The sequence below is a fragment of the Notolepis coatsorum genome (assembly GCF_963971535.1).
Source record: "Notolepis coatsorum genome assembly, chromosome: 7".
Lineage (NCBI taxonomy): Eukaryota > Metazoa > Chordata > Actinopteri > Aulopiformes > Paralepididae > Notolepis > Notolepis coatsorum.
The window spans coordinates 50652436-50724524 of NC_140171.1; the positions used below are offsets into that span (position 1 = coordinate 50652436).

The window sequence follows — 72089 nt, forward strand, 5'->3', positions numbered from 1 at the left end:
TCCCAATGAGCAGGTTGGCACCTTGCATGGTTGCCTCCGCCATTGGTGTGTGAATGGGTGAATGTGAGGTATAAGTTGTAAAGCGCTTTGGATGAAAACGCTATATAAATGCAGTCCATCATAATTTAATGTTCAATGAATACATCACACTGTAGATCAGTTGACAGAACGATGAACTGTCCTACACTACTGACTCCATCTACATGAGTCTTGTCCAGACTCAAATTACCTCTGACCCTCTCTGCAGGATGCAGGTTGCATTGACTCAGATGACCTCTGACCCAGAGGTAGTGTTCACCTATGTCAAAGCCCAGGAGGTTCTTGGGAAGGTTCAGGAGCTGAGGACCAAGGTCTGTGGTCTCACTTCACCAGGTGGGGAACAAGCTTGCATACTGCACATGCTAAGTCATGTTGGTGTCTGTGTGTGCAGATGTTTGTGTGTGAGTGAGTGTAACTGACAGAGCTCCACAAGTGTCAGTGAGTCAGAGCTGAAAGTACTGCTATGGCTGGTAACATCTGTCTCCACGCTCTCATCACCTTTTCTCATGTGGTCTCTCGCTCCAGCCCGATCTCGCTTAAAATATGTAAATAGGAAAGATTTGCCGCTAGGATGGAACCCAGGTCTGTATAATTTCATCTTCCCTTGTGACAATATTGTCACCCACTGTAACAGAGAAGCCGTTGGTCTTGCTGATTCCTCTCTCTCTAGGTTGTTATAGTAAGTCTTTGGACCTGGTCTTCCTGTTCCCCTCTCTCTCTCTCTCTCTCTCTCTCTCTCTATCTCTCTCTCTCGTACACTTGGCGTCGGCCAGGGGGCCCGATCTGGGGTACATAAGGTCATTAGGTCTCATTCCCGAACGAATTTACGACAACAAATGTCCTCTTAGGGAGATTTCTGCCCATTTAAGACATATTAGGGCTGGTAGCGCAAGTCCCCAAATTTTTCTGAGATCAGATTTGAGCGTGGCTGAGAGCAGATTTAAGAGTGCTGAGGAGCACTCTCATGATTGATTGACTAATTGAAAATTGTATTAACTTGACAGACTGTGTTCTCATAGTGATTCCTTCATGTTAACGCTACAGGCCTCCTTGGAATTAATTACTTAATCATAATTCAAATAAATATGACAATATTTATAAGAAATTACGCATTTGATGTCGGAAAAATAAATAATATGGATTAATCTGATCACAGGGCAGCTGCTTAACCATATCTGAACCAGCTATTTTGGACAAATGTATAATTACTTTAATTACTCAGATATTCAAACACAATTATGCAATTATTGTGAAATGATTGAAAATAATAATTATTTAATGCCTTCTGTGGAATTTGTATTTCTTATTTGTTACACATCTGTTTTAATGATTAATTATATACATTTGAAAGAATGCAGGTCAACATGCAATGTATCCCATTGATTGGTATACAATGGGACAGACCTTTGTTTGATTGATTGATTGAAAACTTTATTAACAGATTGCAGAATGGGTACAGTACAGTACAGCTCAATTACATACAATTGTTAAGGGGATGCAGACCAGAGAAAGACTTTCGTCTTGTTTACATCAGGGTCCCCCATTTTCAATTCATCATAACATATATGACTCACACGACAGACATACAGATAGACAGTACTGCTACATCTATACATTTATGACATACCAGATTTGCAAATACAGTACTGTTTGTGATACAAAAAGAGTCCAGAAAAGAGAGTATATACATTTGACGGAGAAACTGTTGGAGGAGGTTGGGTAGGAGGGGTGGGTGGGGGACACTGTACAAGCAAAACTGTACATTGGAATATTGACAAAACCATACTTGGTCATTTACTGTACATTGGAGGGGGTTGATATAGCTATAAACCTGCATTCCTTCGAATATATCATTAATCAATTAAACTTATATTGAAATACACTATATAGCCTATATACACCAACACTGAAATGACAGCTGGATAAATAAATAAATAAGAACTAAAGCTAATCGCATGGAAATAGCAAGTCTTGTGTGCGCCAGTATGGCCTACGTGTCTAATGAACAGTATAGGCTTAATATATTCTAGTTACTTGTTTCATTAGGATTTAGTAGATAATATATATGCTCTGCCCTACGTACAGTATAAGTAGACTGTACCTATACTGTACGTAGGGCAGAGCATATAGTATCTACTAAATCCTAATGCAACAAGTCATTAATGGAATAATAAACCTATACTGCGTTCATTCATTACACCGTAGGCATTAATGGAATAATAAGCCTATACTGCGTTCATTCATTACGCCATAGGCTACAGTATACTGTGCATGTGTGTGTGCGCGCGCTGCAGCAGTTGTACCACGAGCTGTACTATATATGATGACATACATTAATCTAATCTCATTTCGATGGGTCGCGCAAGACTCGCAAGGCACTTCCGCATCCATTTCCACACAGCTGCGTCATTACTTTGCCTTAAGGAGCTCTGGAGGCGTTGTTTTGTATGCAAATGACCTGAACGGGAACGCGCTTTTGAGTTTAAAGACAGAATCACATTCGCCAAGCAGATATCAGATCATGTCACAGGTGCGACCGTTTCAGCCGCTTAAGACATATTACCAGCACGTTCGGGACTCAGGGTGTACTTGTCATTGATTCTGTCTCAGTCGGTTCCAAGATAAGTCTTCCAAAATAACTCTTTGGAAAATTTTCTGGAATGAGACCCAATGTCTTGGTTACTGGGGGCCAGAGTAGGGTTGATAACAATGATGATAATGAGGCCACGGTGGCAGAGGAGTTGAGAGAGGGCGGGATCACGCTGCTTGCGATTGGTCCTGGCACCGGCCCATCACAAGCCCCGCAGGGAATAGCGGAAAGTGCCAGGATGATGGTGGTGCCATCGTATAAACAGATGAAACTCTACGTCAGTAATCTGGTGCAGAGTCTCTGTCGAGGTGAGGACTGGAGGAAATTATCACAATTAACAGAAGCATGACTAAAAATGCCAGTACCCTGACAGGGCATATTATAGAGCCTTCAAGTTCAAGTCACTATTGACAAACCGTTTTCAAATGGAATGCAAATGTTGATGGTAGTTTGAAACATAGTCATATATGGCAGTGCATGTGTGATGTAGGGGGGGACACCATAGATATATATATAAACACTAGTAGATGACTCACCTGCACTGCTGGCCAACGGAGACGGACGTTGCCACAAGGCGGTCATCTTGCTGCAGGGCAGCACGCCCACTCATAACATGCATGTCTATGGTGAATGTACTATTGAAATAACCATAGCTTGCTAAATTTTCAAAGTTTTTTTTGTTAAAAACGTCAGAGATGTAGTTATCATAATGGACTTTCATATAAAATAAAATGTACATAAATTATTCCAAGCAAGAATCATAGCCACGTTAATAACGTTTGTAATAAACCAAACCGTTTGTAAATCCGTCAAGATTTCAGCAAGTTAATTTTGTTTGTGCAGATCATTCAATAGCCCAGCGAAGCAAGATGGCTGCCCGTGAACTACGCTGGAGACTCCGCCTTGAGCCATCTAGTGTTTATATCTATGGGAAAAACAGCTTATGAATGACATGGACAGAGAATTGTCCTCAAGGTGGCAGCATTGAGCAAGGCTCCACTTAAAACACCATTGATGATTGATTGATTGAAAACTTTATTAACAGATTGCAGAAGGGGTACAGTACAGTACAGCTCAATACATACAATTGTTAAGGGGGTGCAGACCAGAGAAAGACTTTCGTCTTGTTTACATCAGGGTCCCCCATTTTTTTTATTTTTATTTTTTTTTGTCAGGCCACTGAACTTAGAAGCAGGCCAGGACAGTGTTTCTAGTTGTATTCTAAAATTCTATTCTATTGTATTCTAAAATGTGACTATATGGTTTTATATTAACTTAATAAATAAACAAAAACGAAAAATCTACTTATTTCAACGAACATTTCAAACTAAATAACAGATTATGCACATAAAACGCTGAAAACAACCGAAGCAACAATAGTATTTTAATGAGGCTATTATTATTATCATTATTATTTTGCAACAAGTTAGCTCTCTCATAAATAGCACATATAAATGAATAACTAACTTGAACTAACTTAATAGGATTGAAGTGATATTTGGCTTAAAAAATCGGTCAAATGAAAAAAAAAAAAAAAAAAAAGCCAGACGATGTGCATTGGGCCGCGGCTCTCTGATGCCTTATTTTCTGGGCCCTGGCCTGAAAAGTTTGGGAACCCCTGATCTAGAAAACCATAGAAGAAGTTGGTCATGTGACAACATATTTTTGAAGAGGCATCCATTTCACTCAACCTGCAGAGAAGGGAGACACCTGGCTTGAGGTAAGTACATTTAAGTTCAAAAAAAAAAAAAAATGCCCTCCAAAGTAAAATTTGTATGATATAGTTTTTTTTATTGCTGTGTTTGAACAATTATAGACAACTTTGAAAACAGTTCACACATGTTTTAGTGCTTTAGTAAGCTACACCATGAGTCTATACAGTTAGCATGATGCTAGCTCAAAACAGCTGGGGGATGCATTTTTTTTTTTTTTTTTTTTTTTTTTTAATGGTAGGCTTGGGGTGATTTGTGCCAAAGGGCCTGGGTTAAGTTGTGCCAGGTGTTCGGTTTGTTAAGTTGCCCCAACTTATAATTATTAACTATATATATATTACTTTATTGTATTTTAATGTTATTGTACATTGTATTCTTACATTTGATCACTAAAACTATGTGATATTCTTAATTTTAGACCAAAATCCATCATGCCACGCAGATATACAAACGGAAGACAGACAGGGTTTCAACTCCTCTTGAGAAGTTGTAAAGAGCAGTGAAAGAGGTGCAACAGGGGAAGACTATACGTCAGGTTGGAAAGGAGATGAAGATCTGCATGATGCTTTTACCGCTTTTGAGATTAAAATGATCTGTTTTACATAAAATTATCAATGGCACAATTTACCCCAGTGTATTCTCTCTAATGTCACAACTTACCCCGCACCGGGGGCAAGTTGTGCCACAAAACCAATTTTTTTTCTAAAGCTATATTTCTGAAACAGTTTATTTAAGATCCAAAGTGATTGTCTCCAGGGATGCACAACATCCTAAACTATATGTAAATATTTTAGTTGGGGGCATTACTGTAATCCCCTTGCTTTAAAGGCACTTTAAGTAAAAAGTGGCACTACTCACTCCACTCTCCCCTACTGCTACATCTATACATTTATGACATACCAGATTTACAAATACAGTACTGTTTGTGATACGAAAATAGTCCAGAAAAGAGAGTATATACATTTGACATAGAAACTGTACATTGGAGGAGGTTGGGTAGGTGGGGGGGGGCTGTACATTGGAGGTGGTTGGGTGGGTGTTGGGTAGGAGGGGTGGGTGGGGGACACTGTACAACTGAACAAGCAAAACTGTACATTGGAATATTGACAAGACCATACTTGGTCATTTACTGTACATTTGGGGGGGGGGTTGTGTTAGGACATTTACAGGGGCCAGTTTCGAATTGCAGTCTCCCGTAGGTGTTTTTTGAGTGTTTTTGAAAGTGGGTAGTGATTCACATTCCTTTACAGCTTTGGGTAGGGCGTTCCACATTGATGTGGCATAATTGCGAAACGTGTTTAGTCCCTTGTTTGAGCCGAATCTGGGTTTAACATGATTTGTGGAGCTCCCTCTGGTGTTGTGATCGTGGTATTCACTGACCTTTGGGAAGTATTTTGACATGTACATGGGTACCTTGGTCGTGTAGTGCATCTTGTAGACCAGGCCCATTGCAAGTTGCTGTACTCTGTCGTCTACTCTAAGCCATCCTAGGTTGTCAAAGTGAACATTGAAACGTCACCATAATGACATTCCATCGCAAGTGTTTTCATAATTGTCTCTCGTCTGTCTCCAGATGTGCGTGTCCCAGTCAGTGTGTGTGTCCCCAACCCATGCCTGAATGGAGGAGTGTGTCAACAACACACATCAGAGCTACAGCTGCCTGTGTCCAGGCTGGGGAGGAGCACACTGTGAGAAAAGTATGTGTGCATGTGTGTACAAGACATATACACATATATACACACACACCCACGTGTTTATGCATGCGAGGTAACCGACATACAGCATACATTAGTACACTGCAACTCTCCCCACATTAAGGGGCACTTCACCAAAAAACTATTTATTTTGCACACATCCAAAAAACTCTAACCTGTTTTGCACACATTTATTAGTTTGACAGTTATTGAGAGTAAATTACTTTGAATGTGGCCACCAGTGATGTCATCAGGGACATTGAATCCTTGTGCTGTGTTAATTACAGCTAAATTAATGATTGTAATCCCTATAAGACAGGGTATTGCTATTTTCTCATCTAAATCATTTCATGGTGCTGTAATTAACACAACACAATGATTAATTGTCCCCAAATGACATCTCTGGTGGGCATAAACAAATGTACCCGCAATAACTGTCAAACTAAATGAGTGTGTGCAAAACTGTTTTGTTTTTGGATGTGTGTGAGATTCTGTGAAATAAATCAGCATTGATTTTTTGGTGAAGTGTCCCTTTAACCGTCAGTATCACCAGCAACCTACATTTGAACTATACCATCTTACGAGTCAAGTCAACCGAGGATTCCTACTAATCCATTTATGCTTTTGCCGCTTTCTTTGCAGGATTAGGTGCATAAGAGCCTTGGTTACCATAGTGTTTCCATGATGGTGCCATGACAATGAAGGCCAGCCTCTTAAGGGAGACATTGGGGGGATGTTGGCATTACACCCCAAATCCCATATCTGCACATAAAGGATATAGGAGTTAGACAAGCAAGAAAAAAATACTGAATCCAGGGTACATACTATACATATGTGTCCTTCCTTCAACACAAGAAATAAGTCAGTGGACCATTACACTTGAGGCCCTGGAAACGGTGGTTAGAAGATAAGTGTTCTTCATTCACTGAGTTGTTCAGAAGATATGTGTTCTTCATTCACTGAGCTGTTCAGAAGATGTGTTCTTCATTCACTGAGCTGTTCAGAAGATGTTCTTCATTCACTGAGCTGTTCAGAAGATATGTGTTCTTAATTCACTGAGCTGTTCAGATGTGTTCTTCATTCACTGAGCTGTTCAGAAGATGTTCTTCATTCACTGAGCTGTTCAGAAGATATGTGTTCTTCATTCACTGAGCTGTTCAGAAGATGTGTTCTTCATTCACTGAGCTGTTCAGAAGATATGTGTTCTTCATTCACTGAGCTGTTCAGAAGATGTGTTCTTCATTCACTGAGCTGTTCAGAAGATACGTGTTCTTCATTCACTGAGCTGTTCAGAAGATACGTGATCTTCATTCACTGAGCTGTTCAGAATACTGGTGGTTAGAAGATAGGTGTTCTTCATTCACTGAGCTGTTCAGAATTCGGGTGGGAGTGCCGAGCTAGAACCACTGATCACTCAGGTACCATTAGAAAGTGGTCAAACTGGTCCCAGACGACACTTACACAACAATGCTTTTTGAAAGCAAACTGAAAACAGAGCAGGCGCTGCATCAGGAATACATGATGTACCAGGATAGTAGAGTCAATCTGTGGTATTTTTTTTCTCTTATCCTACAGTCTTGATATACAGTAGTTGCACAGTTGTAATTAAATGAAATCTTTGTAGAAAATGTGTAATGTGCTTGAATGTACGTATTTAGGTGAATGTGATGCTCTAATAACAGTTCAGAATGACTCTTTCATGCAGCTTTAATTCCCCATACAACGAGGAAGGTACAGTACAAGCTGTTCAGTCCGTTTTTCTTTTATCTATTCCAACAGCTATTAGTAGCTCACCTTGGCCCGGGGGCCTTTACAAGCATACCAGTCATTGGCTAGTTAATCATTAGAACAGCTCCAGTAGCCTAGCTACAGGCACATGCTCACTCAGTCTGAACACACTGAACCAAACTGGCCTGCTTCTAACAAATCTCTCAATTCTGCTCAAGAGACCCGTCCCCAAGGCATAACCCTTTCACTACAGAAGGTTAACCTTTCACCGTCTGTAGTGTGGTAGTGAAAGGGTTAACCTTCTGTAGTGTGGTAGTGAAAGGATTAACCTTCTGTAGTGTGGTAGTGAAAGGGTTAACGAATGTCTGTGAGGACGTTTTAAATACAGTAGACATTTATTTGGAGGTCCCCCACGTTCTTGTCACATCTTTGACTTCAGGAGTTAATGAAAATACACCTCTAGCTCCTACTAGTATGTAGCGCCATAGTAGGGGTATGGGCCCTGATACCAGGCTAAAACACTTGTACTCTGTGTACATCTATTCATGTCACACGAGTACAATGACACAGTACTCACAAGAACTGAGTACTAGAGCAATGCTATTTTTATAATTAAAGGATTGTTACATAATAAAATTAAATGGGAGGTTAGTATTTGGTTAGATTAAAACGTAAAACATGCAAATGTAGAAAGGATGCAGCCCCACATACATACACAATTCTCTACAGAATAAAATAGCTGTCAAAATTGTTTGAAATCAAGTGAAGTTTGAGTGTTCAAAAAGGAATTTCTTGTACTTGGTCAGCAAAAAAGAGTTGGTGCACCTCTACACCATAAAAATAATACCCATACCCCTCATTCCTTATGTAGAAACAAGTCCATCGTCTACAGTTCTTCTACCCATGTGCCCATGTTAACATTTACGGTGTTCTCTTGACCAAATGCAAACAGACTCAATTTGTAACCAATTCCAAATTTTATTAATTTTTCATCTCTTTTTAAATATACAATTCTACTTATACAATCGTTCATTTGGAATAAAAAGTTCAAGATGCATACATAGGAAAACCCAACGGCATAGAGTGAGTGTGCTGTATTGTCCTCACGTTCTTCATATACTGGATCGTAAAGGAGGCTGCAACCGGCCTCCCGATAACGCCCATGCCACAATGTTCAAGAGCAAAGCTGCTTGCCAGCAATTAAATACATGTCAAACAACAAATACATTCATTGTTGTGAGAAAATCCCATTTATGACAAGAAATTCCTCGTATTGAAATGTTCTCGGAGCAAACGTCTGTGTAGAAACCGTAAACTTAGCAGGTTTACATTCAAGCAACACGTGAAGTCTGTTTTCTTTTCAGTTTTTTTTTTCCACTCTTATGTTCAAGTTGACAATAAGAACCATCTCAAACCCGCCATCTTTTCTTGATCCTCCAATCACCACTGTTGCTGTGATAAGAGCGAGGGCAGGGTTTGAGATAGATCAAATACTCTTCTTGACGCCATTTCACCATTCTTTCAGAAAAAGATTTTGGCAGTAGTGAGAGTTAAAAGACACTGGGTTCGCGTTTTGACAACAAAACTGGTGGTCAGATAGTAGTTAAGAATCTTTTCGAATACATAGACTTTGATTGCCTGGGTCATGGAACCAATAAAATGGTCCCAACAGTGCAAGCACCCACCGGTTTTGGTTGGCTATCCCACCAGGGCAAAGAAAACACTCCCAATGACCGTTTCCCAGACAGGGAGTAACCTCGTCCTGGACATTCTATTTTTCTTTTTAATGGAGCCCTGTGGAACTGGCCCAAACATTTTCTTTTAAAAATCCAATACTTTAAGACCCCAGGTTTGTTAAAATAGACCGTGGGTGGTATAAGCGCTGGTTCTTTGGCTACTGGCCTCATAAAGAGACCTTGCAATAGGCTTAATAGTGGGTGCTTCCCTTCTGTTTCTCAACAATAAACAAAGCCCACATCCGCGGGAAAGACGATTATTTTCCAATCAAGTCACCATAGTAACCGCACACAACTCAAGGTCTCTCAGAGAACAATGGGATGCCACTCTCCTCAGCTCCCTCTTCCCATCATGCCTCTCTTCCTTACTTTCACACAACCCCCTCTCTACCACTGTGCTTGCATTTTCTCCCCCCCCCCCCCCCCCCCATTACCCACCCCCCTGTCCACTCTAGCTAGAGGCAATAAAAGCTGTGTCCAGTGTGACCTTCTCCTCTTCCTTACAGGAGGGCAAGGAGGAACAGCAGAAGTGATGTGTGAACGTTTTCTTTTCTCCTCTCCGATGCCCCCCGCCCCACACCTTTTCCCTCCTCCGCCATTTCCCCCTCCTCTCTTTCCATCTACCAGGAAGAGAAGAAGGGCCGTTTGCAGTGGAAGGTTTGTGTGAAAGCGTTGCCCAGCGTGACCACACGGCCCTGGCCTCCCGAGCGGCTCCGCTCCACCACCACACGCGGCATCTGCACCAGCTGGATGGGGCACTTTCCGTCCTTCAGGGCCTGGCTCAGGTTCAACACCTGGAGGGAGGGAGGGAGTGGAAGAGGAGGGAGGAATAAGAAAGAGGAGAGGGATTGAAGAGATAGGAGGAGTGGTAGAGGAAGTGTGCATGAGAGATGGTGGAGGAGGAGAGGAGAGGGATATAAAAGAGTGGTAGAGGAGGGGGAAATAAGGAGGGTATGAAGGCAAAGGAAAGAAAGGGGTGGTGTGTGTGAGAGAGAAAGTGGGTCAAACAAAATGGAGATGAAGAAAAAAAACACAGAGGCAGAAAATCCCATTAGGACCAAATTGCGCAAACTGCTCAATTCAAAGTCCATGTGAATCTCAATTTAGAAACAATTGTCTCTTCTTTTGTAACTCACCTGCCCCCTCATAACCGACATCTGTCTCTCAAACATGGTTTTGTCAAAGCCTTTATCAGTCTGAAGAGAGACACACAGAGATACTTCATTAGCCAGGATCACATGTCATGCTACATTTAAAAAAGAGACACTGTACTGTAGTGGTAGTACTGTATGTAGCTACACTGTAGTGGTAGTACTGTATGAAGCTACACTGTAGTGGTAGTACTGTATGTAGCTACACTGCAGTGGTAGTACTGTATGAAGCTACACTGTAGTGGTAGTACTGTATGTAGCTACACTGCAGTGGTAGTACTGTATGTAGCTACACTAGTGGTAGTACTGTATGTAGCTACACTGTAGTGGTAGTACTGTATGTAACTACACTGTAGTGGTAGTACTGTATGTAGCTACACTGTAGTGGTAGTACTGTATGAAGCTACACTGTAGTGGTAGTACTGTATGTAACTACACTGTAGTGGTAGTACTGTATGAAGCTACACTGTAGTGGTAGTACTGTATGTAACTACACTATAGTGGTAGTACTGTATGTAGCTACACTATAGTGGTAGTACTGTATGTAGCTAAACTGTAGTGTTAGTACTGTATGAAGCTACACTGTAGTGGTAGTACTGTATGAAGCTACACTGTAGTGGTAGTACTGTATGTAGCTACACTGTAGTGGTAGTACTGTATGTAGCTACACTGCAGTGGTAGTACTGTATGTAGCTACACTAGTGGTAGTACTGTATGAAGCTACACTGTAGTGGTAGTACTGTATGTAGCTACACTGTAGTGGTAGTACTGTATGTAGCTACACTGTAGTGGTAGTACTGTATGAAGCTACACTGTAGTGGTAGTACTGTATGAAGCTACACTGTAGTGGTAGTACTGTATGTAGCTACACTGTAGTGGTAGTACTGTATGTAACTACACTGTAGTGGTAGTACTGTATGTAGCTACACTGTAGTGGTAGTACTGTATGAAGCTACACTGTAGTGGTAGTACTGTATGTAACTACACTGTAGTGGTAGTACTGTATGTAGCTACACTATAGTGGTAGTACTGTATGTAGCTACACTGTAGTGGTAGTACTGTATGAAGCTACACTGTAGTGGTAGTACTGTATGTAGCTACACTGTAGTGGTAGTACTGTATGTAGCTACACTATAGTGGTAGTACTGTATGTAGCTAAACTGTAGTGGTAGTACTGTATGAAGCTACACTGTAGTGGTAGTACTGTATGTAGCTACACTGTAGTGGTAGTACTGTATGTAGCTACACTGTAGTGGTAGTACTGTATGTAGCTACACTGCAGTGGTAGTACTGTATGTAGCTACACTAGTGGTAGTACTGTATGTAGCTACACTGTAGTGGTAGTACTGTATGTAGCTACACTGTAGTGGTAGTACTGTATGAAGCTACACTGTAGTGGTCGTACTGTATGTAACTACACTGTAGTGGTAGTACTGTATGTAGCTACACTATAGTGGTAGTACTGTATGTAGCTACACTATAGTGGTAGTACTGTATGTAGCTAAACTGTAGTGGTAGTACTGTATGAAGCTACACTGTAGTGGTAGTACTGTATGAAGCTACACTGTAGTGGTAGTACTGTATGTAGCTACACTGTAGTAGTAGTACTGTATGTAGCTACACTGCAGTGGTAGTACTGTATGAAGCTACACTGTAGTGGTAGTACTGTATGAAGCTACACTGTAGTGGTAGTAATGCATGTAGCTACACTGTAGTGGTAGTACTGTATGAAGCTACACTGTAGTGGTAGTACCAGGGTTTCCGTTAGAATTTTTTTTTGCAGGTCTGAGTGTCCGGTAGATTTCAATCTACCGGACAAATGGGATAAATTCCGGTCAGAGTTTATTGAGCTTAAAAACAATTGATAGGCCTATATAAAGAATGACATCATCAAGGCATTTATAATATTTTAACTTAAAACTAGACTACTTTTGCGTATATACAGTCATTAATATATTCCAAATAAAATAAGTCCCTCGAGACTGCGTGCTGCTGCCGACTTGAGGTGTCGGTGGGCAGTCTGCCCGACCTTAATAAACAGCAGTCTGTTATAATCACATTTTTATGAGCTAACGAATTCCGTTATATTGGACATTTGTATTAATTATATCAAGCGAAGAACTGAGAAATTTGGCAGAGAGACGGCAACATTATCGTGGGTTTGCGCCGTGATGTATATCTCCACCTCCCAACGACTTGGTGCTGCTGCTCATAATGTCCGGTGAAAATAATTCCCTCTAAGCACAATTTGATTATTTGAATTGTATTAAAATAGGCTAAAATTAAATAGCCTATGCGATGAACGAAACAATCATTACATTTGTCGTTGCTTCACCAAGCAGCCGGTCAATGACATCCTGTGTCAGCGAGCTGGCAGCTGATATATTTACGTGAAGCATGGAGCAGGAGCAGACAGAGCAGAGCAGCGGTGTCAGCAGCGCCCCCACCCAACAGCTGAATTGCCAATGGCTGAATTGGAGTACTGCACCCTGCCAAGCCATGCTTCACGTAAATATATCAGCTGCCAGCTCGCTGACACAGGATGTCATTGACCGGCTGCTTGGTGAAGCAACGACAAATGTAATGATTGTTTCGTTCATCGCATAGGCTATTTAATTTTAGCCTATTTTAATACAATTCAAATAATCTAATTGTGTTTAGAGGGAATTATTTTCACCGGACATTATGACCGGAGAGATTAGATATGTCGGACTTCACCAGATTTTGCCGGTCAAATACCGGTAATTACCGGCTAACGGAAATGCTGGGTAGTACTGTATGTAGCTACACTGTAGTGGTACTGTATGAAGCTACACTGTAGTGGTAGTACTGTATGTAGCTACACTGTAGTGGTAGTACTGTATGAAGCTACACTGTAGTGGTAGTACTGTATGTAGCTACACTGTAGTGGTAGTACTGTATGTAGCTACACTGTAGTGGTACTGTATGAAGCTACACTGTAGTGGTAGTACTGTATGTAGCTACACTGTAGTGGTAGTACTGTATGAAGCTACACTGTAGTGGTAGTACTGTATGAAGCTACACTGTAGTGGTAGTACTGTATGTAGCTACACTGTAGTACTGTATGAAGCTACACTGTAGTGGTAGTACTGTATGTAGCTACACTGTAGTGGTAGTACTGTATGTAGCTACACTGTAGTGGTAGTACTGTATGTAGCTACACTGTAGTAGTACTGTATGTAGCTACACTGTAGTAGTACTGTATGTAGCTACACTGTAGTGGTAGTACTGTATGTAGCTACACTGTAGTGGTAGTACTGTATCTAGCTACACTGTAGTGGTAGTACTGTATGTAGCTACACTGTAGTGGTAGTACTGTATGTAGCTACACTGTAGTGGTAGTACTGTATGAAGCTACACTGCAGTGGTAGTACTGTATGTAGCTACACTGTAGTGGTAGTACTGTATGTAGCTACACTGTAGTGGTAGTACTGTATGAAGCTACACTGTAGTGGTAGTACTGTATGAAGCTACACTGTAGTGGTAGTACTGTATGAAGCTACACTGCAGTGGTAGTACTGTATGAAGCTACACTGCAGTGGTAGTACTGTATGTAGCTACACTGTAGTGGTAGTACTGTATGTAGCTACACTGTAGTGGTAGTACTGTATGAAGCTACACTGTAGTGGTAGTACTGTATGTAGCTACACTGTAGTGGTAGTACTGTATGAAGCTACACTGTAGTGGTAGTACTGTATGAAGCTACACTGCAGTGGTAGTACTGTATGAAGCTACACTGCAGTGGTAGTACTGTATGAAGCTACACTGCAGTGGTAGTACTGTATGAAGCTACACTGCAGTGGTAGTACTGTATGAAGCTACACTGTAGTGGTAGTACTGTATGTAGCTACACTGCAGTGGTAGTACTGTATGTAGCTACACTGTAGTGGTAGTACTGTATGTAGCTACACTGTAGTGGTAGTACTGTATGTAGCTACACTGTAGTGGTAGTTTTTTTTATTTGATTTGATATTTTTTATTTTCGTGTCTTACATACAGATGTATGCCCAGCCCATATGGGCTTACAAGACACATAACAATAAGTATATAATAATATACTTTACCAATTACTTAACAAATGACATAGACCAAGATGGCCATAAAAAAAAGAAAAATACAAGAAACTACAATAAAACGTAATATAACACAAGCTGTACTCAATGTAAATAAACAGAAAAACAAGGTGAATTCAAATACAATTATATAGGATACAGTGTGTTTTGTCTCAGGTGCCATGCATTCTCCAAAAATCCTGCAAAACCGAAGATGTCCTCCACAAAAAAACAACTCAACATACAGCTCTCAGACTGCCAAAACAAATCTGGGTTTACAATTAGAATTTTTTCAAATAAAGCCCTCCTCAAAGTGGTGTACAAAGGGCAATAAAAAACAAAATGATATTCATCCTCCACCACTCCCAGATCACACAGAACACACAACCGCTCCTCCTCAGGTTTACCCTGGAATCTACCCACTTCCACAGCCAATGGCAGGGTGCCAGACCTCAACTGGGCACACAGAGACCTCCGTCTTCTCTTTAAGTTTAACATTACATAAGGTTCAGTAAAATACTCATTTTTAATTGCAATATATTTTCTAAGTTTAGGTTTTTTCAAAATCTCCACCTTCCACTTATCCTGATGGATTGTTGATAATTTTGTTTTAATTATGTGAACCTTACACTGCAAATTGTTCATAAAAATCATACTCAAGTCAGTAGAAGAAAAAAAATCATAGACATCTCTCTTGACCAGGGATGACCGTGTGCTCTGTCCCAATTAAAAATCTTTTTAGTCACCCTGCCATTTGGCAGCTGGACCAGGCGGTTCCATAACCTCACCATTTCACCTTTTTGCTTGACCAAGCAAGAATCCCACCCCATGTCCCCTTCTATAGCCCCTTTTGGTGTGTATTTATGTACTCATTAAAGGTGAAACCAAGATATTTATAAGAATGTGTGTAAATTAGGGGCGTTGGTCCAAATTGAAACTTATGACTACTCTGCTGTTCGTGTTTTTTCCTAAAGTGCATAATCTGTGTTTTTTCACTGTTAATCGCAAGTCTCCATTTCATGCACCAAGAACTCATAATATTCAACATGTTTTGTAAATTTGCTTCATTTTCTGCAAACAAAACAATATCATCAGCGTACAATAAAATACTTAGGATTATATTATCTATTGGAATACCAAGATTGGCTTGCTTGATTTCTTGCGCCAGGTCATTAACATAAAGGGCGAATAAAGTAGGAGAAAGCACATCTCCCTGTTTTACACCGAATGGTGTGGGGAACCAGCCGGTCCTAACATCATTCAGCTGCAGACAGGCAGATGGGGCCTTATACAGGCTTTTGATAGCCTTATAAAATAGTCCATCAATACCAGAACAGATTAATTTATAGTCCAAAAGCTCTCTATTAATCCAGTCAAAGGCTTTTTTAAAGTCAACAAAACAAACAAATGTATTCTTGCCCTCGTCCAATCTGGCTCTCACCACCGATGATAAAACAAAAACATGATCAATACAAGCTCTCTTAGCCCTAAACCCATTCTGCTCATCCACCAACATTTCATTATATTCTAAGTATTTATTTAATCTATTATTAAGAACACTTGAGTATAATTTATAAACTGTACTGATCAAACTAATACCTCTGTAATTTAGTGGGACTCTAGGGTCAGCTTTTGCAGAGTTGGGGATGGGCTTAATAATGGACTTGTTCCATATCGAGGGGATGGTGCCTGTGTTAAAACAAGTTTGATATAAACAGTGTAATACATTCAGCAGATAGGGAGTTTTAAGGACCTCGTTCGACAACTCCTCAATACCCATAGCTTTCTTCAGTTTCGCTCTGTCCACTACACTCTGTACCTCGTCTAACGTAATGTCACTATTTAATAATTCACAACCTGTAGGGCTATTGCTCATCCCAAGTTCGGCCTCACATTTTAACTTACATATTTCTGTCAGGAAACCATCATCAAATAAAGGGTGACTACTACAAGCATACAGACTACTATAGTCGGTTTCCCACTTTTTCAGAATCTGCTCAGTTTCAAAACATGATTCACCGTTATCCAATACAATCTCCATTGGGACTGTCTGGGTTTTTTTGGGGCCTAGTTTATTTATTTCTTTCCAGAATTGCTGGGGATTACTGACTTGTAGTTGTTCTATATGGAGAGCTTGTCCTCTCTTGAAATGTCGTTTGAAAAATCTGAGTTTCTTATCAAATTTAGTTTGACAAGCTTTAAATTCATTCAGTAAGTCTCTTCTCACACTCTGTTCCTTGCATTTTAGAAAAGATTTTTCGGCTGCCCTTGAATTAAGCCATAGCCCATTTAATTCATTATTCCAATAAGGTTGTTTGGTCTTAAAATACTTTTTGGGCGACCCGCCTTTCTTTGTAGCACAGTGTCGACCAATTTCTTTATGCAGAAAACTACATAAGTTATTGTAACAGAGATCAATATTCTCCTGGTTTTTCGGACCGTTATTCAAGAGTACTGTATGTAGCTACACTGTAGTGGTAGTACTGTATGTAGCTACACTGTAGTGGTAGTACTGTATGTAGCTACACTGTAGTGGTAGTACTGTATGAAGCTACACTGCAGTGGTAGTACTGTATGAAGCTACACTGCAGTGGTAGTACTGTATGAAGCTACACTGCAGTGGTAGTACTGTATGAAGCTACACTGTAGTGGTAGTACTGTATGAAGCTACACTGTAGTGGTAGTACTGTATGAAGCTACACTGTAGTGGTAGTACTGTATGAAGCTACACTGCAGTGGTAGTACTGTATGAAGCTACACTGCAGTGGTAGTACTGTATGAAGCTACACTGCAGTGGTAGTACTGTATGAAGCTACATTGTAGTGGTAGTACTGTATGAAGCTACACTGTAGTGGTAGTACTGTATGAAGCTACACTGCAGTGGTAGTACTGTATGAAGCTACACTGCAGTGGTAGTACTGTATGAAGCTACATTACACTGTAGTGGTAGTACTGTAGGAAGCTATGGCTTGTGGAGGTGACAGAGCAGTACTGTGACATTCTTTGTACCTGTGACATGTTTGGAGAGGGAATGTGAAAGAGAGCGAGAGAGTGTGTGGGAGAGAGCATATTTATAGAGGGAATGTAAGAGAGAAAGAGAGCATGTTTGTAGAGGGAATGTAAGCGAAAGAAAGAGAAAGGGAGAGAGCATTATTTATAGAGGGAATGTAAGAGAAACAGAGAGAGAGCATGTTTGTATAGGGAACGTATAGGAGGATAAGAGAGAGAGGTTTGTGGAGGAAAGAGTTCAAAGAGGAGAGGAAAAAAGAGAAAGACAAAAACCAATGCCTTTGATAATCTTATACTTTGATTATTATATACAATTCAGATTTTTTTGAGACAGACAGATGGCACATGACCCATAACTTTGCTGAACCAAAATAAATCCTAGTCGTCTAATTTAGGCTATTAATAAATCTATTCTGATCTCCATCTCTCCATGGGTTCCTTCATCAACTACAGAGAGGGCTGGGTTGCCAGTGGTAGAGTGAGTGAGAGTGAGAGAAAAAGGCCAGCACACTGCATTAGTAATTGACTTTTATTTTCTGTGACTTTTTCCCCCCATCCAATTTCTCCACTGACTTCCACAGTAAAATTGTACAACAAAAAGTCACTGAAACTAGACATAGGAGTGCAAAATTTGATTGGATCTGGCAATCATATGGTTTGGCCTATCAATTATCAAAATGGCGCATTTGAAGAGGTTAACTTAGTCCTCAGCACCACACAGCAAGTTTGGTGAGAATCAGGTGAGGGGGGGGGGGGGGGGGGGGTTGGGGGTTGTAACGTTAACATGAAAAGTCTGCCGGCTCGGGATGAAAAGTCTGCCGGCTCGGGATGAAAAGTCTGCCGGCTCGGGATGAAAAGTCTGCTGGCTCGGGAAGAAAAGTCTGCCGGCTCGGGATAAAAAGTCTGCCGGCTCGGGATAAAAAGTCTGCCGGCTCGATATGAACCCATAACATCCCGACAGTCGCTCTGGGACATAATTACACCCATCTGTACCTTCACTCAGTGACAGGAGGGTGATGGTTCAGCTGTTCTTTGACCCCTCAGCGACTCAACATACAGTAACTAGTGTGACTCAACATACAGTAACTCTCAGGCTGCGGTTACACTAATGGCCAGTTTTCGTTTCGTTGTCAGGGTCAGTTTCGCTTTTCAGAACGCAACGTAATGGCAGGCAAGTTAGACATTGTTTTTGCCTCCTGAGCACAGTGATGTATATACATGTAGTACAATGCCAAAGCAGTAGGTGGCAATAGGTGACGATGTAGTTCAAACATGAAGGCAATTTTCAACCAATCAGAAAAGTTGAATGTGCCAATACACTTCCTGCAAAAAATCAACAATCTACCATCTTTAAATGCCTCGCGTGAGCCATTTAGCCAACGTAGCATTTATTTTTCAGCAAAGAAAGTGCAATAAAAGTGCAATAAACAAAACGGATACATTCACTGTGTGTTCTGCCTCATTTGTTGATGAAACAAAACTAACATCAACACAATTGACCACCAAGAGCGGAGTTTAGTCTCACAAAAAGATCGTTGCTGATTTTGTTAGCTTACGTGGTAACGTGATTGGAGTATGCCAGTATAACAGTATAGCATTGTGGCTAGCAGCGAAGTTTGTTAGCTTACGTGCTAACGTGATTAGAGTATGGCAGTATAACAGTATAGCATTGTGGCTAGCAGCTTGGTAACGTTAATGCTAGTAGATGGATGTAAACTTTATTTAACAGATTGCAGAATGGGTACAATACAATACGGCTCAATTCAAACAATTTATTAAGGGAATGCAGACTGTTGTAGCTTGGAGTGGGCTCCTTATAACAATAACTTGACAACACATGGTAGCCGCAGCTCCTTGGGACAGCTCTGCTGTAAACACTGGAAATAACCGTGCAAGTCTCTACTGCGCATGGGCGTTGAGCAACAACGGCTCCGTATCCGGCTTGCGCAGATTACATGGCACCATTGTCTGCGAGTTTTGGCGAGTATCCAAAACGGAAACACAATTTCAGCGTTGCCAGTCTAGTGTCAGCTACATGTCCCATAGTGTGACTCAACATACAGTAACTCAGATGTCAGCTACATGTCCCATAATGTGACTCAACATACAGTAACTCAGATGTCAGCTACATGTCCCATAGTGTGACTCAACATACAGTAACTCAGATGTCAGCTACATGTCCCATAGTGTGACTCAACATACAGTAACTCTCTGGTGTCAGCTACATGTCCCATAGTGTGACTCAACATAGAGTAACTCTGGTGTCAGCTACATGTCCCATAGTGTGACTCAACATACAGTAACTCAGATGTCAGCTACATGTCCCAGTGTGACTCAACATACAGTAACTCAGATGTCAGCTACATGTCCCATAGTGTGACTCAACATACAGTAACTCAGGTGTCAGCTACATGTCCCATAGTGTGACTCAACATACAGTAACTCTCTGGTGTCAGCTACATGTCCCATAGTGTGACTCAACATACAGTAACTCAGATGTCAGCTACATGTCCCATAGTGTGACTCAACATACAGTAACTCAGATGTCAGCTACATGTCCCATAGTGTGACTCAACATACAGTAACTCTGATGTCAGCTACATGTCCCATAGTGTGACTCAACATACAGTAACTCTCTGGTGTCAGCTACATGTCCCATAGTGTGACTCAACATACAGTAACTCAGATGTCAGCTACATGTCCCATAGTGTGACTCAACATACAGTAACTCAGGTGTCAGCTACATGTCCCATAGTGTGACTCAACATACAGTAACTCAGGTGTCAGCTACATGTCCCATAGTGTGACTCAACATACAGTAACTCAGATGTCAGCTACATGTCCCATAGTGTGACTCAACATACAGTAACTCAGGTGTCAGCTACATGTCCCATAGTGTGACTCAACATACAGTAACTCAGATGTCAGCTACATGTCCCATAGTGTGTTGGAGTATTCTGATAGGAGAGATTTGTTCATGAGAATTCCTCTGGGTGCCAAGAACTTTGACATGCATGTTTCTGAGAAAAGATTATTATTCCAAACCAAGTCAATTAAAAAGGTTAAATGTCTCATATTTTGAGCATATGATCAAGTTGATAAACAACAAGATTGTTTTGTTCAGGAAATATCCATGGGTATTGCAATGTTTCACAATGCATTCAAATTAATTGTTAGTTTAAGAAGTCATTTCGGATAAGCGTCAATATGCAGCTTGTGAAATGCGACGGCACAGAGGATTCACAAGGTCACTGTACCTTGAACATCTCGTAGAGGTCCTCACAGAGGTCCTGGACAAAGTTCATGTCGGAGAGGCGAGACAGCACCAGGTCCCGGGTCTCCTGGGAGAAGGACACCTTGGCCTGGGGCAGCCACGCCCAGTGGAACGGGTCTGGTGGAGAGAGAGGGATCATACCCGGTTAGAACGGGACTCACATTTAGCGAGAAAAATGCAACTCCTATACTATATCGGGGGGGGGGGGGAGAGAGAGAGAGAGGAAGGGACAGAGAGAGGGAGGGTGAAAGAGAGACAGGGGGAGAGAAAAGAGATAAAAAAAACTGCTATACTATATAAAGAGAGGAAAGAGTGATGGAGTGCAAAAGAGAAAAATAAAAAATAAAGTCTGCACACTAAAATGCCTTAATGAGTTGAAGAGAGAGAGATAGAGCGAGAGAAAAGAGATATGACGTTGCCAACTCACAGGCTCTCCATTCATCAGGGTGCTTGAAGGGGAAGGCCAGGCCGTTGTCTATGGCAGCTATCTTGATACAGGAGTCAGGGCTGGTATCAGGCCACTCTGTGTCCTACATAGAGGATTAGTCATCACCCTGCGCCCAACAGCTGACTGAGTGACCGGTGAACGCAGTGTTATTGATCACCGTCCAAAAAGGCTGATAGATAAGAGGAGCACCTTTGGTCAGGTATCAATAAAAGGACTGATTAGTAAAAGGCTGTCAGATAACTCAGGAAGTAGAGGTTATTTTTCGGTTACTGGAGGGAAACGTTTGGTGCACTCCTGCAATCATGAACAAGTGGCTTTGTCTGTGGATGTGGGCCGGGATGGGGCAGTCTAATGAGGTGTGTGTGTGTGTCATGAGGGGTACAGAGTTTAAACTGTAGCCAGTGTGTCACTTGTCTTTTCAAAGTCAAAGTCAGCTTTATTGTCACCTCTCGTAATGTGCAAGACATACAGAGAAATTAAATAGCATTTTCCCCTTCCCACGGTGTATATAAAAAACAAGTCCTTACTATATGTTTGATGGTTTGTGTGTGTGTGTGTTTATATAGCTCGAGTCTCACCTTCCGTCCCCCTCCAGGCTTCTCATACTTGATGGTGTGTGTGTGTTTATATGTGTGTGTGTGTGTGTGTGTGTGTGTGTGTGTTTATATGCGTGTGTAGATCTCACCTTCCTCCCTCCAGGCTTCTCATACTTGATCAACCAGTTGTCGTTGCCTCGGTCTGGGGGAGGAAACGGGGGCAGGGAGCAGAGAAAAAAGCACAAGTGAAGAAAAAAGCGGTGTAAATCTCACCGAGGGAGAGGTGTACACAATGGCCACAGTGTAAAGCTATCAGGACGGAACCGCTGCATGTTATTGGCCGTGGCGTGAACAGAACAGAACCCCCCCCCCACACATCAGGAAATAGGCCTGTTTCAGACCATGGAAATGCTCTATTCAGAGGCAAAGTGAGCCCTAGTGACAATACCCATGTGAATAGAGCCATGTGAATAGAGCCATGTGAATAGCGAATAACTAAAAGTAGTTGTTAACAACAATCATGTAGGTGAAAGGTCTCTGGGTCATTTGTCAGATGTTTCTACCATCTACGACTACTGGGTATTAGTGCTGACGTTAGGCTAATATCTGGATCTGAATTAGCCGCAACACTGTAGCAGCCTGCTGGTGCAATATCTGGGCAGCGGAAAATGTCATACATTTTCTCCATGTACTCACGAGTTTGCTCAGGCTTGCTCAAACTCGCAACGTGAACTCACACACCAGGCACACCTTGATTGTTGTGATATTATATATAATATAAATTATAGTCTGGCAAGAAACAAACTCACCACGACTTTGTAAAAATCCACTAATAGATCCATCTGTAGTTAAAACGTTTACCCTCTGGGTCCTTCTGGTGTTCTACCTTTATTTGATGAAGCTGCCGTGGGGAATTAAATGGCCCGTTTCCATAGTAACGCATTTCACAACAAAAGATTATGATAGCGGAAGTAAACGTTTTAATTACAGATGGATCTATAAGTGGATTTTTATAAAGTTGTGGCGAGTCTCTTATTAGTCTTTCTGACCAGACGATATACAATATTAAAACAATCAAGTAACTGTGCTTGGTGTGTGTGAGAGGAAACAGCGAGTCTAAGCAAATATGAGCAAACCCATAAACACAGGGGAATTACGAAATTTTTCTGCGGCCCAGATATATACGCAAGCAAGCTGGGACGCTGTTGCAGTTATGATGAAGCAATGCCCTTTGAACCTTCATTATGAGATTGAACGGGATCTGTGCCACGGTCTGAATATAGGTTAGCGTCTACGTGAGGTGAAAATAATGCAGTTCAGTTTGAACTGTTAAGTAATGATAAGCTCAAAGTACAAAGCCTTGAAATGTAAACACAAAAGATACACCCTTGGGCAAGCGCGCACACACACACCTGTGTTTCTGATGATGTAATCCAACACCACAAGCCTCTCAAACTGTGACTGCAGCTGCTTCCTGATGTTCTCTGCTAGAGGTTCCGCCTCAAAGCGCCTGAGCCAGTAGTCTGCTTCATGGTAGCCCTCCACAAACAGCTGAAACGAGCCCACCTGCGATCAGAAGAAGTCTTTATTTGTCATGCAGATTTGATCAGGACAGACAAGAAAACAATTGGATATTTCTTAGTACCTAAAAGCACACTACTGAATTTTTTACGGTCAGAACGTAGACCCCTCTGACAATTGTTGTTAAATATTGATATGGAGACAATCATGATAGCCTTAGATGATGACCCTTATAAATCCGTTTACAATTTTCAGATGAACAGTGTTTTGTTTCAAACCTAATAATCTCAAGATGGTGAGTTGTGTACATTCATAGTTAAAGACAGTAGCGGTTTAAGTACTTTTGTGATTTGGATTGATGTTACAACCGCAAATACGGAGACTGTTTTCAAAAAACGAGTATGTAGGGCTGAGCGATAAATAATAAGAGTTTCAATGTCAATTATAATTTTATTTTCCCACGATCATGAAAACAAGATGATCGAGATAAAACGATTATTATGCCTTGTTGCTCTCATTTAGTCTTGTGTTGTAAATGTAGCTGGATTGAGATTATGATTTGCCATAATCGAGCAGCCCTACTTATAGTTCCTCAACTGAAGAATTCTATTGAGTTTGTATGGTAAAATAATGTGTTCTTCAACATCATTACAGTTTAGTATCATTACTAGTTTTGATTATATAGCATAGCTATTCACAACAGCCTGGTGGGTAGAACAGGATGCTTAGTCACTTCCTTAAACACCCTCATAGCATTTCTCAGTGGAGGAAGTACATATTACAACAGAAACCGGTTTCAGGAAATCACCTAATATAAAGATAGTAAGATACCCATCTGCATTTTGCACTGAGGGGGGGAAAGGCTTCTTTCGCAATGTAAATGACAGAGTTGAGCGAAGAGGGGAGAAAACCCTCCTGACAGCATGAAACATAGTGAGATTGTGTCATTATGAGCTCTTCTGGTCAGAAATGACCAGTGCTACAAGATCTGTACAAGACAATAGTCTCAGACCTGCCAACCCTGAACACATTTTTCAGTACACTACATGCAAATCCCTGCTGTTCGCACAGCGAACATACACATTATAGTACATAATTTGCATGCATGCAGCAGTCCAACACAGATGCACCAATATGAGAATTCTTAGATATAGTTTACCAAGGAAGGAACACCTAACCCTATCTGTAAACATAGCTTACCAAGGAATACCTAACCGAACCCCATCTGTAAACATAGCTTACCAAGGAATACCTAACCCTATCTGTAAACATGGAGGATAGAGGAAGAGAAGATGGAAACAAAAAAGATATTCCTTCAAGCAAGCTAACTTTGGGCACTATTTTGTATTTGTGTCATAACTTATAATAGGGATTTATGTATATTTCCTGTACATCACATACCTGTCATGCTCTCAAACATGTCCACTTGCCTGTGAAATTATATTGATGAGAAAGTCCTAATTTTTCTGAATGAAATGAGGTATAGTACTCAAGGTTTGTATAGTAGGCTACTAGCCATGAATGTTTGTGATGTACACAATGTACACACAGGGAAGTCACCTCCTGGCTAATGTGTGTATGTGTGTTGGCACTGTGCCATCTATAAACTTAGCCTACTCTAGGAACATTTCAAGGGGAGAAGACACCTCCCATCATGTACCATACTGTAGAAAGATGAGCCATGTTCATCACATGTTGTCTGTATAGGGAGCGTGTTGCTTTTTAACAGCGGAGGAGTGCAAGAATGTGACAATGTGACCATGTGACCGCGGCAGCGCGAGAGAGAGGCAGTGCGGAAATAGGCTGTCTATTGCCATTCTCCAAGACAAACGCTAACCTTAACCAGCTCCTTAACAACGCCTAAACTTAACCTTTCTAACCTTAACCAACTCCGAAACAATGCCTAACCTTAACCTTAACCATGCCTAACCTTAACCGGCGAAAGAATACACATTAAAAAAAAATAAAATAAAAAAAATTGATGGGATTCGAACTTGAAACCAACGGACCGCAGGACCGCCGCGCTGCCAGGTGAGCTAAGCTTCGAATGAGAATCATGGCGGTTTACGGCTAAATAATGCCGCAAGCTCTGCCGCTCCGCTCTGCGGTTGCCGCGCCTGCCGCGGGGCGTGTCGCAGCCAATCAGGGAAAATGCGGAAGCATTCGGCGCACTCCTTCGCTGTTAATAAGCAATAGGCGTATAGGGAGGTGTAGTCTGACGTCACTGGTTGTTCCACCCGTATAGGGATTTATCAGTGGGAACAATCAGTGTAACAATTCTGCCGCATGAACATTGGCAAGCTTTCCATTTTTGCACAAAATGAGTTCCCTTCTACCACTAACATTATTGTTTAAGCATTTTTGGTTGAAATAAAAGGTAGTTAAGGTTTTTAATTTGTCGTAAAAAAATAACTACATTTACCAGTAGGCAGCCTGTTGTTCAGTAGCCAGTAGGAAGCCTGTTAGGCTGTCGCCAAACAACGTCACGGCAAGCTGATATCAAGCTAGCTAGCTAACATTAAGATTACCTAGCTAAACGTACTAGACGTTAGCAATGTCTACTGTCATGAACCATTTTAAATTGGGGCATGTAGAGGAGTTTCGGGAACGAGTAAAATGTGTAGGTCCTCTTCTCAGACCTGTGGGGCAAGCACTGCACACGCATCATGCCGGCTAGCAAGCTAGCTAGCTACACGTCACGGCCCGTTGATACCACGATAGCTAACCAACGTTAACATTACAAGCTCAAAAACCTTATAACTACTACTACTGTCGTGTCCATAAGTTCCCTGGCAGAATACTTTGTTTGTGAGGAGAGAACCATTTTAAATCTGGGCATGTTAGGAGTTTCGGGAATGCCGGCTAGCAATCTAGCTAGCTACTAACGTCATGTAAAAAACAATAACGTTATAAACTATACACAATATGTACAACGAAACAATGATTTACATTAGTATTTACAGTGATTTAATATGCAGCGAAATAACGTTATACGATTTAAATTATAAATACAAATATGGTAATGTGGTTGTGGCTTTTACAAATAGTGGTTAGCTTTAGAGATAAATGGCTATGATCACCGGAGCACTAGTGTTGGGTGAAAGATACTAGCCACAGATTCAGGGTCAGTTATTTTCCCATTGTACGAATTGTTAAGCTTATGGAATGTAAGGGAAATCTGATCCTAGGTCTGTGACTACAGGCAGGAGGCTACGCTGTGGTGACGTCAGTCAGCAGCGCCAAATAGCAGTGGTTTCCCAGCGAACGAAAACATAAACGTTGTTATTTTGCTACCTTTACGATTAATTGCGAATATTTTCATGTTGAGCTATAGATTGTGGATAAATACGCACAGAAAAGGTACACCATGTAGGGCTGGGAGATATGACGATATTATATAAATATCGGGTACAGTTCATTAACGATACACTTTTTTAACGTATCGTGGATATCGTGATGTTTTGCCCAAGAGGATTGTGTCGCGTCAATCTGGTCCACACCCGTTCAAACAACGTCGCCCCCACACACACACTACTGCATCAAAGTTACTACTTATTATTAACAAAGGTATTCGTTTTGTGGCATTAACGTTATATAGTTACACGTTCAATAACATCAGCGTATTTACCCAAACATAGCAACGTCCGATGACAACATAGATAGCAAGCATTACTGTTCATATCTCAGCCCGTGCTGAGTTGTGCGTGCCCATTCTGCGGCCTGTTAATAAAGTTTTCAATCAGACAGATGTATGGAAAGGCTTTTATTATAACATTCGTTGCAGTAAAATCATTATGCCTCGTTTAGTCATGCTGCGGTGCGCTGGTAATCACTCGTCGGCCACGGGGAGCTGTTGTTGTTGTTGTCGTTGAGCTGAGCTCTCGTCAAAATCAATGGAGGACTTTCAGGAAAGTAAAAAAAGCATAGTGCTTGCCGATTGGTGCTAAGAACAGCAGGGCGGGTGCAAGCGGTGTGACGTAATTGGCAGACTCGACTGTCAATCAAAATGATTCTGTTGCCGGCTGAATGATTGAATGAATGAAAACGTTATTAACGATTGCAGAATGGGTACAATACAGTACAGCTCAATACAACAACAGTGGACTGGAGGATGAAGACCAGAAAAAGACTTTCGGCTTTTTTACATAAGGGTCCTCCATTTTCAATTCATCAAAACATTTAGAGACATACAAATATACAGTAGTTTCATAAAAATGCTATTTATTTATTGATTGATTGATTGATTGAAAACTTTATTAACATATTGCAGAATGGGTACAGTACAGCTCAATACATACAATCAAGTCAAGTCAAGAGTTTTATTTGTCACGGCATACAAGTATACAATGAAATGCGGGTGGTCTTGCCCGCAACGATGTGCAATACAGTGGTACAACATATAATAGAATCCAATAAAAAAACATTGTGCAATAAACAGGTAACATGGTTTCAATTGTTAAGGGGATGCAGACCAGAGAAAGACCTTCGTCTTGTATACATCAGGGTCCCCCATTTTCAATTAATCATATTTCATATCTAAATCATATAATATCTCATTGCTAAATATATGCAATATATAATCTAATAATCCAATAATCTAAATCTAATATAAAAATGCTAAATGCATGGGTATTTTATTTTGTCTTTAATGTTAGCTTGCAAACTCAAATACTGTCTTGGTAAGCCTCATAATGAATTGTTTGGGGGAAAAAAGAAAAACATCGTGATGTGTATCGTGTATCGCCGAAAGGTCAGAAAATATTGTGATATCATATTTAGGCCATATCGCCCAGCCCTAACACCATGCCAACGTTAATGCTTTATTTATCTAAAACGAGCCGATTTATAAATAGTCAATGGGGAAATACATTAAGTGGAACAGGAAAAAACGAAAATGACGTAAACACTACACCTCCCTATTGTTATTAGGTCATCATGCCATTTAATGTAATATCAGACCTATAATGAGAACAGTTGTATTACCTGGATCTAAAATATGTATTTCATCATAGGCACAAAATAGAGGTTTCAGACTATGGGTAGGGTTTTATCTACATAGTTAACATCTTTTCAAATGAGCAGAAAATGTGATTTTCAAATGTCTAATTGGCTGAAAGTTTGATTATTGTGGAGGTGTAAACATATAAATCATATAAATGTAGCAGTAGTGGTAGGCTAGTGGGAGATGTGTAAACTGCTAGTGTGAAGTGTGTTCCTTGGTAAGTTATGTTTACGGTTAGCATTAGGTGTTCCATGGTAAGTTATGTTTACAGTTAGCATTAGGTGTTCCATGGCAAGTTATGTTTACGGTTAGCATTAGGTGTTCCATGGTAAGTTATGTTTACAGTTAGCATTAGGTGTTCCATGGTAAGTTATGTTTACGGTTACCATTAGGTGTTCCATGGTAAGTTATGTTTACGGTTAGCATTAGGTGTTCCATGGTAAGTTATGTTTATGGTTAGCATTAGGTGTTCCATGGTCAGATTGGGATGGTGTACAGGAAATCAAAAACTAAATCACTATTATATGACACAAATACAAATTAGTGCCCAAAGTTAGCTCGCTTGAAGAAAAGTAATTTTTTGTTGTCATTATCTCTTATCCTTCATGTTTAAACTTGGCCCCAACTTGACCCCTGGGCCCTATTCCCCGTACCTGGTTCAACTAAGTCGATCAAAAGTCCCATTAGCCAGATTCAATTAACCCGATGAATAAATCCAGGCTTTCCCTGTTCCTCGAACGCAGATTCAGTCTCAGACTCTTTAATCCCAGTTACAATATCACAATAACGTATGAGTGACAGTGATACAATTCAACAATCCAGATTCAGATTCCTCGTAATTCATATCCACACATAAAGACACTTATGTATGCTTGAATGAAACACAATTCGGGCACTCCGTTAAGCAAATACATCCACAGCGAAGAATATGAAACGAATCAGAGCCAAACACCCAATAGGTTTCATTCATTAAAAATATATTTGCAATGCTCAGTTATTAAAATAACCACAGTGTGTGTCGCGACTCGTGAGCGTCGTATCCGTATAACTATGACGTGCATTATTTAGGACAAAGTAAATCCATAGGCTGAATATGATTTATTATCAGAATTTTAGGTCTATTATTTTACATTTCAAAATCCCCCTCTAGAAAAACGAAGCACAAAAACATAATTCAGAATGGTATAATGGGGTTGTGTGAGGAGAGCTGGCATTTCTTCAGAACGCTTGTTATGTTAAAAATCCCCATCTGCCTAACTCACTCGTGTGACTTGTTGTGATAAGGCTAACAAAATGCATACAACCAAAATGTTGATTGAGAGCGCAAATTTATTATTAACTCTTTCAGAGCCACGCCCCTTTGACCATATTAAGGCTAGCGTGCCAGTAAGGAAGTCAATGGGACGGGGAAATTTGCAAACGCCTAAACTATATCTTAAATTATGGCTATGGTCTAAAACACCCCTCGCTTATCAATGACTTGCAGTCAACATGTACGAAACGGATTGTTTTTTCATTGGTACATTTCCGTTTTATACCGTTTTGAATACGAGTATAGTTTTGGAGATCCAGAGAATTTCCAGAGAAATTCCGTGATAATAGCCCTTTACTGGAATACACAAAACACGTTGTAATTTTTCGGCTGATTTATGAATCGTTTTAAAATAAACACTAGATTATCGATAGTATATGTGTACTTATGCACGCTAGAGAAGCGGGCTGAAATTATCCATGCCGTGGATACGGCTAACGTTACGCACACACACACTCTGCGATGGCGGAGAAAAAAAACATCTGATTAACCCAAGACTGGTAACATGGAGTCCTTACCTCACATCAGATGTTCTGCAAAAAGATTAATCAAATTCCTGATCACCATTCCAAATATTGATCGCGTTTATTTATCCAACGTTATAGCACCAAAACACATAATCGAAAGCTGCTCCGAGCCTCCCCAGTGAATGTGGTAACAGATACTGCTTGCCCGAGATGGGAAACCCCGGAAGCGGAGTTTTTTTCTGATGCAGTCCCACCCAATCCAATCCAATGATGTGCAATACCATCCGGGAGACGATAGGCAGCGGTATTTGCCCTTTTCGAGCTCAGACCCATTCCCAATGATAACGTCAGGCTGGATGGATGAAAAATGTATGGATATTGCTAATAAAAGAAATAACGATTAAAACCAGAGTTTTCTCGGGTCTTGGCACTCAACGCATGGTGAGTTAACCCGACTCTTCTCGTGGTTGGCACTGGGTTAAGCTCTGTGCCTGAATCATTATTTAAGAAAATAAATTAGAAACTTCTATTCATTTTACAATATATTGTAGACATGAATCAATGTACCTTGTATAGACTGAATTACATCCTTGTTGTTTTAAATCAAAAGTATAAATTCAAATCCATGTATAGATAGGGCTGGGTATCAAAATGCAATACATTTATGGTATCGATCAAATTGGTTCAATACTATCAAGTATCGAGAAAATTCACCAGCATACCAAATTTCAAAACCTAAGTAATACATTAACCATGTTTGTTCCATGATGGAAGGCTGGTGATTGGCCGTTTCTTCTGTACAACCAATCCAAAATATAATGAATCAGATACAGCATACAGCACCAAGCGACACACACAACTCGGCAAAGTAAGGTATCGGAATCCTACACCCAGTCCTGTGTGTAGCTTCCTGTATCTTAAGCCACCCCAGGGACAGCAGCACAGTATGGTGACCAGAGGGAGAGATGTTATCTGCTTACCTTTGGAGGAAGGCCCACCCTGTGGAAATGCCGGCCCACCTTGGGGACCATCTCCATGGCGTACTTCTTCCCCCTGGACTTGGCTCTGTCGATGGCGCTGTAGTGGAACGTGTCGCTCGCCAGGTACACCACCTGGCAGTGGAGACAGAGCATTCCTCCTCAGAACACAGTCACTCGGGGTGCTTGCATTGGACTCCCATGTGCCTCCCGTCCTTACGGTCAAAAATTATTAAAATTCCATTTGATTTCAGATAGTTTTGACTGCTTAATGCAAGAAAAATCACATTCCATTCCTTGACTTGTGTCTTGTCACATGTACTTGTGTATGGAGTTCGATCTATGATAATTTAGGCGCACTAGAATCAATGCAGGGCATCATATAATGCTATATAGGCATACAAAATTATTTACAATTAGAATGTTTCCGTCATAGTTTATTTAGCAAGTAATGGTTTACTCAAAACACTTGTTTGCTCCCCTAGCTTAGTGTAATAGAGATCATTACTGATCAACATTGGCTCACCAACCTACACACACCTTAGTTTTGGGCACCACTCCCAGGCCCAGTTTGGTGTCAACCAGCGAGGCAGCAGCCTCAGAGAGGTAGCCCTGGTTAGGCAGCAGGCAGCCTCGGCCAAAACAACATGGACAACACAGCTGTGGACGGAGAGAGCGAAGTGGAGAGGGATGTAGAGAGAGAGGGGGAGAGGGAAATAGTGGGTATGGAAAGAATGGGGGGAGAGAGTCCAAAAAGATGGCAACAATCCAAATTATTTTGATTGCTTAAAACATTGCTTTATACATCTCACTTCCGTGTACAGAGGAACACAAAGCAGCATATGAAGCAGCGTTACCTTGTGAAAGTATTTGGTCCACTTGGGGTTCAGGTGACCGTAAGGCTCCTCTGACTTTGGTTTGAAAACGCCAATGATTTTCTGCAAAGAGGGAGAGACAAATGGACAAACGGCCCCTTTAGACAAAGAATACAATGTCTTTAGAGAAGAAGGGCGTAGAGACGAGGTGAACAGCAGCATGTAGTCTGACCTACAGAGTAGAGCAAGTGGGTAGAACTCTGCTCTTCACCTGCTCGCTCAGTTGGGACTCCCTCCACCTTCCCACACTATTTTGCAAGGACAACGTCTCCTGACCCCTTCGAGAAAGAAACCAGCTTATGTAGGTCTCTTTAGCAGGTCCAAAATGTGAGGGGAAAGAAAGAAAGACAGGGTTCCTGCCGGTTTCAACAAGTGACATTTAAGACTTTTTAAGATCACTTTTGAATATAATTGAATACATATTTCACACAGCCATACTGGCAAAACGGTATGAAGGAAAATGACTATGAAAGAAGTAATTCCATACTAAGTGCTATTACTGCACTGCTTACATTGATGCAGAGAAGTTATCGCAACATAGAAGTAACTTCCTAATCGAATAGATTTGTACACATCTTTTTAAGGCCTAAAGTACAGATGGAATAGAGAGAGGAGAAGACGGAAGAAGAGAGAAAGAGACCCAGAGACTCATGTCCTCTCTGCAGTGTTAACGTGGCGCTGATCACTTGCTGGATATCCGTCATCAGTGGGAGCACCATCATATCTCACTCTGAACTAGAACTGTCCGTGCATGCTTTTATTTCCTCTAGGCTTGACTACTGCAACTCACTTTTCACCCGTCTCCCCAAATCATCCACAGACAAACTACAAATTGTCCAAAATGCTGCAGCCAGGCTACTCACAAGGTCAAAAAAATCATGTCACATCACTCCCATTCTGGTATCCCTGCACTAGGGCTGACCCCTATTAGTCTACTAATCGGGTCGAAAGGAGCCGTAGTCGACTAACTCTTAGTCGAATAGTTTAAAAAAAAAAAAAAAAAAAAAAAAAAAAAAAATTATAATATATATATTTTTATCATTCTTTCCAAAAGAAAAGAGGCCTAGAAGCGTGGCTAACGCTAATGGCACGCATACCAGAGGCTAACTGCCAACGAAAACAGGCACAGAAAGAGGATTTCACCCATCTAATGAACACACTAGACTAGACAAATATCAAGATGTATCCATCAGTGGACCAATTGCATGCTTTTGCAGAGGACAAGAAGCCTTCAGTCGACTCCTTCAGACATTAAGCACCCCCACAGCCCAAATGGAATGATAAAAAAATAATAATCGACTAACGGCAAATTTTGGCCAATCATAGTCGACCATCCAAATCCTTAGTCGGGGACAGCCCTACCCTGCACTGGCTCCCGGTACACTATAGAATTCACTTCAAAGTACTCACTTTCACTTTCAGAGCAATCCACGGTCAGGCCCCTATCTACATCACTGAACTCATCCATCCATCCCTACACCAACACCGCTCACTCAGATCTGCCGATCAGCACCTCCTGGTGGTCCCCAGGTCCAGGCTGAAAACAAGGGGTGATCGAGCCTTCGAGGTGACAGCACCAAGGCTCTGGAACGCTCTTTCCCCCTGGACCTGTGAACTGCCCCCTCTGAAAACTCTTTTAAAAAAACAACTAAAAACACATTTGTTCAGACAGGCCTTTGGTCATACATAGGCACTTTTTCTTGTCCTCACTGTTCCTATAGTTTTGTTTTAATTAGTGACTCATGATTGTATCCAAATTCTTTTATTCTACTTTTTGTATCTGGTTTCACTGTTTTTTAATTGCCGTCTGTTGTTGTCATTTATTTCTGATTTTGTCTGTGTTTTTTATATTAAGCTGTAGTGTAAAGCACCCTGTGCATTCGTGCTGTGAAGGGTGCTATATAGAGCTGCCGCGATAACCGCATTACCGCGGTATCGCTGTTGCATCACGCTCACCGCAGAGTTAGGCTGAATACCGCGTCACCGCTGTTTTTTTATCATAATAATAAAGTTGGCTTGCGGCTTGCGGCTCTGCAGATATACCCTACTCGGTTCCAAGCGACCCTATTGGGTAGAAGTGGTACCAGAAAAGACATGTGAAACATTGCAGACCACTGACTGGTCAGAAGAGAGACGCGTCACACTTTGTAGCCTCTGAACGAAAACAGAACGCCGCCATCTTTACTGCCTCGCTAAGGATGCATTTCATTCAGGATTTGTTTGCGACAGAACCAAGCAATAAACAAAAAAGAATGGATTCACTGTGTATTCTGCCTTATTTATTGATGAAACAAAACCGACATCAACCCAATTTACCACCGAGCGGAGAGTTTAGTGTCACAACAAGATCGCTGATGTGTTAAGTTTGTTGTTGTTATTATTAGCCTAATACTACCGTCAGCCGATATACACGAGAGGTAACGTTAAACCCGGGTTTGCTTGGTAGAATACACAATGAGAGGTAACGTTAGCTTTGGCAGAATAGACGCAACGAGAGTCTGGTTAATGTTGTTATTGATTGATTGATTGATTGATTGATTGAAACTGTGTTAAACTCTGGCTTGCTGCAAGCCCTCGGACATCTATGCCCACGGAGCTTTCAGTGTAAGCAAGCGGCCCTGCCTGCATCCCGATTCCCCACACGGAGACAAACGGAGTAGTACCTGGCTGCAGTGGAAAAGGAACGAAGTACCAGGTGCCTAAAGCGGGTCGAGTCGAGTAGGTACTATGCAGTGGAAAAGCGCCATTAGACTAGAGGCAGGCAAGAGTAGACTACTAAAAAAAAAAAAAATGCATTCAAACTTTTTTTTTTTTTTTTGTGCGCACTGTGCGGTAATTACCGCGGCGGTAGGAAACATTTAGCAAATTCGTGCGGTAAGGAAAATATCAATACCGCGGCAGCTCTAGTGCTATATAAATAAAAGTCATTAATTCATCGCTAGCTGCATTCTTAAAACCACACAGAACAGTTCAGTAGTTATTTTCTTCCGAGATGCCTTAGGAACAGTTAGCGGTTTGATTCTCCTCCAGTAAACCAAGCAAGTCCTGACCTCTTCTCCCTGTTAGGTCAGTCAATGCTCCTTCCTCCTCTAACGTTTCTTTCACAACAGAAAAACAAGATAAAAGATAGAACTTGATCAAATTAAGGTGCAAAGTATTTTTGTATGATTACAATTTTCCCTGCATGTTTTAAGACAGATTTTTCAGCATTTCCCCTGACCTTTCAACGACTGACTTTATTTCCCTTGACTTTTAAAATGACTACTTCTAAATAACTTTCGATGATTAACTTTTATTAACTTACTTAACTTTATTAACTAACTTTTATTTTCTTCCATGACCCGTGGGAGGAACCCTGCTATCCTTGACCCTCTCCATCCATCCCTCTTCATCCATCCCTGTCCGACCCTCCCTCTGCGTCCCTCTCCATCCCTTTCCGACCCTCCCTCTGCTTCCCTCTCCATCCCTTTCCGACCCTCCCTCTCCATCCCTCTGCTTCAGTCTCCATCCCTGTCCGACCAACCCTCTCCATCCCTCTGCTTCCCTCTCCTCACCCCTTTGGGGTCTTTGACAAAGTAGCTCCCACTGGAGCCCTGGGAAATCCGCTCGGGGAAGACCTCAGCCTCCATGGCTTGTTCCGCCCTCAGGATGATGTCAGCAAACTCTGGGTCATCAGGGAAATGGTTAAAGTCCACACTGTTGATACCTACAGAGAGAGGGGGGCAGGGGGTTAGTCGGGAGGGAAGGCAAACAGCATGACGGGTGAAGTAGCCTTGAGAGACAGAATGTGCAGTAGTGTTGTCAAAAATATCGAAAAATCGATCATATCGATTATCGATTCTGAATATTTAAAACGGTTTCAATACTCATTTCCCGAAATATCGATATTTAATTATTCATAAAAAAAAATAAGGAAGTTGCATTGTTCATTTCAATACCTGTAATAGTACAGTAGTCCACACACACGTGCATTCAGTTAAGTTGAAATATGACTGTAATACAAACAGTTCAGTTTGTCAGGTACATGCAACACAGATTACAGTGTTTACATCTGTCTGCTTGAGAACATTTTCTGCAATAAAAATGATTGAAGAGAGATGAACAGTTATTTTTAAATGTGTGATCTAAAGTAGAGTTGTTCCGATACCGATAGTCCGATACCAGTATCGGAAATGCCGCCGATACTGCCTAAAATGCTGGTATCGGTATCGGCGAGTACCCTCTAATTCTGCGCTCCGATACCATATGACGTAATTTATCAACAACACTGCGGTCTGCTGAGTGAGCATTATAAAACAAACGTGTTTTTAACCGACCGTGAATTAAAGTGTCAATGCCATGTCATTTTTTATTTTTTTTATATTTTTATTAGTTTTTTTAGGCATTACAGTAGACAATACGAACGTGACACTTAGACAAAACAAACAAAAGACAAAAAAATAAAAAAAATAAAAAATAAACCAGATCAACACCAAAAATATATATATATAGTAGAGGTGGGCAATGGGCATAGATTAATTTTTTTAATCTAGATTAATCTATCTGCAATCCTGGATTTAATCTAGATTAAAATGTCTCAAAAAAAAAAAAAAAAAAAAAAAACCTGCCGAAGGCATTCAAAATATGTGTGTTCTACCCAAATAATGACCAGAAGTAAGTCCTTACTTTTTCTTTCCTCCTTATGTTTCTCAGGCCAGGTGGCCCATTACACCATGAGCCCATCTCCCGTTTCCAAAATGCATTACAGACTGTTTGAAAAAGCTGTTTTGCTATGATAATTGATAATGAAATATCAAAATAATGTTCAATAAGATGTACTTGTGTAATAAGTTGTTTTATTCAGAAGTTAACACAAATAAATAATATTACCAGTACAGTACAGTATCTAGCACACTCTCAGGAGCAAAACAGAAAGAATCATTTCAAACTTGAACTATGTGACATGGCTTGAATCAACTGCTCCAGTAGAGTTGCTCAGTGGCCAATGGTGTCAACTGTGGTTGTACTGGGCAGCTCCCAGGTGTGAATGGAACTGTGTGAATGTGAAGCAGGGCGTTCCTGAAAAAGAGCATCTGTGCTCAGCGAACCTACCCTGGGTAAATAAAGGTAAAAAAAAATTTATTATTGCGTTAATTATATTATCGCGCGATACTAGTATAGCGTTAACGCCGTTAACGGCCCAGCTCTAATATATAGAATAATAATATATATAATGTATAATAATAATATACATAAGATAATATCTAATAATATATATATATATCATTATATATAATAATAATAATAATAATAATAATAATAATTAGATTAAAAAAATTAAAATTAAAATAAAAAAAAGATATGTATATATATATAGGATATATATGAATAAAAGATAAAAAATTTAAATAAAAAGTTCTCAAGAGTATTTCGTGTTACAGAGTCGTTCCTATACAGTGTCCTTGTTTCAGGAGGTGAGAGACATAGTCAACCGTTCCACATACGAGATAAAGGGTTGCCACACCACATCAAATTTCCCACTTGATCCCCGTAAAGTATATTTAATCTTTTCAACTTTTAAATGGTACATTACATCACAATCTGCCAAATGAGGGAGGATGTTCATCTTTCCAGTTCATAAGAATGAGACATCTTGCTAGAAGGGAGGAGTAAGCGATGCAGTTCAGTTGTGCTTTTGGTACTGGTAGATGTAAGTCGTCGGAGAGAACACAAAAAAAAACAGGAAGTGACACGGTTCCAGTACCCGACCTGCCAGGTCTAAGTAGAGCTTAAATATGGACGACCAGAAGTCTGCTAAGCTAGGACATGACCAAAATGTGTGGTACAGTCCGGCCGGGGCTTGTTTGCATCTGTTACAAGTAGGACTAACCTCAGGGAACATTTTTGACAGTTTGAGTTTGGATATATGTAGCCGATGTACAATCTTAAATTGAATAAGCCTGTGTCTCGCACAAATAGATGAAGCATGAACATTTGTCATTTTAACAGCAGATACTTTCCAGATATGTTTGCCATCGTCCCGACAGAGCGCTGTTGACGGGGAGCTCTGATGGTTCGCTTGGTGGTGTTATTAGCATTGAACAGCTAACCGAAAGCTAGCGTTAACTAACGTTAAAGTTTTAGCTTTAACGTTACCTTGGCTAAAGTTGGGGCTATTCATAATCCAGCAATAATGGCTGCAGACCTGAAAGCAAAGTACAGCAAGTTGGCAAATGAGTATTCCAAGTTAAATCACATTTTCACCAGTAACGTCACAGTCTTTCCATCTACCGGTAGCTCATGCTAGCTAACCTAATGTTAGCTCACGTTAACGTTGTCACTGATCGACCACCTCGCGTACACAATTAATGACATGTTGCGGACAGCCATATCGGTGACAATGTTTAGCTTTTAGTGCCAAATGATAAGAGTCTGAGGCGGAGTCTCAAAAGAGAATGTTGAATTTATTGAGTTTATTGTGCAAAAACCACAACAAAAAAATAGAGCCTTGTGGAAGCAAGTGCAGCAACGAATAATGTCCGTGTGGAACTAATGTGCCAACAACCTTTCCGTGGGTGAACTCATTGAGATAGTTTTCAATTACTGATACTAATCTATATAATCACCTGTTGTTGAATAAATATCATTACTATAAAAAACAGTATATATAAAACAGTAAGTGTAAAAAAAAATATATATATATATTATAATTTATATAATGTTTTCTTTTTTTTAATGTATGCACTGGTATCGGATCAGTATCGGTATCGGCCGATACCCAAAGCTTAGGTATCGGAATCGGATCGGGAAGGAAAAAATGGTATCGGAACATCTCTAATCTAAAGATAAACAAAGGGTTTTAAAAGTGTTATCTTCTCTTATAGTACCAGAGAGAAGCTGAGGAGAATCAACCAGCAACAAAAGCAAAATTTATTACATTTTTTCTTTTTTTTTTACATTTTAAGATTGAACCTTTTCCCCTGTGGTATCGCAAATGGTATCGAATATTGATACTTTTCAAGGTATCGTATCGAAGTTAGAAATTCCAGTATCGTGACAACACTAATATGCAGCACTCAGGTATCAGCCAATACCCATCCATCTCATGTGTTTGATACACAGCTTTGAAAGACTTTGTTTATACACACACACACCCTCATGGCTTTGATACACAAGACACATACACACAAACAAGTGTTATGGTCTAATCCAGGGCTATTCAACTAAATTGTTCAGGGGGCCACATTGTCAGAAACCCAAGGGGCCAGGGGCCGGACTGCCATGGCGCCTCCCCGTGCTATGAATATATGTACACTTGACACAACACGCAACCACATTTTCACAACTTTTATTTAACTACATTGCAAAAGTAGTATACTTTTCAAAAAAAGTGCTTCATTTATGTGCCACATCTGCAACATCTCCTGCAGAAAGTGCTTCATTTATGACTGTGCAACAACTGCAACATCTCCTCTTCAACATTTCAATATAAAAATAAAATAAAAAACAAACAAGTGCATGATGTGCATCTGAACATTCTAACATCAACACTTGAACAAAAAAACACATTTATAGTGCAGCTGAGCTTATGAAAAAGTGCTTCATGTCTGTGCAACAACAGCAAATCACAGCATCTTATTAGCACTTATTGTCCACTCTTAACTCTTAAACATCAGGGGGGTGGGGGGCAGACAGGCCTAGCCTACATACACACATCTAATGAGAGCGATTGCACTTCTTTGACTGGGCAATGGCAGAGAAAGAGGGTTCATAGGAAGTGAGGGCTACCCGCAAACAGTGATGCAAATGCTCATTTGTCAAGGAGGCACGTTGCTTGTTTTAATGGCATTCATGTGAGAGAAACTGGATTCACAGGTGTATGTTGAGCCAAACATTGTTAGCACAGATATTGCCAGCGTTTTTATTTTGGGGAATGTCTTGACATGAATACACTTTATCCAAAATGTTGTGGTGGATTCATTCTCAAGTGCCTGCTTCAGAGCAGATGATGCATGTCAATTATTTCAAGTTGCAGGAGACCTTCATCAATGTGAAGTGATGCAAGGAACTCTTGTCCTTTTGTGGAAATAGCGAGTTGCAGGAGACCTTCATCAATGTGAAGTGATGCAAGGAACTCTTGTCCTTTTGTGGAAATAGCAGCTACATTGGCAAATGGGTTGCTCACAAAATGCATCAATTCTCTCTCTGGACATGTCAAATTCATCAAATCGACTTGCAAAGTTTTCCCTCAATTTATCAATGAAATCTGTCATTAATTGAGTGACTTTTGGCTCAATTGTTTTCATGTTGACATGAAAAAAAAAGTAAAAAAAAAAAGTAAAAAAATATATAATTTTTTTTATCATCATGTAATCTTTGGCGGGCCGGTCAGAATCATCCCGGACAGATGAGAGAGAGAGAGACAGATGAGACGGAGTGGGGTTGACAGAGGGAGGAGGTAGACAGAGGAAAGGAGAGGCAATTTGCAATGTATCACCTAGAGCAGAAACAGTCAGCTCTGGGACTTCAGTAGGGGAGGATCTGGGCTCTTTATACATTCAAGAAAACCTTTTATTTGATGATGTCGCAGGGATTGTCCCAGTGTATACAGTAGGTGGCCCAACAGAAGGATCATTCTGAATTACTGAAATTAAAATGTTTAATTTTCTTGATAGATGATCTCACAGTCATCACACGTATGAAGGAACAAGCTCAAACGGTGCCTTTCCTCAACTGAGGACCTTTCCTCAACTCAGGAGTCAGGACCTTTCCTCAACGCAGGACCTTTCCTCAACTCAGGAGTCAGGACCTTTCCTCAACTCAGGGCCTTTCCTCGTTCACATTCTTTCCTCATTCAGGACCTTGTTCACATTCTTTCCTCGCTCAGGCCATTAATGCACTGGTGTTAGGCTAAATAAAACGATAAATTATCATTTAGGCCATGCTATTGGGGTAAATGTGATGATAACATACCATGATATGGATTTCAGGTCATACTGCAGAGCCCCAGCACCACCTAAGCCTCTCTTTAAGTAATTGAAAACCCTGGTTGTTAAGCCTCTTCCTCCTGAGTTGAGGTAAAGTGGGTCTGGGTTAACACTATGATCGCCGGGAACGAGTTTTCACGTCATTCCGAGCCATGCTCATTCTGCCGAAGACGCCGTAACTCGTCTTTGATGTCAATATTTCAAAAATCTGTCATCGAAATCATATTTCCTTTCCGGAGCCCTGAGACACACTGCTGATCTCCTCTCAACTCTCTAGCGGTTCAAGAGCGCCATCTGGTGGCCAATCGGCAGATCGCCAACAGGATATTAACCTTTGAACCGGTAGTACTCATCCAAATGTGGTCCGGCCACTCGCTATAGCTCCCGCGACTCCATCTTGAAACACTGGATAATAGATCGCTCGCCCTAACTCAATAAACAACGTTATTTGGACGTATATACAATTATACAACCTGGAAATGGATCGGGCATTTCTACATCCCATAATAGAAAAAAATCTGTTCCACGCTCATCTGCCAGCGGCGCGAGGAAGCCACGGTAAGATTCAGCGTTATTATCTAACATATTCTATACTTACTGATCTGATGAACATATGACCCACTCTGGATGAATCATCTAACGCTGCCCACGGAATTATAAACGATCCCCCGCCCATCCGGTCATCATCAGATGATGCGTAGAAACGTCTAGAACCACGTCTAGTTGAAACTTTTTATCTCGCACAGATTCCTACCAAACTGTATTTGATCATCAATATAATGCATTTAGGGCTATAAATCACGTTCTGAAGAAAGCTGCAGAAAACGATAAAAACATACTTATACTTTAGACCATATTTTAGTATGAATATGTGAATGAAAAAGTTTAACGTTGCTACACCCTGAACAATACATATAGGACATTGAATGGGCCATAATAATGGCAATGTAGCAATAGAATTTAAAAAGTTATAGCCCTGCAAAGAAGGGGAACTTCTCCATAGACAAATAGAGCTGGCGAGGGATGGTAAATTATGAATTTAACCCATGGCGATTAAAGTGTTAACATTCAAATTATGTTTTTGTTTTTGTTTTGGTTAAGCTCCATTTGTGTCCGGATGCAACGCTGTAAGTCATTTCCTTTTGTTGGCCTGCTGTGCAGTCAGTTAGTGTTGCTCTGAGTGAAGTGACCCCCTGCTGTGACAACGCGGCTCTACTGACTAGGCCTCCCTGCGAGCCACACATTAAATATGCAAAAGCTGACTGAATAGACACAAATGCACACTCCAATGTGTTCAAGGTGTTGCGTGTTTACTGTATATTCACTCACATGCAGGCATTTGCATGTGAGAGAGAGAGTGCGAGCGAGAGAGAAGGGAGGGGGGAGGGGCGCAGGTGCTATCTCTGCTGATAACTACATGATGAAACTCTTAGACTTTGACCACCAACATTATGGAACAGAAGCCTGAACAGTAAAATCACTTGTCCACAGAAGATCATTCTATTCTCAATGCACTACATACAGGCCTATACAGCCAGCTGTGGAACATAATATCCAGCTATAATATAGAACATTTAAATCAGATCTGCCATCAAGCATCTAGAAACTTTCAGCTTTTTAACATAGCCTTGGTTTAGGCTAATGACTATAAATCATTAAAGCCTATAGATGACGACAACAAAAATAGCTTAACAACAATATATATATATATATATATATATATATATATATATATATATATATATATATATATATATATGTAGCACCCTGAATATTCAACTATTATTCAGAAGTGCTGACTTGGCCTTTTATCTCCCCTTTGTGCACAAAGACATGTTAACCAGTTTCCCTTGATATTCTCCTGAACAAAGACGCAAGTTTCTCCTTCTCTCACCAGCTGGAATATGGATTATAAACACTAACTGAATCATATTCAATTCACCCAGTTCTTCCTGTGGGGCTAGTTGGCGGTGCCAGCAGGGGGCGGCGGTGGCAGGCGGAGCACAGGAGGGAGGCGTCGAGGAGAAGCAAGCCACCTGAACGGAAGTGGAGAGAACCAGCCTCTTCGGCGTTGAACGTGAACCTGGGAAGACGTGTCGTTGAGGAGCCCCGTCGTGAAGCACACGGGTGACTGTAATTGGACTCAAGTATATTTCGGGTTATGATAGAAATATAAGCGTTAGTAGCGTGTTGAACATCCTAACGGAACAACCCTAGTGATACAGCAAGTTATCCTAGAAGCAAGCGGTATATTAAAGTGGCTAATGCTAACGTTATCCCCTCCAGCGAGGTGCCCCCGGCAAGCGTTGCCTGAAGAGAGCTGGTGGTTAGAGGCATTGTGCGCTCAGGGAGCGAAATTTACTTTTTGACTCACCGGCCAGTGGCGGGTAGATGGGAAGAGTCTACCCGCCAAGCATATTTCTTACCTGCCAACATTTTTTTGATTAAAAAAAAATATATATATATAATTATTTTATATAAAAAATGTTTTTAAATAAAATATATATTATATAATCATACTTGTAGTTGTATTATCTGCGAGACATCGCCACCACGCAATAAGTCAAAATGCTTGCTATCTGCAAACAGCTCCACTGTCTGTGTGTATACTTGAGTAGCCTCCAGCTCCAGCAAGGATTCTCCGGCCCTGCAGCTAGACCCTATATTCAGCTAGACCCTACATTCAGCATGCAAGGATTCTCCGGCGATGCAGCTGGACCCAATTTTAACGTTACGGTTATTTTGTCAAATCACATTCAACATGCCCTCAGCTAGAATACGCATTCAATCAATGTTATAAGACATTGATATCAGGAGCTATCTGTAGCTACTGCTAGCCCGGTAGATAACGTTAAGACAATTTAGGTTACTGGGACAGATCGATCTAAGTGAGCTAGCTAACGCGAGCTAGCTAACGAGGGAACTGAGGTATTATGCAGCTCATGGAGGTCCGATCTAGACTAGAGCAGACTGCTACCATTCTGAGAGCTTAACGTTAGCACTAGAGCTGCGGGCGAGCTGCTACCATTCTGCGAGCTTAACGTTAGCACTAGATGCTGCAGGCGAGCTGCTACCATTCTGAGAGCTTAACGTTAGCAGTGGCACTAGAGCTGCGGGCCGCTCTGTGTTGATACGAGCAGAAGCCAATAGTATCCCGCTGCAGGGCTGGGCGGATATGACTCGTTGCCACGTTTTTTTTAAAAATAAGAATATCATACGAACCGAATGCTGCTAACTGCCGGAGCCATCGATATTATGACTCTAGCTGCGCTTGGGCCGGAAATGAGACCCGCAGAGATTTTCAAAATAAGAGTATCATTATGAACTACACGTCCACACGCCACACGGCGGGCAGGGCTCTCAGTGGCAAGCGCCAAAGGTAGGCCTGCCGCGATAAGCAATAAATCGATTAATTGCCGCGATAATTAAAATTAATGCAATGATTTTGACGGGCGCGATTAATTGCTATTTGCGCGTTTGTTTTAATGAGGCGGAACCAGTGCCCCTTGTCAGTCACTGTCCGTGTTGGGAGGCGGGCCGCTGGCTTTACTACAGAGCAGAGAGCACAGCACAGGAGCTCCGTGGGGCAACACCACATAGCTTAACTACATTTCTCAATAGTGTTGCTCCTTTTAACCAAGTAGCGTTATTTGTAGTGTAACGTTAGCGTTTTAACGTTAGTAGCTAACGTTAAAACTAACTTAAAGTTAGTTGTTCACCAACAATCTCAATATTTGTTTTATTATCATTAGCTCATGTCGATCTACTAGTAGCATCAGCAAGCTAACATTAGCTGGCCCCAGTCCACTAGCAGCATGTCGATCTACCAGCAGCATCAGCAAGCTAACGTTAGCTGGCCCCAGCCCATTAGCAGCATGTCGAAGTAGTAGTAGCATCAGCAAGCTAACGTTAGCTGGCCCCAGTCCACCAGCAGCATGTCGATCTACCAGCAGCATCAGCAAGCTAGGATAATCACAACAATACTTCCGGTCCGGTCGGTGGGCTTCAAAATAAAAGTCTAAAACACCGGAAAAGACGGAGCGGTGGGCTTCAAAATAAAAGTTTTGGGAAATAAATTTCTCAAAAAAAATTATCTAACCGGTCGCAATAATATCGCTTATCGCGATATTTTCGGGGGCAATTAATCGCCCAGCAAAATTTGTTATCGTGGCAGGCCTAGCCAAAGGTAAAAACTGAGCGCCCCTGGCGGGCGGCGGGCTTTAATTTCGCCCCCTGTGTGCGCTGCTGCATGTTCGATTAGCAGGAGGGCCTTCTCAGACCCACAGAGTAGCTTCAGTTAAGGTAGCCATCAGATTATCACGCGCGCCAACACAGCTCGTCGACCAGCAGCTCGTCAGCACCGGCAGTCAGCAGCCTAGCACGGGAGTTCGTCTCGTCGGAGCAGAGGACGCCGCCTCTCCAGCAGAGGTCGCCACCACCCAGCACGCGCCTCCAGCCCGCTACTGCCCCCCTGCCTACCACAGCTTGCTAGCTCCTGGGACGAGAGCGTTCGACGCCATCTTACCACCCGGACGAGTGGTGGTGAGGGCGAGGCCGCCATCTTGGCTAAGTACCCCAGGCGGTCAGGGTGGGGGGTCAGACCTCCAACACCATCACCCTGAGCATCGGGTCCCCCCAGGGCTGTGTTCTAAGCCCCCTGCTGTACTCACTCTACACACACGATTGTGTGGCCAAGTTCAGCTCCAACTCCATAGTGAAGTTCGCCGACGACACGGTGGTGGTGGGGCTGATCTCGGACAACGACGAGAAGGCCTACCGAGAGGAGGTTGAGGTACTGGAACGTTGGTGCCAGGACAACAGCCTGCTCCTGAACATTGGTAAAACCAAGGAGCTGATCGTGGATTATAGGAGAGGACAGCAGGAGACACACACACCACTGATGATTAACGGGGCTACCGTGGACAGGGTGAGCAGCTTCAAGTACCTGGGGGTCCACATCTCAGAGGATCTGACATGGTCAACACACATAGACACAGTAGTAAAGAAAGCGAAGCAGCGCCTCTACCACCTGAGACAGTTAAGGAAGTTCAGAGTATCGGGGAAGATACTCCAGTCCTTCTACTCAGGAGCTGTAGAGAGCATCTTGACCGGAAACATCACTGCCTGGTATGGGAACAGCACGGCACAGGACAAGAAGGCCCTACAGAGAGGTGCGCTCAGCCGAGCGTACCACGAGTATTGCGCTACCTCCCCTGCAGGCTCTATACAACAAGAGGTGCAAGTCCAGAGCCTGCAGGATAATGAAAGACCGCCACCACCCCAATAACAGCCTGTTCCAGCTGCTGAGGTCAGGCAGACGCCTGCGAACCCCAGCTACTAGGACGGAGAGGCTTAGGCTAAGCTTCTTCCCCCAGGCCATCAGAGCCTTGAACAATGAACATTGAGAGACACAGAAACTGAACTATCCACACACGAGCACACACAAGCACATACACGACACGCACGCTGAGCACGCTCACACACTAGCAGCCACTTTAACACTCATGCCGCACATACGCACACTTATGGCCAGAGGAAAGGCCACTTTAAATTAGTATAACATCAGGAACAGTGTATTGCACTACTAAAGCTACCTAGCATGTCCTATATGCTCTGTAAATACTATGTACAGATACCGAGATGGCACACCATGTACCTGTTTATTGCACTGTTGTTTTTTACTGGATTCTATTAATATGTTGTACCACTGTATTTTATTGGATTCTATTATATGTTGTACCACTGTATTGCACATCGTCGCGGGCAAGACCAGCCGCATTTCATTGTATACCTGTATGCCGTGACAATTAAAACTCTTGACTTGACTTGACTACATTGGCACTTCGGTGACCAAGATCATATCGTACATTACACAGTGTGTCGCGGCCTACGGAGTACGGGCGAAGATAATGGTTGCTAACCACAGTGCATAGGGGTACCGCACAAACATTTCATGCCGGCATTCTGATAGTGGCTTTGGTAAATCAGATCACACGTCCATCTTTCTTTCACCAATGTACAAACAGAGAATCAAAAGTACTCCTGTAGTCTCGCGAGAGGTGCAGAAATGGGATTTGACGTCGGGGGAGACGCTCCGGTCTGCGTTTGACTGCACAGACTGGAATGTGTTCCGCGACACAGATAACATTAATGTCTACACGGAGACAGTGCTGGACTATGTTTGTACTTTGGTGGAAGAAACAATCCCCACTACCAAAATGAGAGTTTACCCAAATCAAAAACCCTGGGTAGACAAATCCGTCCGTGAAGCTCTGAGAGAGCGCACCAAAGCATACAACGACGGCCTAGTGGCAGGCAACATGAATGACCACAAGGTGGCGCGATACAACGTAAGGAGGACAGTGTCAGAGGCCAAACGGCGCTACAGGGATAAAATTGAACTCCAGTTTGAACAAGCTGACTCTAGAGCTATGTGGCAAGGGCTCAAAACGATGACAGACTACAAAGGCGCCTCCCTCAAACTGAACAGTGACATCTCCTTAGCAAATGACCTCAATACCTTCTATGCGAGGTTTGATGCTGGTAATAACAACACCAGCTCACAAGCCACGGCAATGGGGGGGGGGGGGGGGGGGGTCGGCTGCTGATGGAGGCGCAGTGTTCAGGGTAACAGAGCATGAGGTGAGGCGGACCTTTAAAAAAGTGAATATCAGGAAGGCAGCAGGTCCGGACGGCATCCCCGGCCGCGTCCTAAAAGTCTGTGCCGACCAACTGGCCCCAGTATTCACTGACATATTTAACCTGTCCTTAGAACAGGCTGTCATCCCCACCTGCCTGAAGAAGTCCACTATTATCCCTGTACCCAAAAAATCCAAGCCTGCTTGCCTCAACGACTACCGCCCTGTAGCTAGGGCTGGGCGATATGACGATATTATATAAATATCGGGTACAGTTCATTAACGATGCACTTTTTAAACGTATCGTGGATATCGTGATGTTTTGCCCAAGAGGCTTGTGTTGCGTCAATCTGGTCCACACGTTGACACTTTTGAACAGCGCCGCCCCACACACACACTACTGCATCAAAAGTTACTACTTATGATAACAAAGGCATTAGTTTTGTGGCATTGACGTTATATAGTTACACTTTCAATAACATCAGCGTATTTACATAGCAACGACCGAGGTCGACCTAGATATAGCAAGCATTAGCCGTTCATATCTCAGCCCGTGCTGACTCCGTTGTGCCCATTCTGCGGTCTGTTAATAACGTTTTCAATCAGACAGATGTATGGAAAGGCTTTTATTATAACATCCGTTGCAGTAAAATCATTATGCCTCCAGTCGTTTAGTCATTCTGCAGAGCTCAAAGCTAAACGTCGGCCGCGGCGAGCTACCGCTGCCATTGTTGTTTTCATTGAGCTCTCCAATGGCGGAAGTAAAAAATTACGCTTGCCGAATGACGCTTGCCGATTGGTGCTAAGAACAGCAGGGCGGGTGCAAGCAATGTGACGTAATTGGCAGACGCGACTGTCAATCAAAATGATTCTGTTTGCCGACTGAATGAATATAAACGTTATTAACAGATTGCAGCATAGGTACAATACAGTACAGCTCAATACAACAACAGTCAACAGTGGACTGGAGGATGCAGACCAGAGAAAGACTTTAGTCTTGTTTACATCAGGGTCCCCCATTTTCAATTCATCATATTTCATATCTAAATCATATAATATCTCATTGCTAAATATATGCAATATATAATCTAATAATCCAATAATCTAAATCTAATATATAATATAAAAATGCTAAATGCATGGGTATTTTATTTTGTCTTTAATGTTAGCTTGCAAACTCAAATACTGTCTTGGTAAGCCTCATAATGAATTGTTTGGGGAAAAAAAGAAAAACATCGTGATGCGTATCGTGTATCGCCGAAAGGTCAGAAAATATCGTGATATCATATTTAGGCCATATCGCCCAGCCCTACCTGTAGCTCTCACCTCCATAGCCATGAAGTGCTTTGAGAAGCTAGTAAAGGGCTACATCTGCTCCTCCCTCCCCATCAACATGGACCCCCTGCAATTTGCATACCGCCCCAACAGGTCCACGGAGGACGCCATAGCCCATGTGCTGCACACAGCAGCATCACACCTGGACAAGAGGCAGGGGAACTATGTGAGAATGCTATTCATCGACTACAGCTCGGCATTCAATACCATAGTCCCCTCCATACTCATAGCCAAGCTCAGGGACCTGGGCTTGAACTATGACCTCTGCCAGTGGGTCTTGGACTTCCTGACTGGCAGACCCCAGGTGGTGAGAGCAGGCAACTGCACCTCCTCATCCATCACCCTCAACATAGGGGCCCCCCAGGGCTGTGTTCTGAGTCCCCTCCTCTACTCCCTGTACACACACGACTGTGTGGCTCAGCGGAGTAGCAATACAATCATCAAATTTGCTGACGACACAGTGGTGGTGGGCCTGATCTCTGCCAACGATGAGAGGGCCTACCTGGAAGAGGTCAAGGTCCTGGCGGGATGGTGCCAGGAAAACAGCCTCTCCCTGAACATCAGCAAAACAAAGGAGATGATTGTGGACTTCAGGAGGTCGGGGGTCAAGGACTACAGCCCCCTCAGCATCGACGGGGCACCGGTTGAGAGAGTCAACAGCTTTAAGTACCTCGGAGCCTACATATCCGAGGACTTGACATGGACCACACACATTGACAGTGTTGTGAAGAAGGCACGACAACGCCTCTACTTCCTCAGGCGCCTAAGTCAGTCAGAAGATCCTTAAGAACTTCTACTCATGTACAATAGAGAGCATCTTGACCGGCAACATCACCTCCTGGTTTGGGAATAGCACTGCACAAGACCGAAGCAGACTACAAAGAGTGACACGTTCAGCCAAACGCACAATTGGAGGGGGGCTCCCCACCCTCCAGAACATTTACAACAAGCGTTGCAAGGGCAAGGCTAAGAGAATCATTAAAGACTCCAGTCACCCGAACAACTGCCTCTTTGAACTGCTGCGGTCAGGCAAGCGATACCGGAGTCTCAAGGCGAGCACAGAAAGACTCAGAAGAAGCTTCTATCCCCAGGCCATCAGGCTGCTAAACGAACAATGAACACTACACAACAACAACCACCAAACGCACATAGCACACACATCCACACGCACACACTCACTTTAAACAAACACACTGTAGCACCCACTCCCCACACTTTATATTTATTGATGAAGGATTGCACTACAACTCGTACACCTTACTGTAAATTGTACCTAAATTGTACCTCATCCCATTTCTGCTTTGCACTATATAGTACTGTACATTAGTACACTGCATAGTATTGTATATTATATGGTAACTCAGAACATTGTACATATGTCTATACCGAACACTGTGACCTCATTTTCTTCTTCTAAATTACATGCTATACTATGTTATTTGATACCATCTTGTCTAGCACAGTCTCTGGAGCGTAACAGTAAGAAGCATTTTGTATGAAAGTATTCTGTACTTCTGTATGACAACTATTAAAGAAACTTGAAACATTAGTTAGGACTTTTGTTTGGTAAAGTGGGCCCACATTTTCATTTAATTTGAGTGTGATAACGTGTATGTTCATTCATAATAATTTCCCATCCAGTTAACCCCTCTCTTCTTGGGGGTAACGTAATGCTGCCATATATGTAAAGCCTTAGAGAGGTATTATTATTATTGGTACTAGCCCAGACGTGGGTAATGAGTCAGTTACATTGGAGTCTGCAATATCTGGGTCTATTATCTTTGGGTCTGCAATATCTGAGTCTATATTATTTGGGTGTACAATATCCGTTATCTGCAAGGTATTGAGTTACAACTCTAATAATAGGAGAACTACATTTCATTTGACCCAGTGCTATTGAATATTTGTAACTGACCAGTCCTTAAATAACACTAAAGGATGTAGATGGGAGTCTTGTGTGCATGTCAATTCCTGAGCCTTAACATTAACCCTTTTGGTGCGGGTAACATTAATACATTTAACTCTTTCATACCCACCTTCCCCTTTCAGTTATTAAGGTCTCTGGTGTCACTGTGGGAGGGTACTGCTTGCGGGAGGAACACATCTATTTATTCATATAACAGTCACTAGGTGTGGGAGGGTTAACGGAGGTATTGGGGGAAGTGAGAGCGAGTTGGGGAGTACTGCTGACTAGGGCTGCAACGATTAGTCGACATAATCGACGATGTCGATTATAAAAAATCGTTGACGAGAAATTGTTGCGTCGATTAGTCATAAAAAAAAAATTCTCTTTGTGAGAGTGGCTTCTCAGGGTTCCAGACAACATCATAACATGATGATCCCATAGCAAATTTTGGACATTGAAAACATTGTTCCCCTGCAGGAGATGATGATCAGACTAGACACACAATACATTACACACGCACTCCTCTCACTCACACACAGCGATCAGAGTAAGACACACACATACACACTCCTCTCACTCACACACAGCGATCAGAGTAAGACACACACACATTCACACTCCTCTCTCTCACACACAGCGATCAGAGTAAGACACACACACATTCACACTCCTCTCACTCACACACAGCGATCAGAGTAAGACACACACACATACACTCCTCTCACTCACACACAGCGATCAGAGTAAGACACACACACATACACAAATTACACAGTACACACCTCTCACTCACACAGCGATCAGAGTAAGACACACACAAATTACACAGTACACACACTCCTCTCACTCACACAGCGATCAGAGTAAGACACACACACATACACACACACACGGACTCCTCTCACACACAGCAAACAAAAGTTATTTAAAGTACACTTCCACTTTAATTTGTATTATTTAATTTATTTATCTTGTTATGAGTGATTGCTGTATTGTTCTTCAAATACATTTTCATTTAAAGTGGCTTAAAGATCCAAATTCAAATGTTTCATGAGTCATTATTTTAATTTGCTATGGGATAATCATGTTATGATGTTGTTGTTTGGTCCTGACAAGAGTCTCAAAGTCTGGGGTGATGGTAGACAAGCAACTCTGCTCAATGTCCAATCTGTTCCTCTGCTCTGTCTTCAGCTGGACCAGAGCTGAGAAGCCACTTTCACAAAGATAGGCAATTAAAAAAAAAAAAAAAAATCCGTTTTTTTTTTGTTGTTGTTGTTTACATTGGTTTTCGATTAGTCGACTAATCGAAAAAATAATCGGCAGATTAGTCGACTACCAAATTAGTCATTAGTTGCAGCCCTACTGCCGACCGCCCCGGAGAGGCGAAGAAGACCAGAGTACCAAACCAGGTTGGTAAATCCCGGGCCCCATTCACTCCCACTGCCGAGCCCCAGTTTGACGCTCCAGGCCCAAAGACGAGGGTGCAGTCAGACGGAGCTCTACTGCGTCCCGCTACCTTGTGACTGCCAGCAACCGTTCCCACAAAGCAGGGATAATCCACCCTGCTACATATACATATCACATTTACTTGAAAACAATGTGGAAATCTGCCAAACATGGGACCTGCAGTGGGACAAGAATTCTTGGTACTCGACTGGTACTTTATGAAAGCTTCTTACTTCCAAAAACCATTCATGAATCAACCTTGTGGGTGCTACAGTAGTAAGCACGTGCCACATCAAGTTAAGAGGCACAGGGAGAACTGTAGAACCACATTCTAGGAGTCAAGATTGAGCCGTTTTGAGATGTAGCCTATAAAAGCCTGTTGGGACTGTATCTAACGGACCACCATGTGACCTTAAAAGTCTGGCATTATTAGCTGGCTAGTTTCTAGATCGCCAGAGATTCTCCACTGTGGGTACCTCAGTGAGTTAAGAGGAATACGGTGGCTGAAAACAGCTAATCACACCATGGTAGACCAGGACAGAGGTTCTTAACCTTGGGTTCGGGATCCCCTAAGGGTGGAAGAATGTAGCCTACAAAATACATTGTCGTGTTTATAATATTTAGTACAGGTGCCAAATGAAACAATGAATAGGTCTGCCTGTATCAAATGTAAAGCCCTCCTCTCCCAATTATCAATCATGTGAAATAGCCTGGAAAAGGGCTAAACAAATAACCTAGTCATTATTTGGTGTCAGAATTCAGCATCCGCTCTATGCTCGACCATGTTGGAGAGAGGGTGGGAGGGGGTTAACTGTTCACATATCAAAAAAGGTTTGCCCGTCACTGGACCAGGATACTCTGGTAACAAGGACAGGTCATGTGGGGAAACTAACATCTGCTATTAGCCTATTTCAGTTTAAAATCTACCAATGTGGCCTAGATTACTGGCCCTGATAGAACACAGTACACAACAGATTTCAGAGAGAGAAAATAACAGGCTAGCTGATATGATAATTAAGGTTAGGTAAGTCTAGAGAGGGGGGCGATGGGAGGAAGGGAGGTTATAATATCCAATCAATTAGCAAAACAATCTGAACATGTGCAGTTTCCATGGTGACAAGATCACCTTTCATTCTTCTCCCATTTACCGAATCTTTTTATAGCTCCAAGCACATCGCGTGTGTGTTGTTGTTGTGAATGTCAGTTTGACAAAAGCAAACGTTAATTTTCTTTAGTCGCTAGTGATGTGCAGGCTACTGCAAATAGAAAACAAGAACAGACTGGGGAATAATAATGAGACATAGTACCAAATTTTTGAGTAATGTATTTTGAGTAATAATGTGAACATGGCAACAACATTTTAAAGTAATCTTATTCTACTCGATGGACTGAGGCAGGGACAAGAGTATGCCCCAGGTAAAGTTAGCCTTGCCTTACGTCACCAAGTGAAAAGTTAAGTGCCAGCTCAGCAGCTTGACAGCTCTGTTCCATAACATCCGTATGGAAAGAAACTCTGAATAATATCAAGCAATTGGGGCTTATTATCCCAAATACACGTAAGCCAGTGTTCGGGTTACAGGCCCACTATGTGTTGCATGTGACGTCACGGTGGTTGTACCTGGCGAGGCCATGTCTTTCTCCGACGAGGAGCTGCGTCTGCTCCGCCTGCTGCTCCGCTTCTCTCTGCCGCCCCGCGGCGACGAGCTCCCCGCCAGGCACGGCAACAACAACGCCTCTTCCCCCGAACCGTCCGTCTCCAGCTCCGTCAGGACGCTCTCACAAGACCCCGACAAACGAACGGCAATCCCGGGATTCGCCCCCAGTAGTCCAAGCCCTCCTGTCCGGTTCATATCAAACAACACCGTCGGGGGGGGATCCTGCGCCGCGCTGGTAAAGTTGGACTCGGACGCAGCAGACACCGCCGTCGCTCCGATGATGTCTGCCACCACCGGCTCGCTGGTCTCCGTCTCGCTCGGGTCGCATTCTGACATCATTGTCGCTCAGTTCTTTCTATGTATCATCTACAATTTACAGATGTTTTTCTTAAAGCTTTCGGCCCTCCATTTTACAAACACTGTCGCAGCAGCCCTCGCACACACAAGTCCAAAACAAAATGAGTAGAAAGCGGCTGCTTTCACTCGTTGAACGGCCACATAATCCGTCAAGCTGGCCTGCTTCCTAGTTGGAAGAATGCGCATGCGCTGATAAGGTTGCCTGTTTGGCAACATTTAAAGGCATTGTCACATACATGGTTTAAAAGCCGGATGCGTATCCTTTCAAAAAGTATCTTCCATGCATTTGACATTTCAACATGTTTCATATAAGATGTGAGTTCAGTTTATTTAAGATTTGACTGTTCTAACTGCACTTTAGTCATATATCCGGGTACAATACTATGTACTGACTGACTTCTATGAAACGTGGCAGTATTTTTCAAGGCCACTAGATGCTGATAGTGATTCACAGATGAGGGTGGTGAGTGCCATACCAGAATTACCCTTGTGTTTCCCTTGATCCATCACTGTTCATTAATTTCCCTTGTGTTTAGGCCTACATTTTACCTCTACCTCAAAGTCGGTCCTTTTCTCACATTTCATGAGCGATGCCACATCGTAAAGTTCTGATTTGACTTTCTGGAGGTCTTGACATTAGTTTGACTACTATATAAGTTAATGTCCTGCTCAACAGTTTAGGTTAGTGTTCTGTTTTTAAAGGCCACTGTTTTGGTTAGACAAAGGACATACGCTAAGTAGCCCAGAGAGAGACTTTGTGTGGGGGATTTTCATGAATTTATTATGGTTCAAGGCAGAAAATGAGGATAATTGAGACATAGGGAGCCTTAGGACCATTGGGTATCTAACCCTCCATCCATCACTCTTCATCCCACCTTCCTTCTCCTGTCTTCCCACTTTGTTTTCATGAATTCCCTCTCTTGCTCTCTGGAGTCCTCTCGCTCTATTCTCTCTACCCTACCTCTATCCCCTTCACTGTCCCTCAATCTCCTGAGTCCCGACTGTCTCTCTAGCACCCCTGTCTACCCCCACACACCCCAGCACCCCCTCCCCCCTCTCTCAATTCAATTCAATTCAATTCAATTCAATTCAATTCAATTCAATTCAATTCAATTCAATTCAATTCAAATGGGCTTTATTGACATGGGAAACATACGTTTACATTCTCTCTCTCTCTCTCTCTCTCTCTCTCTCTCTCTCTCTCTCTCTCTCTCTCTCTCTCTCTCTCTCTCTCTCTCTCTCTCTCTCTCTCTCTCTCTCTCTCTCTCTCTCTCTCTCTCTCTCTCTCTCTCTCTCTCTCTGTCGCTAATAAGGGTCTGTAGTTAAAACACATGCAAATGAGCAGTCAGCCAGCTGCTTTCACAGCAGCCATGTGATCTGTCAAGGTGGGGGTTGGGGGTTGAAGGAGAGAGGGAGGGAGCGAAGGAGAGGGGGAGGAGGGAGGATGAGAGGGAGAGGGATGGGTTCAAAGACACACAGGATTCCCTCTTGTATTATTTCACTAGAATAATCCCACCCTCTCTCCGTCTGTCCATCATTTCAGCTTCCTCCACAATGCCTCTGCACCCATCTATAGATCTATCTATCTATCTATCTATCTATCTATCTATCTATCTATCTATCTATCTATCTATCTATCTATCTATCTATCTATCTATCTATCTATCTATCTATCTATCTATCTATCTATCTATCTATCTATCTATCTATCTATCTATCTACCATACCTCCAAGGACAAATACCTGAAACGTCACTAGTCAAATGAAACACTTGGCAGGAAGCACATTAGCAAAAGCAGTGGCAAGGTCTCTCTCTCCCTCTCTGTCTCTCACCCCCCCCCCCCTCTTCCAATGTCAAATGCATGTACCTCACCCACCATAGGGTGACAAGCCCCTGCAGCCATACTAGGCATACTGTAGTGTGTGTGTGTGTGTGTGTGTGTGTGTGTGTGTGTGTGTGTGTGTGTGTGTGTGTGTGTGTGTGTGTGTGTGTGTGTGTGTGTGTGTGTGTGTGTGCGTGCATGCATGTGTGTATTAGATGTGTTTTGCCTCACTCTACCACCCATTCCAACAGACTCTGCTGGCATGAGACCTGGTCTACCCTGCCAGCAACACCCCCCCCCCAACCCCATTTCTCTCCCTGTCTTCCCTCTGTTGTTCTCGATTAGAGAGAGAAGGAGAACCCCATAGCTCAATCCGTATTATGCATGTCTGTGTGTGTGTGTGTGTGTGTGTGTGTGTGTGTCTGTGTGTGAGTTCATGCGTTATGCATATTTGTCAGCGTGTCTTTGCATCTCTCCCCGCTAGGTCATTCTGCATGCACTCAAGTGTTCATGTTGGCTGCCCATGTGTGCCTGTAAGTATTATGCAAAGTACAAGGCCAGAATATCAAGATAAACGGTGGACTCAATGTTCAACATGTGTTCCATTTACTAGTACTACAACATTTATACTGAACAAGCAAAAATACACACATAACAAACCACACAACGTGTACCAACTGATTGTGACGGGTCAATAACTATTTCATTGCTTGGAGAGAGTAAGGTTTTGATCAGAGCAGTAGCAGTTACTGAGTCGTGGGGGTGTGCATGGTTCTGATTGTCAGTTGTGTTTTGGTTGGTTTGTAATTCGTTCTCTGAGTCCATCATCCCAGGCAGGGAACAAAATAACTAGACGCCATTCGCCAAATGCATGTAGATTTACCGTCTGGCGTCTAAAAATAATAGTCTGCCGGCCAGCTGGCGTGTAGTTCATATCGATACTCTTACTTTGAAAATCCTGTGCGGGTCTCATTGCCGCCCCAAGCGCAGCTCCAGTCATAATATCTGGGCTCCGGCAGCTAGCAACGTTCAGGTTCATATGATACTCTTATTTTGAAAAACCCTTAGCAACTCCGCGAGTCATATGATATCTGCCCACTCCGTGTTGTTTCTTGAAAACAGAGCAGCAGCGTCAACACAGCAGCGTTAACACAGCTGTAGGTGCCTAAATGCCTAGTCTGGTAATTAAGAGTAATTTCAGTTAATAGCAGTTAATAGAAAAGCATTTTGGCCCTGTATTTCATAGGATAAATAGATAGATATTATTATTACAGAAGTAATATCTAAGACAATCCATGTCTATCAGTAAGAATGTTTTCTTTGTTGTTAGTTTGTTTCTTACAGGATATTTGGCTGATAGGCCGAGGGACTTTTAGTTTGACAGGATAACGGTGATGTCATTGATTACTGTCAGCTGCGGCAAGGTGACAGCTTTGGTTTAGAAAGAAAACAACGCAGATTTTACCGGTGGTCAGGCCAAGTGATGAGAGAGTGGAGCCAGACAGTTTTTAGACCTCTCTCTCTATTTCCCTGGATAAACTTTGTTAATCTCGCTGCTCTATATATAATTAGGAAACAAGAACGTGTAACCCGAATTGGACATTAAATAGTTGATACTACTTCGTGGTCGGTGCTTTCTTGTGCGCGGATATGGAACGGGAGGATTCAAAGTTTGAGAGCGTCTGAAGCTTACGGCATCAACAAGTTTCGGATACTACAACAGCAGTGCGCCTACAGACGCGAAATAAGTCTGTGATGTTTTTTTTCTTCTCACAACGAGTCCAATGCAGCTACATGCTTTGTACCGTCGCCATTCCTTTATGCCCACATCGCCCGAAATGAACGTTTATGTACCAATCACTACAACGTTAACGTAAGCTAACAAGCTAATCCTGATGATCAGACGAGGCAGAGCCACAGTGAACAGCACTGAAGAAAGGGTAAGGCACTCTCCCCTTCCCTGTGTGTGTGTGTGTGTGTGTGTGTGTGTGTGCGTGCGTTTGGAAAGACGACAGAGTCACTAGTCAGGACTCAGGACAGGAGTATATTATAGTAAACTGAGGATTACTGAGGATGGACAGATAATGTTGATATTCAAATATAAAAAAGTTTCGAGAGGAGTGGAAGTTTGAAGACAGACTACAATATGATGCGGGGGTGGTGAGTTGAAACACAGTGTGTGTCCCGACCCCACTTCTATGTTTCAATGAATTATTTGCATTTAAAACTATTAACGCTGACTCATTCCTTCAGTCCACTCAAAATTATGCTAATATTCCTTATGTTGTTTATGATATTAATTGAAAATAGCATATGAGAGGATTATATGTAATAATAACACATGGCGATATACTAAAAAGCTATTTATAATTTTTGGCTAGTAAAAAATCTGTCCGGCTGGTACTTTTAAAAATCTACCAGCCAAATGGCTGGTAAGTCAAAAAGTTAAGTTTGTTCCCTGATCCCAGGTCATTGGGTTCCTAGGACGGGTCTGTGCTGTGGCCCGGTGATACCAGTCTCCTGTTAGCTGCCAAGAGAAACAAACACACAAGAAAACAGAATAAAAAAAGTGTGTTTGTGTGTGTGTGTGTGTGTGTGTGTGTGTGTGTGTGTGTGTGTGTGTGTGTGTGTGTGTGTGTGTGTGTGTGTGTGTGTGTGTGTGTGTGTGTGTGTGTGTGTGTGTGTGTGTGTGTGTGTCAAGTCAAGTCAAGAGTTTTGTGTGTGTGTGTGTGTGTGTGTGTGTGTGTGTGTGTGTGTGTGTATTTTATGTGAGAATGCAGTACTTCTTGGACCAAATATCTTCATGTAGCAGTTTGAACAATATGGCTTGTTGTCATACTGAAACACAGACAGGAGATATTTATGAGGTTCAGTATTCATAGTATTGACAGTACTGCACAGTTCTGTGACTCTTTTGCATGCACGCTAGGGGTGTAAAGGTACACGTATCCGTACCGAACCGAACCGTTTCAGTGTGTACCGTACCGTACCGAACGGCTGTGTAGTGTACCAAACGAATACAACGGTATGTTAACCACTAACAACCGCCCACCGGTTGTTAGTGGTTAACATACCGTTGTATTTTTCACAATCTAATATAATTATTATTATATAAAAAAAAATGTACAAGTCGATTATTAATTTCAATATAGAATATTCGTTGACAGCGGCTACAAGTACAATTAGTTACTGCACACTATATCACCCCTGAGTGGAACATGGAAAGCCAAACTTTCCCCCACTGTACCGAAAACCCGTACCGAACCTTGACTTCAAAACCGAGGTACGTACCGTACCGTGGTTTTTGTGTACCGTTACACCCCTAGTGCACACAGTTATAGTATCGTATAGCTACCGCTCTGCGTCCTACTGGAATACATTCCCATATCAGTACTAGCACTGAATAAATCTTCACATGCACCTATATACACCCATCCGTCTGGCCACACCCCCATCCGCTCCTCTACATAAGCAGGGGTGTGGCCATACTAACAGCTCCTTCCTTGTTTTCACCACCATCAAGTGTCTGTATACACCACTTGCGTTTAGTGCTAAATTAGTTGGAAAGGAGCTACGTTAAAGAGAAGGAGCTGCGTTGACATTATATCTTTATTTTCTCTCTCACTATTTTCGAGGAAATACAGCGATAATTAGTGATGGCGAGATGAAGCTTCATGAAGCATTGAGGCTTTCCATCCAATAGTGCCACACATGTGTTGAAGCTTCATGGTGTTTCACTTGCTGTGCCATCAAGTGGACAATAAATGTAGAACAGGCAGCGTGATTATAATGATACCATGGCTTTGGTGTCTGAAGCTTTGATGTGATGATGATGCCAATAAACAAATAATATTGTGTCTGTTTTTCTAGCAGGGACAGAGGAGAAAGTGCTTGCTTCATAAAGTTTTATTCAGAAAAAGCAACTCAAAATCGACATGCCATCATGCCACATCTGCATTTGGATCATACAGATGTGATCAGATTAGGCACAGCAAGTTAGACATTACAGCAAGTTTATATGTAACGGAGATGATATGGTCACCTTTTTTGCATTGTGTTTAACTTCGATGCCCCGAGGGAGTTTAGAACCCGGGTCTGCCGCGACACGGGCGACAGGCGACAGCACAGACCGCTACACCAAGGTGAATTCACACTTAATGACGTGTAAAGTGTCTTTTTAAGTGGAGTGAGTTTAACTCGCAGTACCGCTACTCGCCAGTCACTTCACAACGCTTGAAGTCCATCGTGACTGACAGTGCCTCGCGCTACCATCTGTTATATATATGTTGGGATGATTAGGATACGCATTTATTTGTCTTTCCCAGTAATCCACGGGATTCTCCAACGCAAAGAAACTCGTAATGAATTCCTATGTCGACACATTGTGTTGCGCACCAACCCCGAAGCCATTTCCTGAATCAGTGATGCGGACCGAGGCTTCGGACGTCATCACATACGTCACCTGATACACGCCTCTATACACGCTCCACTTAAATATGCCTGGATTACTCGACACAAGCATCGATGCCTCGCTTCAAACGTCACATCACTAGCGATAATGTCTTCGCCACCGGAGTGTCTAGAAGATGATGATCATTCTGACCTCCACCGGCATTTTCGTATTAGGGGCTCGCGTCGCTGAGCTAATCCCCGCCGGCATTCCTCCAGCTCTGCAGTTGGACAGGTATTACCTCCGGCTCTGCAGTTGGACACGTTGCTTGAGAGGCGCTCTGCCGTGTGAGGGCTAGCTGCCTCTCCGGGCGGGTGATGGTTTTGCGACACGAGCGCCAGGTGTGTTGCTATGGGGGAATGGCTGCACGACTTACGAAGGCCGGCTCCAGGCTGGTACCCTTTTTTGCTGCTTCTTAGCGGCGTGGAGAGGGTTCTGGTTTGATGCCCATGTTACATGAGCTCCTCATCGGGAGCTTTGTTACCTGGGACCGTATCCGAATCTGCGGTTCAATCCCCCGGATCTCTGGACAAACGGGTCCCCTCTGTCACCGCGCGGGCCCCGCTTTCAAGATGAAAATCACCCGGCACGAGGGAGGTGAGTTTGGTGTTTCATTATGAGAATACCTCCACGCTCAAGTCGGCTGCTGCCCATGAGGGACTTGTTGCCGACACCGCTATGTCTGATAATCACCGCTCTGAAGACTGTGTTGACTTTTTCTCTTCTCTCTTCGGATGAGGAGAGGGACAGACAGCGGCTGTCTGAGTGTTGGCCTATATTGTTTTCTCATGTTGTACAGTTTCGGTGGTAGCTGCTTAGCTTGCGTCCTAGCTGGGTTGAGCTACCTGTTAGCCAGTTAGCTGTTTAGCTACGACGCTAGCTCTGTACGCTCGCTCGGCTGGGAACGTTAGCCTGATGCTACCAGTTAGCCTGGAGTTAGCCGTTAGCTTGTGCTACACCGTTGAACATTAGCCGTGAGAATAGCAGGCCTAGCACTCTGACTACGACGTCATCTTTGACAGAAGATGTAGTCGGGCCTGCACCATCTGCAGGAGGGGCGTCTCGCCGGAGCGAGTTGCCCCGCCAGCGAGAGACCTTCGTCAACGTGGAGACCAGCCTGTTGCGTCTGCGTTCGTTGGTGCAGGTAAAGGTCCGTTGGACATTACCCCACTCTTCCTGCCTTCCCCTCCCGAATGTTTTGTTAATAACGATGTTTTTTCCAAAATGTATGTTGCTTCACTACATTTGGAGATACGACATGTGCTGTGTGTGAATTGTCTTGATCGCTGGTATAGCTTGGGTACCACTGGCCGAAGCTTGTGCTTTTCTCTCTACCTAGAAAACAGCGTTGTTTTTTACGTGAGTAAAATTAACTGGGTTTTTGTTGTATGATGAGAGGTTGTGTGTGTTCATGTAACGTTAGACAACGTAGCTGAGCCCACAACTGGCTGGGTTACCCTGCAATGCTATGCATAGTGGCATGTGATCGAGGGATGAGTCCCTCTCTCAGCTTGTGATGACAATAAACAGGTGGCAAGTTTTTTCACATATAAACAGGGCTGTACCTGTTCAAGCAAGTTGTATCAGGGGTAAGGTGGTGAGGGCCCCCCCCCCTCCCCTCAAACATGATTTTGTTTACAATATGTGTGTTGTTTCACTATGTTTTTGGGGATACGGTGTAACCCCTCAGCTTCTGCTGGGGTTGTGCTCCTGCTTAGAGAGGCAATTTTCTTTCTGAAAATTGTTTGGTCGCTGTCATGTGGACTTAGCAAGGCCTGTGACCAGTACTTAATCGAGGACTTGTGTCTTCTCTCGTTATGAAAAACGGCGTTCCTCTTACGGTAGTGAGAGTGTACTTTCGCCCTTTTTTGTTGTGATGGAGGGTTGTGTGTGTCGTTAAGATCCACAACTGGGTTAGGTGTTGGCCTACAGAAGTTACATGTGTAAGCTCTTGTACCAGGGCCCTTGGCCCTCTCTTGGTCTGTGTTTTTCTTCCTTTAGGAAAAGGTGTAAAAATTAAGGTGGCAGGTTCGCACATGAGCCTATGTGAAGCTGTTACCTTGACAGGTATACATGCGCTTCGTGTAGCATGCTATGACTGGTGTCATGGCTCTGCTTTGTCATTGCATCGTATCAGGGGTGAGGGGTCATGAGGGGGTGAACTGATAAACCCTCCCTCCCCTTTTTCTGATTGGTCAGGGGGTTGGACCTCCTGTCCTTCGGGCTTCCTGTCACGTTGCTGGGTCAGTGCGTCACAGGGTAGGGATGGGGGGGGGGAGTTTCCTGGTCCCACACCATATTGGGCGGTGGGCCACGGAATTCCCCCGGCCATAGAGTACGTCACTGGGCGCGTTTCTATTGGTTGTGAGACTTTCGTGAGTTCTTTTCAGGCTCCATGTTGTGGACCTCTGTTATTGTCAAGGTGAGTAGAACTTAAAAAGAAGTTCTGCTCTGTTGTATGTGTCTTGAGCTTGGTAGGTGATGCAATGCAGTAGAGACAATTTGTTCTTCTGCTCTGCTCCCTACTAGTAGTGTATATTGGGTCAGAGCCTCCTCCTCAGGGAGTTTCAGAGCCTCCTCTGTGAGTTTCAGAACCTCCCTCTCAGCGAGGGAGCCTCCTCAGAGTTTCAGAGCCTCCTCCTCAGAGAGTCTTAGTCCAATTGTTACATAGCTCAATGTTGCATATGTCTTTTCAATTATTACCCATGTGGGAAGGGGTTCCCTGTCTCCTCTCTTTATAGGACAGGGTTGACAGGGGTGTTTTCCCTCGGGCGCGTCATATGGGACCCATATCTGTGTCTTGGCCAGCTTCTTGCCGCTCTCCCAGGCGGCTTGGAGGGAACGTTATCTGGGTTCTTGTTAGAATTACCATTGATATGTTTTGGGTCTCGACGTGTACATAGTGCTGGCCCTGGGTGCTTCTGATAGGAACCACGCATGGGCTTGCGCCCCTTAGTTGCTCATCATTGAAACAGCGTTTTTGTGGGGCAACTAGGATGGAGTTTTGTCTCTTCCGAGCGCCAGTGTACTAGGTTAGTCTCGATGAATTCTCGTTCATCTCTGGGGGGAGATAACGGAATAGATCAAAGCATTGGCGGAGGGGTCTCATGCCTTTGGGGTGGGCCACCGGGCGCGGCTTGGTGGCGCCCTCTGTGATGTTTTAGATCGACACACGTACCTACCCCCCTCCTGGGACTGGGGATGGCGGCGTGATTAGGACATGGGACTGATTCTGGTCGCGCTGGACCAGGTCAGTTAACCCGTTGTCCGCCGGGGTGCAGATCTGCTGTTCTGGTAGCCTGAGGGACTTGTGCTTTTTCGGGGGGGAAATGCCGGGTCGGCCCGGGCGTTGCAGGGTTTGATGTTATGGAGATGTTCGTGATTATGTCACTGCGTGTTATCCTTCACTGTTGCTTGGTCCATATTGTGTTGTACCTTGCGCTGTGCTAAAGGAGCCTGGTCCTTCTCCATTCTTTTTCGCCCCTCTCTTCTCCTGCTTGGCGGGGCTGGGAGGGGGCTGTCGAGGTGGTTCTTGTAGAACCCCTCTGGCATCCCTGTGTACGTCCCGGTCCGCCGGGCCCAGGTCCGACGTTGTTTTCGTCGACCTGTTGGCCTGGGTTAACCCCTTCTTGAAAACTTGTACTGCTGTATAGCCAGTGTATACCCGCAGTTGTGTTTTGGAGTTTTGGAGTTTTTTCTTGGGGGGTTATAGGAACAACCGCCTCATGTTAGAACCAAGGTGGTGGTTGGTTTCCAGGTGTGTTGGTAGCGGAGTCAACTCTCGGTGTAGGAGCCAAATCCTATGATGATAAATTGTATCTTTATTGCCCCCTTAGAAATATAGTTTATTATGGTATTCGTGCTTTGTGTTTATTAATATGTCAATGAATTCCAAGATGGAGACTTACCTGGTCAACTCCCCTTTTTTCCCACGTTCCCCCTAACCACTCCTATAACATGGCAGGTAATTTAGAGTTCATGCAGGCCCAGGTAGAGCGGTACCATATCGTTTTTGACCTCACTCAATTCGCATTTGATTGACAGTTTCCGTTCATTTACATAACCCTTTTTGTTTGTTTTATAGTGGTAGGCAGCTATTGGGGCTGTTGTGACTTGCTTCCCAATAAATCCTGTTTGTTTTGAAAGTACATTGGACCAGCATCATCTTTTCTTTTGGATTGCAATTCGGAGCGTGTCAGACTAACAATGCATTACCTGGAGCCTCAAGGCAACTGTGGTTCGTATGATTGCCTTTACATTGTCAAAAACTACCGCTGACAAAACCGACGGACAACTTCTAGGCGCAACAAGGAAGGAGGTAAAGTAAAGAGTGGATGTTTGTTTCGGAGCCAAGCCGTTGCATCTGAACCGTGGAGTGAATGTGATGAACATAAACGGCGCGGCCGTCTTTATTGTTTGAAGGTGTCTTGTGCTGGCGAAGAGGAAAATATAATACAGACTCTGTCTCTGTGGTTGACAGCGATACAGACTCTGTTTCTGTGTGGTTGACAGCGGGTCGGTGTTAGGGTTTGTAACCGACCTCAAGCGCAACGGCACAGAGAGAGTTGTTTCAGAGTTAGCCAAAGCAAGGGCGTATTTATTCTCAGAGTCACAAGATTGAATTAGGTTGAGCAACAGAACAAACGGGGAATCTGGCATGTGAAGATTGTTGCGGCTCTGCAGATTCTCCCAGTAGGTGGTGGTGAGGAATTAGCTTGTGACGTCTGAAGCCGCTCTGCAGATCCTCCCAGCTTTCACTCCAGGTGGAAACGGAGAGAGAGAGAGAAATCCGAGTTAGCCCAGCGCACAACAGAAACAGAGAGGTGACTGATCCAAATAAATATCCAAGTGACTTGATCTTCGGTGTGATACACACAGTTAGCAGAGTCCAGAGAAAAAACAATACGGTAATCCAAAGTGTAAATCCAACACAAAAAATAGGTGAGAACAGTATAACAAAAACGGGATCTCTTCGGTGTTTCACAAACACACAAAAAACTGGTGATCCAAAAAGAAACTGTTTCCAAAAACTCACCAGAGCGCAACGCGTAAAGCGGGCAGATAAACGAGGCGCAGCTTCGTATGGGGAATCAGGTTCTCCACAGGGATTACTTCACGAAAGTCCTGGGGAGCAACAGACAGGGAACAGCGACGGGAAAGACAGGCAAATGCAGGAGAATATTCAAAACGATCCAACATCGATATTAGGGGGATCAGGGTATATAAAGCCACAGGGCGCTGATGACAAGCTGTGACAGCTGCGGGATGAAATTGATCATTGCTCCAGAAGCGTGTGGTGGGGAGAGCACCAATCAACACGGCACCTTACAGGAAAGAAGCATGTGGCGGGGAATGCAATTAATCAACAAAATACCTTAAAGGAACGGAGCGTGTGGGTGGGGAGCGGACCAAACCTCACAGTACCCCCCCCTCCACGGGAGCCACCTGGCGACCAGGCCGACCCGGCTCGCCCGGATGGGCACGATGGAAGTCGGTGATCAGGCCGGGATCTACGATGAGCTGGCGGGAGACCCAGCTCCGTTCCTCCGGACCGTACCCCTCCCAGTCCACCAGGTACTGGAACCCCCGACCCCGCCGTCGAACGCCCATCAACCGGCGGACCTGCCACTGGGGGTGACCGTCCACCATCTTGGGAGGAGGTGGTTCCGGAGCAGGAGGCATCAGGGGACTGAGAGAGACAGGCTTAACCCGGGACACATGGAAAACGGGGTGAATGTGCATGGACGCAGGAAGCTTAAGACGCACCGCCGCCGGACTGAGTACCTTCAGAACCTTAAGGTTAAGTTTCTTGGCCGAGGACCGAAGTGGGAGGTCCCTCGCGGAAAGCCACACCCTCTGCCCAGGGTGGTACGTCGGCGCAGGAACCCGGCGCCGGTCAGCCCCACGACAGGCGCGCTCTGATGACCGGAGCAGCGCGGTCCTGGCGATCTCCCAGACCCGACGGCACCGGTCGAGGTGGTCCTGTACGGAGGGAACTGCCACCTCCGTCTCCTGTGCAGGGAAAAGAGGGGGTTGGTAGCCCAGGGATACCTCAAAGGGTGAGAGGCCGGTGGCGGAACTGACCATGGAGTTGATGGAGTACTCGACCCAGGGAAGGAAACGGCTCCAAGAAGTTGGTCTCTCGGCAGCCACACACCGAAGAGCAGACTCCACGCTCTGGTTCATCCTCTCCGTTTGTCCGTTAGTCTGGGGATGATAACCAGAGGAAAGACTGACCGTTGCCCCCAATCCCTTGCAAAAAGCCCGCCATACCTGGGAAGTGAACTGGGGCCCCCGGTCCGAGACGACGTCCTGGGGAAAACCATGGAGGCGAAACACGTGGTGTGTCAGGAGGTCCGCCGTCTCGGCCGCCGAGGGAAGTTTGGGAAGGGCCACGAGGTGAACCCCCTTGCTGAACCGATCCACCACGGTCAGAAGGCACGTGTTCCCCTGGGAGGAGGGAAGACCCGTGACGAAGTCCAGCGCCACATGTGACCAAGGGCGGCTCGGAATGGGAAGCGGCTGTAATAGCCTCGAGGGTGCCTGGTGGGAGGCCTTGCTGCGGGCGCAGACTGCGCAGGCCAGTACGAACTCCTTGACGTCGTTCCTCATGGTGGGCCACCAGAATCGACGAGCCAGGAAGGAGAACGTGCGATGAGCGCCCGGGTGGCAGGCGAACCGGCTGGTATGGCCCCACTGGAGGACCCGGGACCGGACCGAGTCGGGGACGAAGAGACGATGAACCGGTACATTGCCTGGAGCGCGATGGAAGCGTAGGGCACGCCTTACCACCCCCTCGATGCCCAAGGTGACGACTCCTACCACCCTGGCCTCTGGGAGGATGGGAGTCGGGTCCTCAGTGGTTGGAGCCCCCTTGGAGTGTAACCGGGACAGGGAGTCGGCCTTCGTGTTGCGGGAACCAGGGCGAAACGTCAGCGAGAAGTCGAACCGACTGAGGAAGCTGGCCCATCTTGCCTGCCGGCCATTGAGGCGCTTGGAAGCACGGATGTACGTCAGGTTCTTGTGGTCCGTCCAAATGGTAAACTGCTCCTCGGCCCCCTCTAGCCAATGACGCCACTCCTCCAAGGCAGCCACAACCGCCAGCAGCTCCCGATTGCCGATGTCATAGTTCCTCTCGGCAGGGAGGAACCGACGCGAGTAGAAGGCGCACGGATGTACCTTCTGGTCCATTGCCGACCGCTGGGATAAGATAGCTCCCAGTCCAGTATCCGAGGCGTCCACCTCAACGATGAACTGTCTCTTGGGGTCTGGATGGAGCAAGATCGGGGCGGAAGTGAACCTCTTCTTGAGGGAGCGGAACGCAGCACACGCCGCTGGGGACCAGTCGAACGGCAGGGCGGGAGAGGTCAGTCTGGTAAGCGGTTCCGCCACTTGACTGTAGTTCCGGATGAACCTTCGGTAGAAGTTGGCGAACCCGAGGAAGCTCTGTAACTCCTTCCGAGAGGTGGGTTCCGGCCATTCCTCCACGGCCTGGATCTTGCGAGGATCAGCTTGGGTCAAGCCTTTCTTCACGATGAAGCCCAGGTAATCGACGGAGTCGGAGTGGAATCGGCACTTCTCCGCCTTGACGAAGAGCCGATTGTGGAGGAGGCGCTCCAGCACACGGCGGACATGCTGGATGTGTTCCTCGAGGGTCTTGGAGAAGATGAGGATGTCGTCTAGGTATACTACCACAAACTCCTCCAGCATGTCACGAAGGACGTCGTTCATGAGCGCCTGGAATACCGCCGGAGCGTTGGTGAGGCCGAACGGCATCACCAGGTACTCGTAGTGGCCCCTGGGAGTCTTGAAGGCGGTCTTCCATTCATCGCCCTCTCGGATACGGACTAGATGGTAGGCACTCCGGAGGTCCAGCTTGGTAAAGACGGTAGCCTGGGTGAGAGGCTCGAAGGTGGAGTTCATGAGAGGTAGAGGATACTTGTTCTTAATGGTGATCTCGTTGAGCTGGCGATAGTCGATGCAGGGTCGAAGGTCTCCGTCCTTCTTCCCAACAAAGAAGAAACCGGCCGCCACAGGAGAGGAGGAAGGCCGAATGAGTCCTGCTTCCAAGGACTCAGAGATGTATTGATCCATCGCTGCCTTCTCCGGGACGGTCAGACTGTAGAGGCGGCTGCCGGGAAGGGGAGCCCCTGAGCGGAGGTCGATGGCACAGTCGTAAGGCCGGTGAGGCGGAAGGGCCTGAGCCCTGGACTTACTGAAAACCTCCATGAGGTCGTGGTACTCGGGGGGTATGGTCGAGAGGTCCGGAGGCGGCTCACCAACGGATCTCCGGGGCGAGGGACAGGACGCCGCCTGAAGACACTGGGCATGATAGGAGGAGCTCCAACCCTTGATGGTACCGGAGGACCAGGCGATGTGGGGCTCGTGCAGCGTGAGCCAGGGCCGGCCCAGGACTACTGGGACAAGAGGGGATCTGGTGATAAGGAACTGGAGTCTCTCAACGTGGTTACCAGCAATGGTGAGCAGGACAGGGCAGGTGCGTTGAGTGATGTCAGCCAGGCGGTGTTGGTCCAATGCGAATACCTCCAATGGCCTCACTAGGTCCTCAAGGGGAATGTTGGCCCGGGTAGCAAACTCGAAGTCTAGGAAACTCTCGTCAGCCCCCGAGTCAATGAGTGCCTCCACCGTGGCCCGTTGGTCCGCCCAGGCCAGGGTGACGCTCATCAGATGGCCAGGTGGTGCACGGCTCTGGGAACGAGAAAAACGGCTCACCAGGATCTCCCGGGGTCCCGGCGAGCCTGGTCTTTTGGCCGGGTGGGGCAGTTGGCGATACGGTGTCCCTCCCGACCGCAGTAGAGGCAAAGGCCGGACCTGAACCTCGCCTCCCGTTCAGCTTGGCTAAGATGAGAACGTCCCAGCTGCATGGGTTCCTCCTCGGGCACCGAACAGGAGGGAAAAGAGCCACCAGTCGTGTTGGGAGCAGGGCGACCAGCAGTACCGTCACGAGTACGGGGGGTCCGGAGTACCTCTGGAGGTCCCTGTCGGGTTCTCTCACGTCTTCTCTCCTGGAGGCGTCCGTCGATGCGAATGGCGAGGCTGAACAGGTCCTCGAGGGACTCAGGTTCCTCACGGGTCGCGAGCTGGTCCCTGACTGCGTCGTTGAGCCCCCTCATGAAGGTAAGACGAAGTGCTTGATCGTTCCAACCGCTCTCCGTAGCCGCCAGTCTGAACTCCAGCACGTAGTCGGTAACCCCGCCACTGCCCTGCCGGAAGGTACCCAACCGGGCTCCAGGGTCCTGGCCACGGGCTGGGTGGTGGAAAACCCTGCGGAGCTCAGCCACGAAGTCTGGGTAGGAGAAACAGAAGTCTGCCCCCATTGCCCAGGAGGCAGTGACCCACTGGGCTGCCCGGCCTGAGAGCAAGTTAGTCATGTAAGCCACTCGGGCTCCCCTTGAAGTGAAACGACTGGGTTGATGACGAAAAACCAACTCACATTGCATGATGAATGTGGCACAATCCTCGAAGTTACCGTCGAACAGCCGTGGTTCGGAGAGACGGGGCTCCCGAGGTGCGGGATCGGGAGGCGCGGGGCCTGCCAGGGCTGCCGCTGATGCTCCGGCCAAGGCTCCTGAAGGAAGTGGGGTTACAAGCAAGGTGTTAACGGTTTCACTCAGTGTGTGTAAGTGGAGGAGAATACTAGACTGCTGGCTAGCCAGAGAGCCCAGGGACCCCTGAATAGGCAGGACCTGCTCTCGGAGTTCCTGTACAGCAGCCGCAGCCGCATCTAGCTGTAGGCTGTGGCCCTTGGTTAACTCTATCTGGACTGCCAATGCTGTTCTGACTCTCTCTGTGTTGGTTGGATCGTAATGTTAGGGTTTGTAACCGACCTCAAGCGCAACGGCACAGAGAGAGTTGTTTCAGAGTTAGCCAAAGCAAGGGCGTATTTATTCTCAGAGTCACAAGATTGAATTAGGTTGAGCAACAGAACAAACGGGGAATCTGGCATGTGAAGATTGTTGCGGCTCTGCAGATTCTCCCAGTAGGTGGTGGTGAGGAATTAGCTTGTGACGTCTGAAGCCGCTCTGCAGATCCTCCCAGCTTTCACTCCAGGTGGAAATGGAGAGAGAGAGAGAAATCCGAGTTAGCCCAGCGCACAACAGAAACAGAGAGGTGACTGATCCAAATAAATATCCAAGTGACTTGATCTTCGGTGTGATACACACAGTTAGCAGAGTCCAGAGAAAAAACAATACGGTAATCCAAAGTGTAAATCCAACACAAAAAATAGGTGAGAACAGTATAACAAAAACGGGAGCTCTTCGGTGTTTCACAAACACACAAAAAACTGGTGATCCAAAAAGAAACTGTTTCCAAAAACTCACCAGAGCGCAACGCGTAAAGCGGGCAGATAAACGAGGCGCAGCTTTGTACGGGGAATCAGGTTCTCCACAGGGATTACTTCACGAAAGTCCTGGGGAGCAACAGACAGGGAACAGCGACGGGAAAGACAGGCAAATGCAGGAGAATATTCAAAACGATCCAACATCGATATTAGGGGGATCAGGGTATATAAAGCCACAGGGCGCTGATTACAAGCTGTGACAGCTGTGGGATGAAATTGATCATTGCTCCAGAAGCGTGTGGTGGGGAGAGCACCAATCAACACGGCACCTTACAGGAAAGAAGCGTGTGGCGGGGAATGCAATTAATCAACAAAATACCTTAAAGGAACGGAGCGTGTGGGTGGGGAGCGGACCAAACCTCACAGTCGGTGTGTGCGTTTGAGAGTGGATGACGTCACGCGCAGCATTTGCCAAGTGCGCTGTTTCCCACGCCCTAGCTGCTTCATTCATAAAACACTGTTCTGTTTTAAATGCATGCAACACCGCTGCTCATCTGAATTAAGAGGTTTTCGTTAGCTGCCCACATTATGGCGGAAATGGAGAGTGGTATTTTTGAGGATCCTTTACAAAAAATTTAAGGATCAAGAAGTGCAAAACTGGGTGCACTTACAAAAAAAAGGAATGAAATCACTGAACTTATGGGAAATCATGGAAATGTGGAATTGGTTCACACAAAAATGACAGATTTCTCCAAGTTGTGTGGCGAGTTACATGAACTCAATACAGCTGTAAAGGGTTTGCTAACCAAAATATCTATAGAGGAAACAGAAAAGGACCAAGCAGAATGGTACGAGCCTAAAGCAGCATCACTGCATGAATTTGCTGCCCATGTTCAAACGTGGACTGAAGCGGCACAACCACATGTTGAATATGACAAAGGCGAAGAAGAGATCCACCCAAGGGACAGCGTTTCAAACACCTCTTCAAGGCGTTCAAGGAGGTCATCAAAAGGTAGTAAGCACTCTGATTACTCCTCTACATCCTCAACCCGACTCAAACTACAAG

The 72089-nt window shown here is 44.0% G+C and overlaps 1 protein-coding gene across 1 annotated transcript; it reads right to left on the reverse strand.

The window, feature by feature from the left end:
- Positions 1-9951: 9951 nt before the first annotated feature.
- pi4k2b (phosphatidylinositol 4-kinase type 2 beta) lies at positions 9952-54580 on the reverse strand. Its single transcript, XM_084318842.1, has 11 exons — positions 54054-54580; positions 35699-35850; positions 32127-32207; positions 31810-31929; positions 31273-31404; positions 23403-23556; positions 22140-22192; positions 21434-21536; positions 20990-21123; positions 10636-10695; positions 9952-10293 (listed from the first exon to the last, which is right to left on the reverse strand). Exons 1-11 carry the CDS (start codon positions 54427-54429, stop codon positions 10120-10122), a joined length of 1539 nt encoding a protein of 512 aa, XP_084174968.1. The 5' UTR covers positions 54430-54580; the 3' UTR covers positions 9952-10119.
- Between the last annotated feature and the right edge of the window lie 17509 nt (positions 54581-72089).

Bases quoted from the DNA above. Each gene is read 5' to 3' on its own strand.
- pi4k2b (XM_084318842.1), bottom strand. From the start codon at position 54,429: ATGATGTCAGAATGCGACCCGAGCGAGACGGAGACCAGCGAGCCGGTG. The intron at 31,930-32,126 runs GTAACGCTGCTT...CTCCGTCCACAG, and splicing joins GGACCAAATACTTTCACAAG to CTGTGTTGTCCATGTTGTTT. The intron at 21,537-22,139 runs GTGAGATCTACA...TCCTCTATGTAG, and splicing joins AGAAGCCTGGAGGGAGGAAG to GACACAGAGTGGCCTGATAC.